We start from the raw sequence: 60948 nt of genomic DNA on the forward strand, positions 1-60948 counted from the left end.
TGGCCCAACATTACACACTTCAATCAACCATCATAATTATACCCCCTTTTTTAAAAATAAATGTTCGTCAGATGAAATTAATTTGGAAACTAAATCAGCGAATGAATTTTATATTTGATTAATAAAATAAATATTCTGTATATAATTTCTCTCATTCAAAAATTAATCTAAATAATCTTGTATTAAGTAATACGGTAATTGGTGTTTAAAGGTGTTGATATCATATTTTCACGCACGGGGTAAATTATAATAATTTTTTGTAGAGCTGTGATCTTTGCTGGGAATTTCAAAATTAGCTGACCTACAATAATTTTGTTTTTTGGGTTTTGTGGGAATTAGGACCAAAATCGATTCAGGAACTTTTTGTCTTTAATAAAATTGGTAAGTTTTTCAAGAATTTCTGGGAATTTCGGAATGGAGGATGATATTGATAGCATCCACATCCACATCCAATGTTTTGAACTTAAAAACAAAGCTAAATTATTGTTTCGATCTTCTAATTTATTTTTAATGTTTAATTTCATTTTTTAATTATTCAATGGTCCAAATAGATTCTTTAATTTTAAAAATAATTCAATTAAATCCTTCAGTAATTTGGAGATTCGTATCAATTTTACATTTTATATGGCAGTTAAAAACCATCAACATCTAGTTTTCAGAGATGGACAGTTTTAGAACAGCTACAGGTTATTTAAAAAAGCAAAAGCACAAATTTGTTCTTTGGAATAATGGGTAGATCATATAAAATCCTAACCAAATCCCAAATCAAATCTCAAATCCAATCAAAATCCTTATCTGAATCTGAGATCAAATCAAAATCCTCGTGTGTCGCCAGAGAAGTTAGAGGAGGCACAAAACATAATCTAGCTCGCCGAGGTGGTGAAATTGCAACAAACGTGCAAGACTTCAAAGCTATGAAGAGCATAGTGGACTATGTGGGGCCCCATCGAAGTGCTGTTTCCGAATTACGTGTTCGTGTTGCTTCTTCTTGATGTCAATCTCATGGGAAACACTGATTCTTATGAAGGTTGTATGGAATTTTTGGGTTCTGGGTTAGGATTCTTAGTTATTGTGTGTTCTTGTTTAAAGAACATCAAGAAAGAAAGAGAGTAGGAATTTGAGTTTTTTGTTTTATAATAATTCACAACTGCTTTTTTTTTTTATTTAAAAAGTTATAATAGTAACAATTTTTAACTGTTGCTGTATTTAACGGAGCTTATTAGATTACCAAAAAGTGTGTAAAACTTCAATTTCAACGGAAGGATCTAATTGAATCATTTTTAAAAATTAAAAACTTAATTAAATCATTTAATAATTAGATGACTAAATTGAAACATTAAAAATAAATTAGATGATCAAAATAATAATTTAACCTAAAAACAATAACGTAATACTTGCATGCTTGTAGAACAATCTCTTAGGAATGTTTAGTACAAGATAAAAAATCCATGCCCCAAACTCATGATTCGTGGAGATGAATAAATCTATTTAATTAATCATAATTATTCTTAGAAATATAAGTTTTGAGAACAAAAAAATAAGGTGATAATTTTACTAGTTAGATTCTAGTATATTATTCATCCCCATGCTTGTAGCACAATCTTATATTCATCCTCGTACATTTAAAAATCCATATTATTTGGTGAACAAATTATGCTCCCATTAAAACAATTAAGCATAGGTTAGCACAAACGGAGAGCACTACAACATTTTGTTAACTGGCGGACACACGTCTATCATAGTTGACACACACATTGAGTCAACTCCCATAAATTTCTAAGAAAAGCGACGAAATGGTTAATAATCCAACCAAACATAGACATGACTTTGATCCCAGTTAACAGGTAACATGCACAATCATATCTAATGCTCATGAAACCACGCAAAAAGAAATCTCTTATTTTACAGCCAAATTTATTGAATTGATCAAAGTAAACATTTCAACTAACAGCACACCCACAGCAACAGACACTTCAAATTCTGTTCTTCCTGTTCTTGGAGCTCATGCCTGCCAAGAAATCAACACATTTGCTACTCATCAATCATCATTACATAAATTCTTCTCTGAACAATTTTTTCCCCAGTTCATTTTTGTGGAAGTTTCTGGCTTTAGACATTTTTCTGAATCTCAATCCCAGTTCTCAAAATGTTGTGTCAAAGACTAAGTTGTATATATACTAAATCGATACAAGTTAACAACCACTTGTAAATGTAAAAATGGAGAGAGCAGAGATAAAACTTAAGGGTGTGTTTCACGAAAAAATTCCTGTTTGCATTCTCTAATTTCATTTTCTGGAAATCATTACTATGTTCAATTTTCCATATTTTTAGAAACATAGCCTGCATTTATCATTATTTCCATTTCCTATGTGTTTTCTTTCTTACGCAAATTCAAATAAGTTCCTTTCTTCTGACTTACTATGTTCTTTCTCCACCCTTCTTTCAACCATCATTTTCAAATTAAGAACCCAAATTCAAAACACGCCATCACCTTGGCATACTATCAATTCAAACAAACTATAGAGATTCTGCGTCCAACAGCAGAAACTGAGAGTCACCCAAACAGCTTTGAAGCTTATCATGTAAAAACAGGCATTTCTTTACAACTTTCAAGTCTTATGGGCAAGTGGCTTATGTGCAAATAAGCATGTACTAAATAGCCATTATTTAGCTACCATTTGGGAAAAAGAAATCATGATTACATTGTTGTTTTGACACCATGATTTTAAACTTAACCACCTGTGCATTGCAGTAAGAATGGAGGCTCAAAGAAGAAGTGATGTGAAATAAGGAAAAGAAAATCATTCTTTATAATTACAAATATGGTAGCATATTACAAACAGAAACATTGGAACGGGAAAAAACATTCTGTTTTCAAAATTTTAAAATTTTCAGGAATGCAAACTCCATTTCTAGGAAACAAAAGTGAAAATAACACGAATCAGCAAAAAAAAAAAAACGTGAAAATAACATTCCAAACATTTTTTTATCATTTTATATTCTCAGCAAAAGTGAAAATGGAAAATCATAAAATCAAACAGCCGCTAAATGTCCTTGCTTTGTCAAAAAGGTACACCACATGAAAATGAAAGAAAATAAGGGATTTTTTTTTTCCGTATCAGATTAGAAAAAAAACAGTTTTTTTTAAAGACTTCGGTTTAAAAAAAATGGTCACATCAAGAGGCTTATTATGATATATTGATGATAAATACAAAAAATGCCAACACAACTTTTTGGGAACAAAATAGCTACCTATTAGATAAGCAATTATGTAATGTATGCCAAAAACAAAGTGTGAATGAATCCTAATTTCCCAAGTAGTGACTAGGCTCAGCCAGCATTCATACTTCTGCCAAGGGTATAATTTAAATCAAATACAAGGTTGGGGGTCATCTTGGGGAACTCTACCCCATACAATAATAGCCCAATTTGAAATGACATCTTGTGGTTTCTGAGATGCATCAGTTGTAAAATGCAGACATTGCGATATTGAAAGTAAGAAAGAAAGCAGGGAGATTTTTATAAAACAATGCATAAATAAGAAACAAGGAGAAATGAGGTAGTTGGAAATTTAATTTGCAGGGAGTAGAGATAGAAAATGGTAATGTGAAATACCTAAGGAATGCTTAATGGCCCTTGCCATGATCATCGTGATGACCCTCCCAAGGATGCCTCCAGCCCTAGAAAATATCGAAAATGGAAAAAAAAAAACGCTATCGTTAACAGAACAGAACAGGGGTGGGTGAAACAAATTGAATCAGACAGAGTGTGTGTTACCAATACAACAGGACCGTCTTGCTTTGCCCTGTAGAATACCCAAAACCTGGAACAACAAACAAATCAATATATCATAGAATCCATGAAATTAGGGCAAAAGAGATTAAGAGTGGAGTGGAAACTGACCACATGACCGCGCACAAACCCTTGCCGGTGATAGTGTGCCAGCGCTTTGGGTGATGAACGGTAACTCCTTTGTAGGTGGTGCCGTGACCGTGTCCTCCTCCCATCACGATTCTCTTCTCCACTCGCAGATCAAATGAACCAACCCTCGCCTCCACCCTCACCAGATCCCTATTTCATATCCCCTCTTTACCCCTTCTTCAATTTTTCATTTTGAATTTCACAAAATTTATTAACAATTTAAGAAATTAAAATGGTTTTAAAAAAAAAATCAATGACATAATTTAAGAAATTAAAATGACTTTTAAACTTTTCATCTCAAACATAAAAATTAATAATTTATTTTACTATCTTCGAAATTAAAAACTAATGTTGAGTCAAACGCTCAAAACTCAAAAGTATGTCTATTATTACTCTAACATGCTTATTATTACTCTGTTTAAACTTAAAATATTGTTAATAAACATATATTGTCTAAGTTTTACATCAGTTAGCCTGAAAATTATTAATATTATAAAATTTAAGATTATTATAATAAAATAATAATTTTTTCATATACAATAATTTGTAATCAAATAATAGAACATGTAAGAAAAAATTACAGTTTAAATGTATATATTGTTTAATCTTTAAATAAATTTATATATATCTAAAAATATCATTTACTCTTTTTAATTAAATTAATAATAAGGGTATGATTTTTAAGAAAATATATATGAAACAATTAGCAATTGACTTATAATAATTTTTTTATTCGTATGAATCAAAACAATATGAAAGAATATATAACATTTATATAACATTTATGCATCTTAACTAAATTACACATACTTAATAATTGACATTAATTACATATTTTTAACATAAATTAAAGTTTATAAAGTAAATACCAAATAATGATTTAATTTATTAAATAAATATTATAATATCAATAAATTTCAATCAATAAAAAAATATGTTAAAGATTATATTATTAACATTTTTCAACAAGTGAAAAATACATCAATTTGGTTTAGTTAAAAAAATTCTAAAATCAAAAAATTAAATTGGGTATTTTTTTTTCTTTGGCAAGTTCAAACTAAATTACCCTGTTCATGATTACAAAGATTTGGTTTACACGGTGAATTTTACACATTTTTATTTTTAAAAATTAGAAATAGATTCCAAATTGGTTGATTGAATAATCATTAATTTTAATAATAAAAAATGTGGCATTATATATAAGCAGTAGAGAAAAAACGTGATTCAGGTCAATTAATTTGGATAACCATTTATTTTAATATTAATACAATGTCGACTTTTACATAAAGTTAGACTGCATTAGTGATTTTAAATAAATATATATTTGATTATATATTATGAAATTGATATTTGAAAAAAAAATCTAATTCCATTAATTTAATTTAGAATCAAATACATGATCCTACTCAACTCGAGTGGTTGGAATAACATTCAATTAAAAAAATTTATCATCTATACCAAAATAATAAACGAATCTTCTTTTTTCTAAATATAATAAACAAACTTATTAACAAATATTTAGATTTTTTTCCTGTTATATTGATATACATACAATTTTTTTTTTAACTTAATAGCCCTTCAGGACCTTTTTTTTTTCTTTCAAAAAATGGACCTAATTTACCTCGATGCGATAATTACTTGTAATTTGTTTATGATTTATCTTAGTGAATCATTTGTATATTGATAGATAATCTGGGTGTAAAGACTCTTTTACAATTTGGTGAGTATTCAATCTTTAATTTATCTAAAAAATTTATGTATATAAAAAAGACTGATTTGTAACAAAGTTATACCATTTACATTTGCTTAAGTAGTGGATTGGTAGATGAAATGAGATTCTTATTTAAATTGTTGGATTAGTAACAAAGTTTTTATATTTACGACTAGATCTAAATTCACATCTTTAAAAGAGTTCAATCCTTATTAATTGAGTCAATATTTATTATATTTATTATGTTATACTCTTTAATAGTTTTCATTTATATTATAACAAAAATAAAATTAAAATCAACCTATATATACTCCTCTATTTTGTATTTAAGAAAAATTCCTATTAAAATATTTTTACATAACTATTTAAATAAATATTTTATTTATCAACATACCTGATACAATAACTTTGTATACATATGATTCCAGGCAAGTTCTAGTGTACAGTGTGCTATGGCTGGTATCCTGCATAAATTATTTTAAATCCTTGGATATAATAATAAAATAATTAAGGGTGTAGATCTTGAGGTTGTACCATGTAACACAAAGCATGTCATAATATTTTTTTCCAATTGATAATTTTCTTTTTTATCGCAAAGCTTTCTCCCTCTCTTTCAATTTCTCTGTCTTCTTTTTCAGATTCGCTCCACCACAGTCCCTTCTTCCGCACTCTCCTCCGCCTCGGAACTGTCGCTGAGAACGTTCACCACCACCACGTTCATGACCTCTCCTACATGACATCCAACCACACGCCCTCCATGGTGCTTTCCGTTTTAGGGAAGGGTGAGAGTAGACGCGAAGGACACCATTTTCGAATCGTCTTCTCCTCGTAGTGGTCACAAATCTGGTCAGGACAATTGCACTAGCAGCGCTGTGAGTGAGTGATAGGAAACGAAGAAGAAAGGAGAGAGAGAGAGTGAAAGACAAAGAATAGGTCGATGCCGCACGGAGCGACCAGAAAGGGCTGCGATGGTGGCTCATGAAGTTTTCCGGCGACAAATGTTTTCCCCTTTTCTTATGTTTTTTTCCTCTGTTTGTTGTCTCTTTGGTTGCATACTGTTATGGTGATTTTCTTTTTAGCAAATGGTGACAGTGAGGATGAATTGATTTTATTTTTTTTACATATGCAAAGCTATAAAAAATTTGACGAAAAACAAAAACATTAAACACTAAAAAATCAATGTTTTTTGTAGTTGCTATGATTTCAAACTTTGTCAAAGTCTACACACTACACTGTTTGAAATTACTTTCACGTTTTGGTTTTTTTTTTTCTTGAATAAAAATTAGATTTTGATTGTCAAATAAAGTGAGAGGATTTTAATTTTTAGAATGAGTAAATGTGAGAATGACTATAATCAGAAAGAGAAAATAATAAAAATGCAGATATTTTATACTTTATTTTCATGTTAGACTTTGACACCGTGCCATACTTACCTCACTTTGGCACGCTACAATCCGCCAATGATTCCATTCAAACTTCAGCAAGAGTTTTACGAAACTAGATCAATTCCATAGAAAAAAGCAAGAGAGGGATCAAGTGCCGTAAAAGTATAAAAATAAAAACAGCCATTGCAGTCGATAGTAAAAAAAAAAAGAAAAAGAAAAAAAAAGAAAGTGACCTATATTTCACAAAATAACAACATGTGTAAGTGTGATTGGTGGCCGGATAGTTTTTAGAATAATATAGATAATAAGAAAATAGAACAAGTGGGCTTTTTGAAACCCAGAAACAAGAAATATCCATTCTTATTGTGAAACAAACTTCAAAATGATAAATTAAAAGAAAAGTGATTAAATTGGTTGAGATGGTAATTTCTTATTTGCTAGGAAGTGTCGAACCAACTGCAGAGCTTGCTTGGGTGTGAAAGTAGGAACTTGATGACCAGCACCTCTTATGGTAACAAAAGTAAGTCCATCGTAAGCAATGGTCCATCCTCCCACCTGTCGAAAAATGTTTCTTCATTCATAAGTTTAAACTAAATTTGGAATACATATATATTTTAATAAGACACAAATTCAGCCTATATTATATTTGGATTAATGAAGAAATCTCAAATGTGATTTTTACCTGCTTGCTGGTATACCAGGGAGTCCAATCTTCGACGATCCCAAGCCCCAACTTTCTAAGAGTGTATCTTGTTGAAGTCACGGGAATTCTTCCATCGGTATCTCCACTTTACAAAGAAAGGAATAAAGTAAATTAGTATATGAAGAATTAAATAGATAATTATAAAACAGAAACAAAGAATAGTACTCTTTTACGATACTGAGCATATAACTAACCATCACTGCTTAAATTTGAACTTTCGAGTTCCGCGAGTTGAATTAGCTAGTTAAAATCAATTAGTTTTCTCTACTTTTCAAAAGGGACTAACAAATATGTTGCAGTAATGTATGTAGTAGTGTATGTGTACCTGTAAACCCAAATGCGAATACCACCAGCAATAAGCTTCTTGATGACAGGAAGCATGGACTGTGGTGCGTCATTCCAAAATGTGATAGTATCGCTATGGACAAGCACAAGATCAGAAAGACATCATCAATAATAAATATAGCACAAATTATGGTTGATTTAATGATATTTTCCCATATATAATGTTTACCTAAAATTGAAGTTAATTGAATACATATATAAATGTCATAATTAGAATTTTTTATAAAAGAAAAACAGAAAAATAGAGAGCATAATAGAAAACGGGATAAAGTTGGAGCAAAACCTGCAGTGAGTCCAGGAATAGGGAATTTTGGTGACATTGGCATGTAATGCCTTTTGGACTTCTGGCCTATTTAGGTACACTTCAGTATAATCGGATGCACAAGGATCATATCCAGCTGGTTTTCTGTGCCACCCATTCTGTTCAAATCAAAATGGTCAACATCATGATCTAGTCTAGGACTAAACAAATAATTTAACCTTTCTTCTTAATATTATATTCATTACTTGACTAGTTAATGTGGAATTTGACTGAGACAGTAGAAATTAAGCTCACAATTTTGGAAAAAGTTTGAGGGGCTCTGCCTCTGAGGACATGGGCTAATTTCTTTATGGTGTTGCCGTTGTTGCTGAAACACTTGGGAGTGTACAAGCTATACATATCAATAATGCTATATACATCGAAGTACTTATTGAGTTGATCAATGCAGTCATCTGTTGAATCTGGAAGGCTGAAATTGCATTTGGTTGTAATGTTATGGTATACTCCATCAGATATCACAGCATGATTCCACGCGTAATCTATCATACCCTTTTGATCTGTTTCGTCGTCCAACAATGCATTTCCAATCTGCACAACCAATGTCATTGTTTGTGTCAAATTATTAATTTTGGTTTCATGTTGTTTCTTTAGGACTTGTGTTGTTGGTTTATTTGTACCTGGACCATGTTTGTTTACCTATGTTACATGAACACAGGTATGATATCGATATCCAATGTAGATATGGGTAAGAAATGTGTCAATTTTAATAAACTAAAACTATAAATATGCTAATATATTTCTTAAATAATAAATATAAAATATAAAGTATTTATAGATTACTACAAAAATATTTATGATAAAAAAATTTAATTAACTTCAATTTTTTTCTTGATTTTCTTGTTCGTGAGGAAGAAAAGAATCTTGACTAATTCGAAGTTGGACTAAGAGATAAGTAAAATTTGATCAAAAATTATTTTCGTCAAGAATCGAACTCGAATAATACTCAAATAATTAAATCTTAACTTTAACACATTAACTAGTTGTGTTCAATCAATTTGTTATTCCAATATGATATTTTACAACTAAGGAAAATAACAAAGAAAAATTATAAAAGAGACAAAAAAATTCTATAAATTTATCCGGAAATTATCAATGTTATGTAAAAAAAAAAAAAAAAAGGCATACTTAACAACACTCCAAATTGCTAATAATCTTATTAAAGTTATATAATCAGTGGTGTACAACTTAAAAAAAAAAAAAGAATTATTGTTATGCAACTGTACTCAATGTGTACCTGTATTTGATTATACATATCAGGTACAAGTATAATTGATAAACTGAGTGCTTCAGAGTCGACGAGAGAATTTTACCATGAATCCTTTGAAGTTAATGTAGTCTTTCTTGGCATGATTGCGATTATTATCGAAAATGAGCTCTGAAAGTTGCGGAACATAGTGCCCTGAAATGTCAAAACAAATCATATTTATTATAAAATTGAGAAACTAAGGCCCAAATCATATCATATTATCATATACCTTTCGCAAAGAAATGTATGGTGTTTTAGAACATAGCTAGATACATACCTGCATAGCTTTCACCGGAAATGTAGAATTTGTTTGATCTGAATTGTGGAAATCTTCTAAACCACTTGACGATAAAGGTGTGTGAATCTTTAGCTGATGTTGACAAATAAGTGTCATCAATAAATCACATTTACTAAAAGCAACATAAAAAAAAAAAAAGAGTACAAATATTTAGATAACAACAACATTTAACGTTACCAGTAATGGTGTCACCAAGTTCACTTATATCACTGCTGGTGTTGGTGTAGGAGAACCCAACTCCAACAGGGGATTCCAAAAACAAAAGATTGGCAGCTGTAGAAATAGAAATCATATTGGTTAAGGATCATTGCTTTTTCTAGCATAGTATTTGTAAAACACATATATTGATGTTTATCATACAAAAATATTGAGTTAAAAAAACTACAAGCATGCTGATAAAGGTTTTAGTTTTTCTGTCTTGAATGAGCACATTTACCAAATTCACAAATCAACTTTTGGTATGTGGTGAAAAATTACGGGCTATCAATCTAAATTCACCAACCTTTATTCCAAGAATAAGGGTTCAACTTTAGCTTTGGTTGGCTGCTGTCCTGAGGAAAGAAGGGTCCTAGCTCCTCTGCTTCTCCATAACCAATTGAGGAACAACCAGGGCCTGAAAAAATTCATGCATTTTCTTCATATTAATTACAGTAATGAACATTTGTGTCACAATCAATTATCAATTCGTATTGCTAATTGATTTCTATTATTTGTTTAATGCTTAAATTTAGTGCTTAATTTATAATATTAGAAAACGTGCATTGGACATACTAGGTTACTTAAATCCTCTCCTATTAGTTATTTGAATATCAGAAAAAAAAAATATTTAAAACAAAAGACATGATTAACTAATCGTAACCATTAATTTAAAAAAAAAAATGAATGATAATATATATACAGACGCGAACACATGTAGAATTTAAATATTAAGTTAAAAATTATATTTACTCTTATATTATAAATTAGAATATAAACTAAATGTTTAATCATAGTTTTAGTCTCTCAAGTATTACAATTTTATAATTTTAGTCACTCGTATTTTAATTATGTCAGTTTTGTCATTAGGTATCCAAATGTACGACTCTCGTCCTTCAAATTCCAATTGCGCTAATTGGATTCCTCATATATTACAATTGTACTATTTTAGTTCATTATATATATATATATATAACATTGGTATATTAAACAACAATATTAAAATCTCACAATTATGATATCTAATAGAGTCAATTGGATCAAATGAAACCCGAGACACTATAATCTCACAATTAAAACTCGGGGATTAAAAGTTACACAATTACATGCAGCTTGTGCTACAACAATTTTTCCAGTCCAATTAGGTTCTTCATAGTTTTGTTGTTTTCACTCTTAGTATTAATCAATGAAGCTAGCTAGGAGAAAAAGGCAACAGTTGAAAGAGATAAACACAAGAGTGAATACTAAATAATTAAAAACGATTGCATATATGAGGAGCTAAGTACCTCCATTGAGCCATAGGAGAACAGGTTTGTGTTTTGGTCTGTGAGTGGCCTCGATGAACCAATAGAAGAGTGCTCTTCCATGGGTTTCATTGACAGTGATATAACCAGAATATTGTTTGAACTTCACCGGAGGCTGTCCGGGTAATCCATGCACTCTGTCAGCTTCTTGCTCTGAAACACCTAAAGCTTCTTTGGTTAAACAGATAAGAAGCAGAACATGTAGACCAAGAACATTGCAAATAAATGAAGCCATAACTGATATGATATCTATCCCTTAATTTCTCTCTCTCGACTCAGGTGTGGGGTGCTTTGGTTTAAATAAATAATGAATCGACTTGAAAAACAGGGAAGAGTCTGGTGCAGTGCAGGTTGCCAGGTTCTGTTTCTACAACTATTCTCCAAAGCCACGGAGGAACAATGACATCCATGAACAATTTCACTCATCTAAAATGAGTAAGAGCAACAGAACCTGGCAAATTAATCTATGCATGATTTCCCTCATCTAAGAATTTGTTATATATTCCATCAAATCATTCATGTATTAATGTTCAAATTAATATATTCATGATTTTATTACCTTTTTTTCCAGAAGATTTTATCACTTTCTGTGTAATAGTCATTATTAAGTTTGTATTAATATTTTTTCTTGCCTTTTGTTCTTTGAAAAAAAAATTATTGTGTATTATGTTGGCTCTATTAAGTAGTTTTTGAAAACAATCGATTCTTTTTTAGAGTTGTTGGATTTTTTATATCACAACTACTAATATGTTAAGTTAATAAAATCCATGTAACGATGGAGACAAAATTCAAAATAAAAAACAAGAAGTCAAGAAAAAAAAATTGTTAGAGAACATGTCTATTTAATATTAATATATGATGATTGTTATATTATTTAATACACCGATATATTTTCTTATTGTATAGATTTATTTATTTATTTCATATATGTATTGTCTTGGTATCTCTTTTACCAAAAATTAAAACCTTGATTCACCATGTTTAAAGAAATTAGCCCCTTTCATTATACTCAACTCTCCTCGGTTATTTTATAGATTTTATCATTAGTTACATAGACATTTAATTTAAAATAATATAGTTTCTTATAATTTTAAAACTAATTGAGATTTATCTAGATTTTTTTTATGTCAATATATCATTGGTTTAAAGAAATTATACATAAATCTCTTAAGTAAAATATTGAGTTTGAGTATTATAAATGAAAAAAATATGATTAAGAGTAGAAATTCTACTACGTGGTCAATCAATATTTTGTATCAATATTATGATAAAAAAAAGTCTCAACTTTAAATTAAATAAAATTTAATAATTTATTTTATATATTTTATACTTAATAGGGAATTTCTGTTTAGTTAGGAAAAATACATAGATTTTTTATTTTATCTTTTCAGGTTCTTTTTTTTAGGGGTAGGTTTTTCTTTCTTAGACTTTAGGTGTTATAATAGATATTTTTGCATAATTATTAATTAACAATTTTTATTTAAAATATATGAAATTTAATTTCTAAAAAATTGATTATATTTGATAATTCATTTTTAAATTTTTTTTTATTGATGAATTTGTTTTTAATTGGAAATTTATATAGAAATTTTTACTATTGTGTTATAAGTAATTTAGGTATGTTATATAATAGAAGTTTTACATATTTAATAATTAATATTTTATTTTTTAAAAAAATATCGAATTTAATTTATAAAATAAAATTTAGAATTAATTATTTATTTAAAAGGATTCATATTTAATAAGAATTTTATGTTTAATTAGGAACAAATACTTTTAAGTTTGTTATATGATAGAGATGATTGCATAATTAGTAATTATTATTTTCTTTACTTAAATATCTGAAATTTAATTTCTAAAACAAAATATTTAAGTCAATATTTTTTTCATAAAAGTAATAAAAAAATTTATTTATTTATTTAAAATGTATAAATTTAGTTTTAAAAAATAATTATATTTAATAATTTATTTAATATATTTTATATTTAATAAGTGATTTATGTTTAATTGGGAAATTATATAGAACTTTTTATTGCGTAGTTATAAATAATTTTAGTGTGTTTTACAATAGATATTTTTGCATACACTTATTTATCAAAATATGTTTAATTAACTATTAAAAATGATTTTGAATATTCTTATATGATTATAAATAATTAAAACATGTTTTTGTTTGACATTTTTTTCTTAGAAATATGTATAATGGTTACTGAAATATCCTTATTATTAAAGTTGTTAAAAAAATATACAAATGTGTCTAAAATACTGTAGGTATAAATATAACAACTCACACGAAAGTCAAAAAAATAGTGTCCAAAAAATATTACTATAATCCATCACATTCCCATGATTATTTTACCCATGATTATTTCTTGTCCCAAAAACATAAATCAAAGGAACATTGAGAGGATTATTGGGCAGTGGATAATAAGATATATATGCTTTTTTACTTACCAGGAGTGGTTATGGTCCCATGTGAATACATAATATCCGCCTCTTTGGTCGAATTAAATATTTATTGAATGTGAGATTATGAGTTGATAAGAAAAAAAAATATACTCATAATTTCTCCTCTTGTACATTAAAATTTTATACATCATATCGTTTTAGTCATTACATTTGAGGTATGATTTATTTTAGTTCTTCATTATATTTTGTCCTTATTTAAAAGCATCTCAACTTTCAAAGGAAAAAATGTTTATAAATTACTCTCAGTCTCAATTCTTGAGTAGTGCATGATATTTTAACGTACGGAAAGATAACCATATAACATCCGGGATAAAATAATTTGTGATATATATATATATATATAAGAGAAAAAAATTAAGTTGTTATAAAAAGTTTTACATATTCATTTAATCATCATTTATCATATATGATTAATTTATTTATTTTTAAAATAATTACATTTAAATATTTAAAGGATAATTTCTGATTAGAGATAATAAAATTATTTTATACTGCTAATAGGTAGACATTAAATTTTATATATGGATATGATGCAATTCATACTTCAGAAGAGTCTTATGAAATAATTGAAAATTAAAAATAGAACACAAGTGGGCTTTTTGAAACCCAGAAACAAGAAATATCCATTCTTAATCAGAAACAAACTTCAAAATGATAAATTAAAAGAAAAGTGATTAAATTGGTTGAGATGGTAATTTCTTATTTGCTAGGAAGTGTCGAACCAACTGCAGAGCTTGCTTGGGTGTGAAAGTAGGAACTTGATGACCAGCACCTCTTATGGTAACAAAAGTAAGTCCATCGTAAGCAATGGTCCATCCTCCCACCTGTCAAAAAAATGTTTCTTCATAAATTTGGAATACATATATATTTTAATAAGACACAAATTCAGCCTATATTATGTTTGGATTAATGAAGAAATCTCAAATGTGATTTTTACCTGCTTGCTGGTATACCAGGGAGTCCAATCTTCGACGATCCCAAGCCCCAACTTTCTAAGAGTGTATCTTGTTGAAGTCACGGGAATTCTTCCATCGGTATCTCCACTTTACAAAGAAAGGAATAAAGTAAATTAGTATATGAAGAATTAAATTCATAATTATAAAACAGAAACAAAGAATAGTACTTCTTTTACGATACTGAGCATATAACTAACCATCACTGCTTAAATTTGAACTTTCGAGTTCCGCGAGTTGAATTAGCTAGTTAAAATCAATTAGTTTTCTCTACTTTTCAAAAGGGACTAACAAATATTTTGCAGTAATGTATGTAGTAGTGTATGTGTACCTGTAAACCCAAATGCGAATACCACCAGCAATAAGCTTCTTGATGACAGGAAGCATGGACTGTGGTGAGTCATTCCAAAATGTGATATTATCGCTAAGGACAAGCACAAGATCAGATAGACAACATCAACACATATTTTATTTCTGATTATCTACCTATCACCTATGTGATAATAATAAATATAGCACGAGTTAAGATTGGTTTAATGATATTTTTCAATATGTAATGTTAACCTTAAGCTGAAGTTTGTTTTTATCGGGAAGAATCAAAGACACTGTCAAATGTTTACAATAACTCGTGTATTTTGTTCAACCAACTAAGATCATTTTAACGCCTAAAACTCAAGTTAATCAATAGCATAAATAAATGTTGTAATTAGAAAAGAAAAGAAAAACAGAAAAAAAAAAAAAGGAATGTTGGAGCAAAACCTGCAATGAGTCCATGGATATGGAATTTTGGTGACATTGGCATGTAATGCCTTTTGGACTTCTGGCCTATTTAGGTACGCTTCAGTATAATCGGATGCACAAGGATCATATCCAGCTGATTTTCTGTGCCACCCATCCTGTTCAAATCAAAAAGGCCAACATGCTCTATAAGATGTAGCAAATCGATCTCTTCTAGGACTAATAGTTAATTAGGTAGTATAAGGACTAAAACTTAGTTATCGTTTCTCTATACAATGACTAATTTATAAAGTAGTATGTCTTGGCACCAAATGATTAACTTTGTTACATGATTATCACGTATTACCCATGTTAGCCCCATCAACCATGTCATGTCACATGTCAGCCACACTTTGTAGGTTTAAGGGTCCGTTTGATTCCTTCTCACTTTTTGGTTTTAGTAATTAGTTTCTAAAATAATTTCACACTGGTCAAGAATTATTTCTAAAAAAAGTATTTTAGAGAGAGAGAAAAAAAAGAAACAACCAACAGATGTTTTCTCATTTTCTTCTTATGTTTTTATTTTGTTAAACCTCTCACAATTTCACAATGTGCTCTATATCGCCCACCATCCTCCACCAACCTTTATTTAATTGCATTTTGAAAACTAAAAACAATTTTTTAAAAGAAAAATCAAATACATCCTAAAACTTATAGTTTATTTTATTTTGTCCAAGATTAATACTTTAAGTAACATATTAATATTTTCTAAAAAAAGTAACATATTAATAGAATTTTAGAATTCGTTACTTAATTAGTTAATGGGGAATTTTTACTAAAAGACAGAACACAGTTGGCAGAAGCTCACAATTTTTGAAAAACTTTGAAGGGCTTCCTTTCTGGTGCTGCTGGTGTTGCTGAAACATCTGGGAGTGTACAAGCTATACATATCAATAATCTTATACACAGCGAAGTACTTATTGAGTTCCACATTGCACTCATTTGTTTGATTTAGAATTGGAAGGCTGAAATCGCATATGGTTGTAATGTTATGGTATACTCCATCAGATATCACAGCATGATCCCATGCATAATCTATCATACCCTTTTGATCTGTTTCGTCGTCCAGTAATGCATTTCCAATCTGCACAAGCAATGTCATTGTGTCAAATTAATTTTGATTTCATTTTTTTCTTTTGGACTTTTCCTGTTGATTGGTTATACCTTGACCTTGCTTTGACCTATGTTACATGAACACAGGTATGATATCACTATGTAATGAGGATATGGGAATGAAATATGTCAATTTTTTAAAATTAAAATCACAATATGCTAATAAAGGTTTATTGATTGTCATGAAAATATTTATGACACAAGAAATCAACAAACTCCAATCTCATATCTTAGAAAAAAGGATTAGTAAGTTTGATTAAATAAAAAAATGAAGATAGAAAAATTATAAAAAGACAAAAAGAAAAACTTTATGTTGTCAATGTTTTGAAAAAAAATATTTAACTAATATTTAAGTTACACTTCTTTTTTACGTTGCATTTAACGTATACTTAAGTATACTCAAAATTGCACTTATCTTGTTAAGGTTATAGTCAAGTGGCGTACAATTTTTTTTTTAACAAAAATATTTTTGTTGAGTATTCAACTGCACTCAATGTGCACCTGTATTTGATACATATCAGGCACAAGTATAATTGAAAAAATGATATTCGTGGTTCAGGGTTGATGAGAGAATTTTACCAGGAATCCTTTGAAGTTAATGTAGTCTTTCTCGACAGGATTGCGATTATTATCGAAAATGAGCTCTGAAAGTTGCGGAACATAGTGCCCTGAAATGTCAAAACAAATCATATTTATTTTTAAATGAAGAAATTAAGGCCCAAAATCATATCATATTACATATACTTTTCGCAAAGAAATGTATGGTGTTCTAGAGGTTGTTACTTCCTGCAAGTCCAAGTTGCTTCCTGCACCCTTTCTGGAATGATTTTTTACTTTTTGAATTGGTCATTCTAGAAGTAAAAAAAAAATAAAGTGTCTTCCGGAATGTAATTTTACATTCTGCATTGTTTATTCCGGAAGTTATAAAGGAGGTGTAGGAAGCAACTTGGGAGTTGCAGCAAGCAATAGCCTGTTTTAGAACATTGCTAGATACCTGCATAGCTTTCACCGGAAATGTAGAATTCGTGTGATCTGAATTGTGGAAATCTTCTAAACCACTTGATGATAAAGGTGTGTGAATCTTTAGCTGATGTTGAAAAATAACGTACCATCAATAAATCACATTTAGTAAAAGCAGGATAAAAAAAAAATTACAAATATTTAGATGACAGCAACATTTAACATTACCGGTAATGGTGTCACCAAGCTCACTTATATCACTGCTGGTGTTGGTGTAGGAGAACCCCACCCCAACAGGGGATTCCAAAAACAAAAGATTGGCAGCTATAGAAAATAGAAACTATATTGGTTAAGGATCGTTGCTTTTTCTAGCATATAGTTTATCTTGAATAAACACATTTACCAAATTTACAAATCAACTTATGAGAATTAATGACCATGTATAGTATATATGTTTTGGTATGTGGTGAAAAATTATTGGCTACGAATCTAAATTCACCAACCGTTATTCCATGAATAAGGATTTAACTTTAGCTTTGGTTGGCTGCTGTCCTGAGGAAAGAAGGGTCCTAGCTCCTCTGCTTCTCCATAACCAATTGAGGAACAACCAGGGCCTGAAAACATTCATGCATTTTCTTCATGTTAATAGCTAATGAATCAGTGTAAATAAATAAATAAATAAGTAAATATACTACAGATGTAACGTATAACTAACTTTGAAAGTGACAACTATAAACTATAAAGGATGATATGTACTATTATATAGGATATGATATAAGCTTCATACATATCGTAATCGTAATGAATTGAAAAAGCAAATTTAAACTAATTCGGAAAGTTCGTAATGTTATTATCATTGTAAACAAAAAGTAAGTCATATTTATTTAAAAGCAAAAGGCAAAGAAGCCTCAGTAATGATTTGCGGTTCCAAAATTGAATGAATCCATTGATTCCAACATGGAGTTGTTCAAGAGTTTAACTTTCATAAAATTAAATCATTGCGGAGTTTAACAACCTTCAAGAAGATGGGGAAATCGCAACTACATTATAAAATGATTATCAATATAAAATTTATAGACCAAATTAATTTACTTTTATATTGTAAAATATAATTCTCAACTTGGGAGGTGTGGTTCACATATTATCTCTACAATTAGCAAAAAAAATAAAATCTCTAAAACTAGCCAAGAAAATAAAATCTCTTATTTTTATTTGTATATTCCATTTACAAGCGATGCTTGGATAATCTAAATTGACCAATAAGAATATGGAACATCAAAATTATACCATTGTGATACCTAAATGAGCAAAAGTGTAATTAAGGTAATAAATTACGATGAAACAGATAACGAATAAGCAGAACATAGTCAAACTTCAAAAGTTAGAACCTTTTTTTATTTATGCACATGCTTCGTTAATTTTGTTTTATCATACCTGGCCCCCTTTTTTTGCTGGTGTCACTAATATAAAGTTTTCTTGCCTTTATGTTCCTATCAGCACAAGAAAAAAAAAGTTGGGTTTTCACTTCGGTTCAAAGCAATATTCATTGCTTCAATGGAATTTTATTATGGCAGTTTCTGCTGCAAGTTGAAGCCACTGACTGAAGACTTTGATCAAATTTTGAATAACCGCATGCTTGCTCCATATTCAATTATTGGTTTTTTTTTTTTTTTGCAAAGTTGTTTTCTTTTTGTTTTTGTCGACCTCTTGGTCCACAAGCTAACAAACTGGGAGCCAATAACATGTTAGAAGTCACAAAGAAATTAAATGAACTCGCATATCGTGTACACAACCTTCGTCTTGAATTTTGGCCGTTTTTTCTGTTTGTATTTTTTGTTTTGTTTTTATTTTTATTTTTATCTCCATTGGTAAGTTAAACAAATGAATTTGGAAAAGGATTACGTAACCTATAAATTAAGTACATAATTAAACATGTCATCCTGGCAGATTGTGCAAGAAACAACTCATTAATTAATTATAACAAATACGAGTAGAATTTTAATATTTTTTTTTTATGATAGTAAAAATTTAATATGGATGTGGCAAATTAGTTGGTTTGCTCTCGTCAAAAAGAGAAAAAAAAAATCCTTACATCTATATTAATTGTTTATGTCCCGTAACATTCATACACACCGTTTGGATATATGGAACCATGTTCGTGAATCGGCTCGCTAATTCCGTGGATCGGGTGGATAACGGATTTTTTATCTTAAAAGTTTTGTATAATTATATTGAATTTTCGAGTCTAGTCTATTATATTAAGCCTAAGGACTTAACAAATTTTATATGTGAACTTGTGGACTATCTATTTAATCCTTCTAAATTTAATAGGTAAGTATTATTGATTTGTTAGGGTAAGATTTTGACTTTTAACTTAAGTTGTAATTGTTATTTTGATGTGTTTAAAATATTAGTATATTTTAGTGTAATAGATTTTAGTATAAAAAATAAAGTCAATTTTTTTTTCTTTTAGTTATATACATTTGTCACTTTCTAAAACACATTTTCTTTATAAAAAATATTTTTTTTTCAAATTAATATTTAGGTCTGACGATCAGTCCATTTATTTGTGGATTTTTGTGAATTAAATATAAATCTTAAAAAAATTTATTTATTTCATAAATCAGACTTATTTGATCAGTCTAAAACTTAAGTTTCGTGGACTGGATTATAAATGGATAAGACTAGTATCTATATCTACCAATGAAGTTTTTTAAAAGGCACAATGAAAATTCAATTCAATATTTTCAAATAAACCAAGGTTTCGAACTTTAATTTATAGTCGATCTGTGGGTTTTGGCTTGTATAATTTAAAAGTAATCTTCTTGGTGAAGTTATATGCGAGAATTTTTATAAATTAATTTATGGAAAAAATTATTTTTTTCTATAAGTATTTTTTTAAATTTTATCCAAATAGACCTTTTTTTTTCAGATATCCAAATATAACCATATCAAACTTGGTTGGGTAAAGATAACGCATTTAATATTGATTTAAGGTATGATATTGTATTTTTCAAAAAAATAAAAATATTATTCCAAAAAATACTTAAAAATGTGTTAGGCTGGATTTTAATATTTATATAAATATTTTTCAAATTTTAAAAAATTAAAATAAAAAATAAGAGATGAAAGGGAAGCTATGAGTGAGTTAAAAAAACAACTTTTCACATTTTTATGGGATCGAATACAGCTCTCCCACTCCCTCACCTTGAGAATAAAAGTGAAATAAGTTAGGTTCTAATTACTTTCCTAAGAATTAACAAAAATTAAGAATATTTTTTAAGGCTTAAATATATTTTTAATACTGTAATGTATTTATTTTTTAGATTATTATCTATTTTCTAAAAAATACTTTGATATTTTTAAATTTTTGTTTTTAATATTTATCATTAGTCTTGATCCGTTAAATAATAATATAACAAACTAATAAAATGTTATATCATTACTTAAATGATAATGTGATAAACTAACATACTTAGACTCACGATAAATACCAAAAATAAAAGTTTGAAAACATTAGTTAGTAAAATAAAATAAAAGATAATAAACTAAAAAAGGAATAAATCACAAGTATAAAAAACATATTTGATCATTTTTTAAAACTCTAAACAAGCATAGAATATTAGAATACCACATTCCAATCATGTAAAAAAAAAAGAATACTACACTCGAAAATTCATATTCATATTCTTAGAAATAATAACTTTCAAGAAACACACTCTAGTAAATATCTCTTGTGCAGGAGGGCAAGCTTACGATATTATTTGGCATAACTTGTTTCACAAGGGGCACGGTGTTGACTGCATAATTATAATGCTATATATGTGCGCAGCGGCAGGTGCATAACCTCTTAGTTTTTTGTTTTTTTCCTAATTAAACTAATTGAAGCTATGATGGTTTGCATTTATCTTGATGTACTTTCATGATATTATTTAGGAAGGAATCATCATGACAATGAGTGCTGCATGACTTGCGCGAAGGAATGACCTGGAGATCACTCGGAGTTATATGAAAATTATATATGATAATTCAATTCGCTAATTATGTGCCTGATTTTATTCTAATCAACGCATTTACTTTTACATCTTGTGAATCTGATGAGGCTAGCTATAAACGAGTTTTGCTGAAACTACTTGAATTTAGGTAAAGGCCCCATGATTGCTTCAGAATTGTTTTTAGCAGTTTTCCTTTCTTGTCTTTAACAAACTTTATATATTCCATCACCAATATCGCAGTCGTTGGGAAATTAATATACGACAATATACGATTACCAACATTGCTTGTCGCAATCATTCACAAGATCATCAATCGATAAGACTCGGGATTCACTAGGTTAAATATATCAATTAAGCATGATATATACCATTAATTATTTACCCAAATACATGTGTGCGAGAGTGTGAGTGTGTGATGCTACGATAATTAAAAACATCACAGTTTCGTTGAGTTAATTATGTATTAGTCATGAAAGTGAAAACTAAATAAAAACGATTGCATAAATAATAAATATATGCATGAGGAACTGAGTTAGTAAATAAGCGCGTACCTCCATTGAGCCATAAGAGAAGAGGTTTTTCTTCTGGTTTATGAGTGGCCTCAAAGAACCAATAGAAGAGTGCTCTTCCATGGGTTTCATTGACAGTGATATAACCAGAATATTGTTTGAACTTCACCGGAGGCTGTCCGGGTAGTCCATGCACTCTGTCAGCTTCTTGCTCTGAAACACCTAAAGCTTCTTTGGTGAAAGAAAGAAGAAGCAGAAGAAGAAAATTGAAAAAAACTGAACACAGAGCCATAACTGATCCCTGTCTCTGGACTCACTTCCTCAGCACCAGCCGTGGGGTGCTTTGGGTTTAAATAGTGAAGAGACTTATGAAAACAGACATTTTGTTATTCCCCAAAGCCACGTGGGAATTACATAACCAATTTCCTTATTATATGTTTACAATATATCGATCAATCTCTATATCATGTATAATTATTTTTTAATTAATTTATCAAAAACAATACTTAATTACATTTTAGAGACGTGATCGGCATACAACATGTGTTCTCGAGTTTAAATAATATTAAGCATGTAATTATATAAAATATTTGGAAAAGGTTTTATTTATTTCTAATAAATAATACATGTAATCTATAACAAATGCACCATATAATAATTTATCTATAGAAATATGATACTTGTGAGGTGATACACTTTAAAGGATAAAATACAATAATAACTGTTAATTAAAAAAATTAATATAATGAGATTTGTGATGATCATCAATTTTAACCCGTAATAATTTTTTACTGTTTTATATCGTCAATTCTAGTTTTGTATTGATTTTGAAGGATTCAGATGTAATAATGTTAGTGACTTAATAAAGACTAAAATGGTTAAAAAATTGTAACTATAGGCACTGAAGTATGATATTTTAAATAAGATTTAATTGTATTTTTTTATCTTAATTTTTTAATTGGAAAATTTTACTTTAAATTTTTTTAAAAAAATTATGAATTTTATCTTCAGTTATTTTTTTAATAAACAGAAAAATTAAGGGTAAAAATTGCAAAAAGAAAATTAAGAATAAAAAATATAATTATGTTAGAAGTAAAATGACAAAAGTGAAATTTATAAGTTTTTTAAAAGTTAAGATAAATGCAGTAAATTAATTTATTAGGGTAAAATTCATCAAAAATTAAAAAACTGAAAGTAAAAATGCAATTAAGCCTGTAAACTATAAGTAGTAAAAGGAAGAAATAATTAAATCTTTAATTCATAATTGCCGAAAAACATTTGGCGGTGTAATTCAATTTTGTATTTTTGTAGCAGTTTTAAAGTTTATAAATGTAACTATGTTAGACAACTTTAACGGTAAAAATCAAAAGAGTTAAAAAACTGTAACCATAAAAATCAAAATAAAATTTTAAACTATAAAGATTAAAAGAGAAAATTGTTGTAATTATAGAATTAAATGCATAATTATTTTTTTATGTTGAACAACTAAGTTAAATATACGCATGTATTATTTTTTTTCTTTGACAGAATATGCATGTATTTTTTTTAAGATATAATATGCATGTTTACTTTTTTCATCAGGGGAAAAAAAATAATATGCATGTGTATTATATAATTGTATTGTATGTTGAATAAATGAGTTGACATATGCATGTATTATAAATTAAAAGTTGAATACTATAGCCTTTAAAAAAAATGTTAAACAATATAGTTAGTTGGTACGCATGCATTCTTTTAACTAGGTGATATAGCCCTTTCTCTTGTAGTGATTAATATCACAACATTAAGGAAATATTTTAGTAGAAGCTATAAAAAAATGTATAAAATAAAGAGAATGAAAATTTATCTACTGTTAAGGTTAAATAAAAATATTAAGAATAACAAAACATATTTGTAATTTTAAAATTTATGAAAAATAATTTTACAAAAAATATTATTTAATTATTATTTTCAAAGTTATCTTAATTAATGTGTTAGATAATGTTATAATAAATTATTTATAAATTATATTATCCATATTTTTTACATATTATTAATTAATTTTTTAGACTGAACTAATAATGCTAAATATTATACACATTTTACTTATTTAAAATATATGAAATTTAATTTCTAAAATAATATTTGGATTTAATAATTTGTTAAAGATATTTAATATTTGATTAAGGATTTTATGTTTAATTAGGAGCGAATACTTTCAGGTATGTCATACGACAGAGATTTTTGCACAATTAGTAATTAGTATTTTTTATTTAAAACATATGAAATTTAATTTCTAAAATACTTTTTTTTTAAGTTAACAATTATAATATGTTGTGATTTTCAACTGAGATTTATCTAGATTTTATATTTAATTAGGATTTAACAAATTATATAAGAGATTGTATATTTAATAAGGATTTTATGTTTAACTATAACATTATTTGGATTCTTTATTTTTCTTAGCTATGTTATATAATAGATATTTTTGCATGATAACTGACAATTTTTTAATTTTTAAAAAAATATCTGAAATTTAAATTGAAAAAACACTCCGCCTAAGAGGAACATTTTAAATTTATCATGGTATTACCATACTAAGAGTTAAGAGAAGTATTATTGGATTGAGAGATATTTATTATAAAATCTCTCAATATTAAATTTTAGATAAATCAATATTAATTTCAATAATATATATATATATATATATATATATAACAACACCCTTAAAATTAAATTATATATGTATTATTCACGTTAAAAACAAGTTTAGTTTAAATTGATTTCACTACAAAGAGAGGATATACATTGGACTTTTTCAAAGCTTCCTATATATATATATATATATATTTGAGGTTGAGTGAAACTTTAGTATGATATAATTACTTTTGTTTGATCCAAAAGGATTGAAGGGACATGGTTTGCGGACTGGTCAATTGCTTTGGGTTGAAATCTTTGAAAATTATGGCAAGTTATAATCCACATAGTACTTTCTATGCATAAGGTACATATATATACACGAAGGACTTTCCCCGCCATCGCATTCATAAGTAAGACAACAAAAATGTCCAAAGCTAGTTTGGCCACGAACAAAAGATAAAATTGTCTGCCTTGCTGGAACCGAAAAACCTCATCAGTAGGGTTAAAGAAATAATAGAATATCAATAATCTCTATTCCAATTTTCTGCCGGCAAAATTATATTACCTGCAAATCCGGCCCAAAACGGCAGGCTGAAATAAGTGAAGGATCAAATGCTGATCTTTTTTATCCATATAAATGATATAATCAGATAGCTTCTATGACAATTCATGCACATATTTATTTAAACAGCTGAATCAAATTTTTATTCAAAAAATAAATCTAACTAAAAGTGCTCAACTAATTCTTTTTTTTTTTTAAACTATTTTTGACAAAATAAGTATACACTCCTTCTGGTCTCCAATGTAATTAAAAAAATAATAATTCTCCTTAACTAAAAGCATCTTCCATATTTATAATGTAAACAATTCATTTTAAGTCATTTACCTTATGTTAATTAGTCACATCATAATTAAACAATTTATATATATTTTGTTCTAATGATATAATTTTAAGCAATTATTAAATTGTCTTCCTCGAATGATCTTTAAATTGTAAGAAAATATTTTTTCACACATAAGCAACCCTGACTTATATAATCAATCAAAACTTAATTTTAAGCCACCAATATCACACTAGATAAACTCCAATGGTAACAAATGTTAAATAATGGTGTCTAAAAATAAATAACTCATCAAGCAACAAACTTTGGAAATACCATGAGAAAGTCAATTATATAACCAAAAAAGAAAGAAAAACAATTAACATCATTTAATTACATAATATTAATTTAAAAAATCAAGGTTAATCATTTTTAGTACTTAGCATGTCTCTCTCCCTAATCATATATTTTTTAATATCTTGCTAATCAGTATCCTTAATTAAGACATCGATTAATTTTTTTTTTAAATATTTATTATGAAAATTACAGTAGAACAACAAACAAAAAGAGTCTTCGACAACTCAATTTTACACTTTTCAATAAAAATATATTTCTTTTTAGTTTTTTAACTAATGTTTTAAGTATACTTGTTAATATTTTTTTTTTATTCTTATGACTTAAATTTAAGATGTTACTTAAAATGCTTAATTTCACTCAAACTAACATGTTTGTAATAAGCTTAGCTAAGAGTTTATTTTAGTATTATTTTTTAATTTATTTTCATAAATCACTTCAATTAACTTATAACTTATTATCTCCTAGCCTTCTTTTTTTTCCATGTCTACTCGGACTAATTTACTTGAATCTATTTTCATCTTTTTTTAAAAAAATATTCTAAACACCATAAATAGTTGATTAAATTATTATTTTCTTGGTGAAAAAGATAAAACATATAACAAAAAATATGGTGTTCAGTTAAATGTATATTATTTTTATTTTATTTTAAAATTAATTAAAATATTTTAAGATATAGAGTAAGATTAGTAATCGAATACACAATATGAAAAAAATGAATGTATTACTAAATAATGAAAAAATCGTTCAAAACAAATTAAATTTAAAAGCACTAAAATCAATAAAATTTTCTTAAAAAATCTAAAACAAAAATTTGTCATATTTGTTGGTATTAATGACATATTTGAACTTAAATATAATAAAATATCATTCCTTTTCTTTCCACGCTGAATCACCAATTTAAACATATATTAGAAGAGTTTTTTTATCAGTTAAAGAATATTACTAATTAAAAAAAAGATCATTATATAAAATTTGAGACTCACATATTTTTTCTAAAAAAAAAAATACTCAAATATATTTGTTAAAAATTCCATGAATTTTATGAAATAAAAAGAACAATACTACTTTAAATGAATAAAAAAAAGAGCGATTAAGTTTTGACGGGGGCATAAAATGGCTAGTTTGACCAAACAGGAATATTTGGATATGGACCCATTGCAAAATGCTCTAAACACTGCGTTTCCCGCCATTTCCCGCGAAAACCCCAACTTAATTTCCACAGTAACATAGATGGTGCAATGCGAGAGTGATTGCAGAGAAAAAATGGAGGGAACAGGAGCAGGAACCGCAACAGGGTGTTACAAGTGCGGCAAACCTGGTCACTGGTCACGAGATTGCCCTTTCTCCGCTCCCAATCCAAACCCTAACTCTAACACCGCCACCACTCCCAATCCCAATACTCCAAATCCTTCTTCGTCTTCTTTCAAGTCCAGATCCGCCACCGAAAAGCCCAAGAAGCTCCCCCGAACAAAACCCAAACTCACACCGGAGCTTCTTCTCTCCGACGACGGCCTCGGTTACGTCCTCCGCTATTTCCCTCGCGAGTTCAAATACCGTGGTCGCGGCCACGAGGTAATTATTCACTTTCTTATTCTTTTAATTTAACATACGGCGTGTAACATTCGTCACTGTTTTTTTTTTTTTTAGTTTCATTAACAATAATAACTATTTATTCGTAACTTTTTCCTCTCTACGTTAAGCATCCTTTGATTTGTTTTATGATGCGTGTGCTTGCTTTGTGTTAGGTTCGCGATTTGGGTAATCTGCTTCGGTTGTACACCGAATGGCACTCTCGCTTGCTCCCTTATTACTCTTTCAATCAGTTTGTTCACAAAGTAGAGAAAGTTGCTGCTACTAGGCGTGTAAAGGTACGTACTCTTTCTCCTCAACTGTCTATTTCTTTAGTGTTACATATTGGCATGCAACTATGAATAAATAAATATAAATTAAGTATGATAGTGTATAGGGTCACACTGTTAGGTTAGGTGTCTGTGTACTGCCCACGCTGTCTAATTATCCCTCCTTTTGGAAAATTAATTAACTTTAATCAACCTGGTTGTTAAATTGTACATAATTATCATGTGAATTTCAGATAATTATGCAGCTATTAATTTGATATCACACGTGGGTATTTTTGGGACAATACTTAGATGTAGTTCCTTGGGTGCTTTTGATGTCGTTCTTCAATTAAAATTTGAGTTTCACCTTGGTAACCTGCAAAACAAAGGTATACCAAACTGAAACCTTAATTTTGTTATAGTGATTGAAGAGAACAGCTGCCAAAGCCCATTGTGACCAAAACCTATCCAAAGGAACAAGTCAACATGTACTTGCTTCGAAGTAGTTTGTTGATGCTAAATATGTACATATTAGCTATAGTCGTACATAGAGGATGAAAATTCTTCAATCTACGAACCCAACATCTATGTTTCTAGAACAGTCTGTCATAAAAGATTTTCAGTCAATTGTTTTTGAATTCAGTTGATACTTAGATGATATAAGAATATGAAGTTCTCCATTTTTTCTGCTGTTTCTTTTAATATGATGTCTTCATTCTTAGTGACTATTTGCTAACTGTTTTTTTCCTGCACTCTGACCAGACTTGCCTTAGAGAATTGAGAGAAAGAGTTGCAAGTGGTGGAGATCCAACAAAACTGCGTGAACCACCTGTTGTGCATGACATTCCATCTGATGAGCACGGTATCTACTTTATACATTGCTTTTGCTTGCTACCAAGTTCTCTAGATACATTAGTCTCGTTGGTTTTAAGTTTTTACCTATTATTCTAATGGATCTGTGATTACAAATTAATTACATAGAACGTCCAATAGGACATACATTGTATTGCATGCTATTTTCAGTTAGGATCAATAATCAACTCAAATAGTTGATGGTGTTCAAAGTATGGTTAATGAGGACTGCATATTGACTTAGCCACCTCTTTATTTAGTTCAGAAATATTTTTAACTACAAATTCCTTTCTTCAAGTATATGTATATATCTCTTAATTGTTAAATTGCTCAACAGGTAGGATCTTATGATTGATAATTTGATCCTTTAGCAAATTGACCAATTCTAGGTTCGATCTTAATTTAGACAAACTTCCCCAGGACTAATTTCAAGCAGGGTAACCATCTGATTCAATATAATTCACTAGAACATTGCTATGATGATTGACAATAATTAATTAGGTTTTATTTGTTTACTTCCTTATGAATCTTTTCTATATCCTTACTTCAGGATTTTCTGTATCTGCTGAAGATGGGGGAGCAACTCATCAAGAGGCAGATTTGTTTGCAGAATTCGAAAATGTTAATGACATTCAGGAAGATATGCTTAATGATATATATGATAAAGCTACTGAAGTAAGTAAATTTACTTTAAACAAAATTCATTCATTATCATGTAATGTGTTTTATGTATTTGTGAAAACACATTTGAATGTTTTGCTTGGTGAAAGAAGCATTATCAATATTTATCTACATCAATCAGGAGGAAATATGTATAATTATCTTTTAAGGATACTGATTCTCACAAATTTGTGAGAAAATTGTGAGTAATCTGAATTATCAGGAAAAGAAGTTTAAGCCGAGTTCAGTTTTCCTTATCCAGTGGATATTAGAAATCAGAGATTACTCAATCATCTATTGGTTTATCATCATTTTATCTTTTCTTCTCTTCATGTCTCTGGTCTATTCATATGCCTTTATTATGGAGGCAGATACCATTATCTGTGAAAACTGTAAATTTAGTAAAACGGTAGTTGCAAGTAGCCAGTTATAAGTAGCTTTTGAAATTGAACCAAATTGTCATAGAGAAATTGTAAACAAGGAGCTTATGTCAAAGTCTTAATGACAGTATTGCCTTCCTCTTTTATTACAGGAACCTTCTCAGTCCATGCACAATGTGATTGGCACTAGCATGGCTTCAGAAAGTAACGCAACTGAAAAGACATCAGAGGAAAATGGATCCAGCCAGTCTGGCAAAGCTGAGATAACAGAAGAACAGAGAGCCCGTATGGAAGCAAATAGGTTGAAGGCACTAGAAAGGCGAGCTGAGATAACAGAAGAGCAAAGAGCTCGTATGGAAGCAAATAGGTTGAAGGCACTAGAAAGGCGTGCTGCCTTATCACAGGCCTCCCAACTTTGATCTGAATTGTAAATGAAAGCATTACTTGTCGTTGTCTCACTACTGGTTTAGTTGATCCTTTATGGTTTGGTGACTGTTAAATGAGGTGTTTGTGATCATGATTTGTCGTAACAGTTATTAGCTCCATGTTTAAGTTTCAAGCGGCGGGCTTATTTATTTTGTTTGGGGGCACTTTATCCCTATTTATAGAGCATGACAATGATAGTGTCAATCATATCGAAAATAAGCTCAGAATTTACTTACATATAGAATGTAAACAATGGTTGCAACTTGCAAGGACTAGAACTATTTTAATTAGTTTTATAATATTTTTATTTCCATTAAGAATCTTTTATTTATGTTAAGATTTATAATCAATAATTATAAAAATCACTTCTTGTAAACTCCATAGTAAATAAGTTTACAAAGAACTTATTTTATTTTTCAACATCATATTTATAAAGGGAGGAATATGGACGTGGGCATGCGTGAGCTGAGTTTTTGTCCCATATTGAGTTGAGGTGAGGCATGAAGGCAACACCTTGTAATGCCGCACCAAGGTATCGATTTGAGATCAGGAATTGTTATGCTTTGTCAAAAGGGATTCACTGTGTCGATGAAAATATATTAGTTTTGGAAAATGAGGTTGGTGTTTAACTGTATACAAAATTGGACCTAAAGACAACCTTGTAGGATGAACAGTGACATCGCATAATGCTTTGCGTGACAACAATATTGAATATCTCATAAATTTCTAGAAAACACAAGCATGTATTTTGTTGCATCATGGACCCAAGTCCATCATCTCCTGCTTTAACGAGACTTCAGGCAGTTCATCATGTGGCTCCAGCGTCTCAATATATTGATTAGGAAATCACGTAAATGTTCTAATAGGCTTGAACAAAGTTGCCTCCAAATCTCCTCCCTCCTATAAATCTACAAAGAACTTGTTCGAACACCCTACAGCATGCCCATTATTTCTCTTGTTCCCTGCAATGCAAAGTTGTCCACACAAATTGAAGCACAACATATACAAAGACTTCCAATATCCATACCATGTTTTTAGTCATGGGCAATCTATACGCAAATCATCTCTTACCATCAAGATCCATCTCATCATCGTCACTATCAATCACTCCACTTGAATTTGTTTTTGTTTCTTGAACCTTGCAGTATATTATCCAAGTCCCATAGCTGCACAACAGGAAAATCTTGGAGGTTCAGACGGCTAGTTTGTTAGTATAATCTGTACAAAAATATAGTAAATATAGAGACATGCTTGTTTAGACAGACACATAAAACCAATGATTCACATCTTTAACAGTGATCCACCTTCCATTATTAATAAAGGCCTCGGATTGATAGGCCATATTTTAAGCCAAACCGTTGCATAACTATTAAACTTTTAGAATAAAAGTTATTTGTTTTTCTTTTTTAAGTTCTATGGACCATATGATGAATTAATTGATTTAACTTCTGTATTTACATACCATAAACTATAACTGGTGCAATTACATCCTACTAATACAAATAATATAACCCTCATAATAAGCACATAATTCTGAGCCTTAAAACTAGGCCAACTCTCGTACTTCATTGCATACCATCATCTGTCCCCTTTCCAGTTGTAAATGTCCATCCAAATTAAGCCACACTGGACAAATCAATTAATATTGCTAAATCTACCATTCGATATAAGCCCTCTGCTGGAAAATCCCGAACACTTTAAGAGTCTTCTTTATATTTAAGGTAATTGTTCTTGAACTTGAGAACAAAGTTATGACCAGATAGGGGTTTACAATTACAAGCATGATGAGTGCCTAGTATAAATGTTCCAAAAAGCAGAGGAACCAATTCCTGTGAATTTTAGACAATTAGGAAAGAGAAGTACCTTTAACATTTGATCATAAGCAATGCTTCCAAGGAACTTCCTATCATGAGAAAATGCTACAAGTCCAAAGAAACCATAAGTTAACTAGAAGCCAGAAATTAGAAAATGACATGAAAACATACGAAATTGCATTCTAGAGCTCAAGCACACAATAATGAGGCTGAAAACAGGGGAGGAGGGGGAGATCATAGATGAAGCCCCAAAATCATCTCACAATAAAAACTATAGAATTAATGCTAAGGACAGGAAAACTACAGAAGGAATTGAGGCTTAAAACAATAGAGTCCACATACAGACTGAACCAGTCAAATTAAATGCTAAGAGGAAGAGACTGTATGTTACCAAGACCCTCAACAGGATACTCTGAGTGTTCAGCTATTGGCTGGATAACTCTGTTAGGTAATATCCCAACCAGGCTGAACATAAATAAAAACATTAATATAAATGAAAGAGAGAACACCAGAAATAAAAGATTGAAGAACAATTCAAACAAGAGGTACAATGCTCTCAAACAGCGAAAGACTCACTTGATAATCCTATTCTCTGATCCAGTAATAATCCTATCTTCATTAAGCTAAGAATAAGATTAAAGAAGAAGTTTATTACAAGACCTAAAAGAATGGTAAAAAAATATAAAAGTCTACTGAAGCTGAAATAATCATGTTGATTCACCTTCAACATTGCATCAATAGAGTTCGAAGAAAGATCAGTAAATTGATCACTGGAATTGAAACCAATTAGTTAGAACATCAGTTGAAGACATATAATAAAAAATACAAGGGAGAACATTGAATTAATGTCTCTTAGCCTCTCCTCCAGAAACAAGAAACATTTCTATCCTGTAATTCTGACATCTTCCACATCATATACCTACAATCCTTGAAGCATCCCCATGAATACAATAGAATGATTCCAGTTTGTGATCCGCATACAACTTTCCTACCATTCTGGTCACCCAACCAAAAAATGTAAATATCAGTCGTTATCATTTTAGAGGATGAGTGTCAAACAGAGCACACCTTTAAGTACAAAGAAAGAAATTGACTAAGAGCCTGTTGGGTATATTGTAAAAATCATAAATAGATGCATTTTAATTAAAAAAAACAAATAAATTTTTTGAGGTATTTAGCCAAACTATAAAGTACTTTAAGTGATGATAGAAATTAAAAACACATACTGTTAAAAGCAAGACAAAATCAGTTGTTCTCCTAGGAAGCAAGAATAAAAGCATAAAATTAAAAAAATAATAATTCAATAAATACTTTTTTAATAGAACTTTTTTCATAGAAACATTTAATTTTTTTTATAAAAAAAAAGCAGTGCAAAGTCATGGGAATAGACTTTGATACCTTCATTAAAACAACAGACAGCAACTCATCTTCTGAAAATTCAGATCGAGCTTGCGCCTTTCAATAAATCATGAAAAGGTGGGTTAAAATTCAAATGCAATAAATAAAGACCATTTATATTTCTAAAAGGAACCAGAAAACACATATATACAACTTACTGTATTTCTTCAAAGATTGCAAACAGACAGAGTCCCATCTCCACTTAACAACAAAAGGGAGTTTAAGGAAAAAAAGAATTTAGACTATATCAATAGGTCAAGAAAGTAGAATTTTAAAAAACATATTGTTATAATATTCATCAAGCATACTGCAACAGTTTAATTTCTTAACAGGGTAAGCATAAGTTTAAAATAAAACAACAACCAAGCCTTTTATCCAGTAGTGGGGTTGGCTACATGGATCAAATGACCCCACAATGTTCTATAGTGAATCATGCCTATAGACAAATCATTGACCTCCAAATTCTTCTTTACTATTTCTCCTTAGTTTTCTTGGTCTCCTGTTAAGAATCACAAAATGAACTTACCGAATTATGAATAAAGATAGAACTAATAAGGCTTTTAGGCCAAATTTGAGTACAAACACAGGGTTTCCCCTTAACAAGGAGTTTCCTCCATAATAACACAGGGAACGACAATCTAACACCTTAAATTCTGATAGGATGCACAATCAGGAAAAGAACAAAAAGGAAAATACAAGTAGGCCTAAAATCTTCTCTACAATAGGTGTTACCCCAACTTTTCTTTAACGAATTCATTTCTAATCCTATCATGTCTAGTATGTCCACTTATCCAACACAGCATTATCATCTCTATACCTAGTTTGTTCTCTTGGTTTTTTACTGCCTAGCATACCACACAATACAGCAAGTCTTATAGCTATGGGATAAAATGTTCCCTTACGCTTGAGTGGTACCTTTTCTTTATCACAAATAGCCATAGTCATTCTTCCATATCGCCCATGCAGCTTGAATCCTATGGTTTACATCTCCCTCTATTTCTCCAACGTACTATATAATGGACCCTAGACACTATGTGACTTGTGGTAAGGTATGTTCTTCAAGTTTTACCCCTACACTGGGGTTGTTGCATTTTAGGATCCAAAGCAAGGTATGGGATTTGTGTTCCACATGTATGGCATTTTGGTGTGGGTTTATAAGGTCCTTGGGCTAACCAACTAAAATGGATAGCTTTTGTGATGTGGTTCTCCCAAGGTTATTATCATTGTCACTCTAGCTAAACATACATTTCATATACTCTGTCATACTTGAACTTAAGCAAAATCCATAATATCCCAAGGGAGTTCAAAATTAAAACATCAACAAAAAAGCACTAGTTAACATTCTTGCAAATTGCATGATCCCTCGATAGTAGCACAATTTGATAATCAGCTTAATAATCTGCATCAAGTGTCCCTTTTTGCTCTCTAGAAAATTATTTTTCATATACAAGGAAAAACAGCACTGTTAAAATGTGAAAACAGTATTAAGTAACTGTAACTCGTAAGCCCCAGCCTCTAAGGTGATTACTGCAGGATATAAGAGGAAAAATTAAGGAAAAAAAATTAAAGCATGGTTAGGTCATGCTTAAATGATTGAGCCCAACCATTGGACATGATAATACCAATTACAGAATGGTTCAAATAAGAAATAAACATCCATAAACCCAACAAGCATTTGTTAAGGAATGTACCTAACTTTGTTAGTAAAATTTGGGCTAGACGAGCTAGTCAATAGATAACCACCATAATTAGAAAACGTATTCTTATTTCTACAGACTACAGCAGTTATTATTAGCCACAAAAAGTTACTATTAGAAAACATAACTCAATACAAAAATAACATGAGGGGGGAAATTGCTATAAGAATTTCAAATCTAAAATATATGATTATCTTGCACTTATGGTTTAAATGCAACTATGAATTTGTAAGATAACACACATCAAGTTTTTTATAATTATAAATCGATTATAAATTGATAAGGCATCCCTCTCCACAAGAAAGTTCAGAAAAAGATCTATATAATCACTACATAGAAATAATAATAATAATAATAATAATAGAAGTAATTTTAAAGCAAGTGAACAATCTATTGTTACAATACAATATTGTAAAAATGATTGAATAAGTACGTAAAATATTATCAATGCAGACCCCAAAATACTCTGGAGTTCAGAACAGATACGAATTCTAAGAATTTGAAACAAAAACAAAAAGTTACCTTTATACAACCATCATTATCTCCTGAGACAACAGTTGACTCAGTCAAGTTTATCAATCTATTGACCGCAGATCTGCATCACAACGAAAACCACATAAAATACAAGTCCTAAAGCAATCAGGCTACTTGTGATTCTTTTGTAACCCAAATCACGGCAAATGTGCAATTGCAGCAGATCAACTCACTCATGAGCATTATCAACACGGGCAATTGTAGAACCAGTTTCCACATCTGTAGCCAGTATCGAGCAATCTGAAGAACCTGTCAAGAGTGCTAAACACAACCATAACAATAAGCATTTTAAAGTCAAACTCCCCACATAAAATCTTAAACAACAACAAAAAAATAATACTCCCTCGGTCCCAAAATGACTTCAGTTCTAGCCTTTTCTCACTTTTTAATGAGCTATTAAAATATCTATTCCAATTTTGTCCTGTAATAAATAATGTTATTTAGGAAGTCTTAATATACATTTATTAAAATTAAGAGAGAGCAAGGATATTTTGGTAAAAATGTTTCATAATAAATATTAAATCTTTTGAAATACTTGTTTTCTTGGTTTGTGTGAAAAAACCTTAAGCATCAGTCATTATGATTATGGGACGGAGAGAGTAAGAATAATAAAGTGCATTACCACGTCCACTGTTGATGAATCGAGCAGCCCTGCAAGACTCAGTGTGAGCATGGACTTCCAACAGCCTGAAACAATAAAAAAAAAAAAAAGAAAAGAAAATTGCAGCACAGGATTAAAAATTAGCAGCTAATAACAGCAAACCACCAAACCTCAGCAAACAAAATAAACTCAAAATCCAACAATTACTCAACCAAAAGATTCAGAATTTATACCTCACAGGGACAGTATCAGGGCTATAACGGTATCTGTAGTAAACATCATTATCATAAATGCAAAAAGGTATAAATAATAAATAATAATATGAGTTAGGTATGGAAGGTGCAGCAGCTCCAATCGAAAGCAACATACAGGTGAAGGTGACCGGTAATTAGACCGGCAGCAACAAGATTATCTGAGGGATGAAAATCAATGTCAAATGCAAGTTTCCCCAAATTTATTTCCATTCTTCACCTGTTTGTTTACCAATGCAAAGTAGATTAGGATTATACTATACATAGATGAACAATGAAAAGCAACAAAACAATGGAGTTGCAGAAGACATACCTTTAAGTGTGTGCTATTTAAGTGATTATTTACTCATTGAAGACTCTTTTTCTTAAATATATTTTTGGTTCTTTTGTTTCACATGAATTTATTTATTTTTAAATAAATCCTTGTAAAATTTCTCTTTTTTTTTGTTTTACTCACATTGGGGTCTTCATTTTTTTTTTCTTTTGTATGTGAATAATTTGTTTTTAATTCCTATATTTTTATTTTCAAATTCAAAATAAACAGAAGATTGTAGGGACTAAAACAATACACACACACACACACACACATATATATATATATATATATATATATATTACAAATTATATAAAATTAGAACATTTATTTAAGTTGCAGATATTATTCCCAATTCCAATGAATTGACACGCTTGATATCAAAATCCTGCCATGGTTTGAGGATTAGGATGTAAGGGTACCCTTCTATATGCAATTCGCACTTCCTATCCTAAAATAGTAAAATTATTGAGATATTAAATAATTTAGCATTCAACTAAAATTTTGTAGATATAATTTATATAAAAAAAAAAATTATAATCCAATGGTAAATTTTAAAATAAAATTACGCAATAAAATATTATTAAATGGTGTAAAGTTGTAAAGAAAATCAACCCCGTAAATCAAAAAGTTTCATTTCATCCATCACAAAAAGATACGACTCATTCTGACTGTTTAGAGATTATTATCAAAACAATGACGAGACAACTACCACAGTTTCATGCAAAAACAGGGAAATTAAGGAACAAATGCCACTACTAAGCCACCATGTGAGAAGGTGTTTCGTACAGAAAACTGTTGGTCATTGGCTACTTTCATCTTTTCCTGTCATTATGTCCTCTTCTTCATCCACTGGAGCATACCATTCTGGCCACTTCTTAGAGTTGCTCAGCCTGTAGTTCAGGAGCAGTTCTTCATCTTGAAGACTCCTAGTTGCTACCAGAACAACAGTTTTCAGGGTAAGAACATCTGATTGACTATTTCTTGAAACTCCAGATTTGAACCAAAAGCTGCCAAGTCTCTTGATGTTTACTTCTGCGTTTCCAAATAATATGTTGGGTATGTAAACTCTCATGTTGTTTTCAGTCAATGGAAAGTCATAAGGGCAAATCATGACATTTGGAAGCATCCCTTTTGCGGGGTGATTAGCAAAATGTGCCAAGGCCAACGGGTTTCTGCGCTCTACATCATCATTTTCATTGTCATTTTCTACCTGGGAACCTTCCAAAGGTTTACTCATTCTGTCTGAACCCTTCTCAGCTCCTTCATTGTCAAGCTTTCTTTCTAACATTTTTCTACCATTGAATCGTTCCGGCCCTTCACCTCCACAACCCCAAGGTTGGGCATCAATGACAGTCCCGTCATATCTTGTAATCAAATAGGGGTTCTGCTCATCAAGGTATCCGGGAATATATTGGTAATAAGCTGGAGAATAGACCACACCAGGATAAAAGGCAATTACGGCACCAACATCAGCTGCACCATCTAAAAATAGACCTTGGCCAGAATCCTTGTGAGATATTTGAGAAGGTTTAACATTAAGCTTGTAGCCAAGTTGATCTTTTAACTTCTGAGAAACTTCTGCTTGGGTATATGATCTTTGTTTAGAGACAACTGCACAACAAGCGGAACAATAACAAATGATAAAGAAACAGGCAACTGTTAGAAAATTTCATAATAATATGAAAAATATGAAGAAAAAAAACTCATTGTTTATAGAATAGGTTATTTCCTATGCCACCATGGATCAAAAAGAAAAGGAAGATAACTAAGCAACGGGTAAAATCTTGCAGAATGACAGGAAAAATACGGGGAAGATAAAACAAAACCAAAATCACCGGGAATGTTATTAGGTGGGTCACACCTACCTTTAGCAGAATTTAGCCCACTATGGTGAGGTGAACTGTTTTCCTGCTGAGATAATTCCATGGGATCATTCACCCTCTTTTCATTTGGAAGAAGCATTTCATCCATGTACGTGCAAAATGCTTTGATTTGAGAATGAACATTTTCTTTTACTTGCATTTGTTGATCAGCAAAAGAGGCTTTATTGGCAATTTCAATAATCTCTTCCGCATCTGCTTCATCAGCATTCTTTCCCAACAGATTGTAGCTGGATATTTAAGTCTTTGCATGAGTGAAATATGTAAAAATGTTAAAAAGAAAAAGCATCACAATGAAATCTTACAATTGAATATCTAACATCTCAATGTTAAAATTAACTCAATCATTCTGCATTTTCTTCCATGCTTCTTTGTGTTTCTTTTATTGTTTTTTTATAAGCCTTGGAATTCTGAGCTTGAGTTTATAAAAGTTATTTCTCATGCATGAAACAAAGTATAGACTTAAAAAAGTCCCATTAACATGATATAAAGAAAAGAGGGTGCCCAAAAAAGAAAAAGGACAAGTGAGAAATGGATAATAAAGCAAATGGATGAATCTTCACAATTAAAACTAATGCACCCTTACTACTAATTGTTAAACTCAGATATAGAAAAAGACCAACCTTGTATAAAGGAATAAGCGGTTAATGTCAGCTTCAAATTGTAGTTGACTAGGATCCCTAGCAAAAGCAGGATTTTTTGCAAGGGTTTTCACAGCCTGAAAACAAATTCAGACCAAGATTGTTATAATAGATTTCACAGGATGCACAATAGGTAGAAAAAGATATCATAGTTAAGCATAACATAAGACCATGGAGAGTTCAAAAACACTAATCTTAGTAAGAACTAACACTTGCAAAAAATAAGGCATTGCACTTCCATGATATAAAAAGGATTCTGCTCTACTTGCCAAACAAAACAGATTGTGCTCTGAATGAGCTTTGTTCATTCTTCATTCAAGGCCACATGCCATTCATAAGGGCAGTGAGATTAACACATTATAATTTTTAACTGTTTGTCATTCCTCCATATTTTTTTATAACAGCAACAGCAATAATAATAATTTACACAATTTGGCATATTCACAGCAATAAGTAATTATATAAAAGACGAGGAGATACCTCTTGAAATTTCTGAAATAAAAAAGCCATCGGTGATTTGGGGAGGAAGAAGCTACCATTCACAACCTAACAAGATTTTTATGCACATTAAATTTTAGATACTGGAAAAGAACTGCCAGAGAAAAAAAGGAGATCAAATCAGTTGTGTAAATCAAACACCGAAAATTAAACAGGGCAATATAAATCAAAGAAGACCTCAGGTAGAGAAAAATCAACTGAAATAACGACAAAAGAATAAGCAAATCGTTATACTTTCAATGCTGCAACGTGGGATTTCTATAAACATCTTCTATTCAACTTATTAGCATTACATTATCTCCTTCCTAACCCCTTTCTCTCTTGATGAAATTAAGATGCTTCTCACAGCAGCTTTACCCTCATGCATTACTAGAATTGGTTGATCTAACAATAGTAACCCACATTTTGATCACTGCTCTCCAAAATTCAACGGAACAAAGCCTACCAGAATCATGGCATTGTCCAAGTCAGTTTACTCTATATAGGAAGGAAGGGAGGCCTGGGAAATGGAACCATCTGCCACATGCTAAGAACAACACATGAACTCTAGTTGCAATCAATTCTCTCATCCCAATTGAGGGAATTCCCATTCCAAACTCATCCTTAGTCACTTCCCTGCTACTATTTCTCTCCTCTTCTCAATCTATTACCATGTACAGTGGCATTTGAAAACTTACACTCACACAATTGAAGACTTTAAAAGTCATCAAATGAATCCAGTATTTATTGCTCGGAAACCTTATTCTCCCAAAGCAGCACCAGAAAAATGAGAAGGCATAGAAGTGTGGTAGCAGGTAATGGGTGTAACAAATCGAAAAAGTAATGGTGGGTATTCATTATTCAAAGATGAAAACAGTAAAAGAATGAACCTTTGAAAGCTAAGAGATCACGGAACAATCACCACCGTCGCCGCCCTTCACGGCAAAGGTCGTGATCCTTGCAGGGAGTTTTATTTCTATTTTTTTTTTTAATTTTTGAGATAAAAGAGAGTAGGAATTTGGTGCTATTTTTGTTTTTGGTATTTGGGCCTTTTTTTTTTTGGCATGGGTTTGGTGCAAGTGCAATTCAAGGGCATTTTTAGGGGAACGGCCAGGGGCACCCTACATTTTTACAGGTACACTCAGCTTAACATACGAAATTCCGGTTTTATCCTTTGTAAGTTCAATATAGATTGACAATCCGTAGGCCTAATAGGGATTGTTAATTTGTAAGTCATTATTGTACAACACTCTAACCAACCGAACTAATAAACCAATTATATTATAAAACAATTAATGTTATTATATATAACACTAAAATTTTTAATGTATATTTAATACACATGTAAATTTACATAATAAATTTTGTGATAGTTAATTTTTATCTAATAATTAATTTATTTACATATATAAATTATAAACAAAAATCATAGGTTTAATAAAAATTTACATATGTAAAAAAATACCAAATTTATTTAATTATCAATTGTTGTAATAAAAATCTAAATACATCATTCAATTAAATACCATATTTGTTTAGTTTTCAATCACTGTAATAAATATTCAAATACATCATTCAATTAAATTTCAAATTTTTTTAACTATTAATTATTGTAATAAACATCTAAATACAACATTAAGTTAAATATCAAATTTTCTTAATTATCAAATTTTGTAAATAAATTAAATGTATAAAAAAATTCTAAAAAAATATAATTTTTAAAAAAAATTCAAAACATACAGATTGACAATACACCATACGGATTTTTCAATTTGTATGGCCAATTGGCCATATAGATTTATGGCTACACGAATTGTCAATCTGTATGTTTTGAATTTTTTTAATACGCACATCTTTTTCTTCGACAACGAAAAATCACCAGACTTCACCGTATATCCATAAACAACGCATATATACCACCGGCGACAACAAATACTCACAAAGGACGCTAATGAAAGTAAATTACACTAAGGAAGTGCGATTTTAGAAAGAAAAAAAAAGCACTACAAAAATGAAAAAATTAATCTACTATTTATAATTGAAAATACACATAAGGGCGCCCCAAGCAATTCTCCATTTTTATGCAACTTTTTTTTTTCTGAATACATCTCTTATATGGTTTTTAATTTTTTCAAAGCTTAAATAACTTTTTTCCCCTATAAAATAAGGTTTTTTATTTTATTCTTTCAATTTTTTTTTGTTTTAGTTCTTTACTAATTTAAAAATTTAGTTTTAATTTATATCATCAAATGTCAGGTAACAATAATGATATTGACAATTTATATATTAACTTTTCATATAATTAAAGAATTTAATAGGACAATTACATGTAAAATAAAGGACGAGATGAATGGATGGTAGTCCAAAGAGAATAAGAGAGTAAGATAATGATATAAATTAGATTTCAAATATTAGATTTACTAGATATACTTGGAAGTTTAAATCCAAAATATATAAATAAGTTTACAGAATTTTTATTTCGAAGTGTTTTTCTTAGAGAGAGGTGTGGTGTACGTGTGTAAATTTGGGAATTCATGTATTCATAGGAGAGAGTATTTTAAGGGTAAAAAAAATAAGGATTTTGAAAGTAGAAAAATTAGGATAGAGTTATGATGTAATGGTACATAAAATGACAAACGCCTATGGTTCAAGCATATTAATTAGTTCATGTTTATTTTATAATGTGTTTGGAATAGATCATTCAAATCAATTTTTTTTTTTACAGTGAAGATGAAATAACACATAATTTTATATGGTAAAATCAATTTTGTGTTATCCCGCATCCACATTTCAAGGCACATATGCAACACCCAAACTTTTTCTCATAATAGATGGTGGAACCATAATTAAAAGGTGTTTGAAACGCATATTTTCATTTTAAAAAATGTGGTATGAATAAAGTTAAATTATATATAGTTTGTTCATAAATTATTTGAATATTTTCAGATAGATTTCTATTTTTTTTTAAATTTTGCCTTTAATCGTATATTTTGTTTATTTTAGTCCCTAAAATGACATTAAATTATTATTTTCTTATGATTTCAAACCTTCGTAAACTAACCAGAACTTACTTCTTTTTTTTTTTAGTTAAGAGATTCAATTAGAACACGTAATTTAGAAACGTACTTAAAAATTCTTTAAATAATTTAGGAGCAATCGAATAATCTAACTTATAATAATAAATAATGTAAAAAGTGTTCCACACATACACTTTGAAGTTTGAACATGTCATATATATATATATATATATAGAAGCAGATTATTGGGTTACTAAGGGATAACAGTAATTAGAAGCACAACTTTGCCAAACTAAATATAAACTAATGGATTCATCTGTTATTTTTATTCAAGGTAAATTTGGATCCAAGGCAAAAGATCCAGCAAGAAATTTTAATTTATTCAAGATGGTCCTAGACCATCATCAGTACTACTTGTCCATAGTTGCGACCAATTTTTATTTTCTAGGAGCGTGAAGATGGGAGGGTTTGAGAAGAGATGAAATGTGTGAAGAGGGAAAGAGTTGTTCTGGTGCAAAGAGATGAACCTGGTGGCCAGCACCTCCTGCCACTTGACTCTTCACAAACCAAACTCTCCACTCTTTCTTTACTTTCAATCTCATCTTCTCTATGCTGTATCTTCTTCATGTCACTGGAACTTCACATGACATATTTTAAATAATAAAACATTTAAATAAATTAATAACATATAAAATAAAACCATAAAAAAACATACTATTAATATGTGAAATTAATATTATTTATTATATATTTAAATAATTTTTTAAAATTTTATTTAGAAAATAAGAAAAAAAATCCGTAAAATATTATAAATTTGAAAAAAAACTTAAACATTAAAAAAAAGTGATTTAGGACTTTAAAGTCGCAAAAAAAAATTTTACGATTTTAATCGTAAAAAAAAATCCTACAATTTCAAATTCATAAAAAAAATTTAACTAAAGTCATAAATAATTTTATTACTTCGGTTAAAAAAAATAGAAATTCTTAACACATGTTACCACTTTTAATTTAAAAGTCGTAAGTTTTTAGGTAATTTTTTAAAACTTATCTCCTATTGAAAAATAATGAAAAAATATACTCGTTATGGTAAAAAAGCCTCAATAGTGTACTATTTTCTTATTATCAATTTATTAAGCATAAAAATCCCAATTATTGAATAATTATTTTTTTAATATATATTTTAAAAAAATTATAAATTACGTTCCCAACAATTTGATAGTTGTATGTGTTATTGTGTGATTCTAATTACTTTTTGGCAAGCCTTTCGTTGGGTTCAGCGTGTGTATTAGGTGTGTGTTAGTTGAGCAACAGCCTCTGCGCCTCATCTACATTCTTTCTTTCCACCAATTTTATCATTCCTAGAACAAGAATTCAATCTCAACTGCAAATTCAAACTTGAGTCAAACATTTTTTTGACTAACCATCAACCACCTTGAGCAATGGTAATGAAAAAATGTTAGTATTTTTTTCCTTAATCGTTGCTTTACGTGTCAATACTTATATATATATATATATATATATATATGATGTACTGCATACTTAAATCTTAATCGCAAAGAGAATAATTGAAGTTCTTACCGTATTTGCTTGATTATGAAGCAACATTGTACCCACGATACAAATACAACCAAGTAAACTTCTCTGATTAAACATTGCAACCAAATTCAGAAACAGACCTCAAATTCCTTCACATAAATTTGAGCATAAAAATCAATACTCAACATATAGAAGTAAATTAAATAACACGTTAATAGTTATGACAGTAAAACTATGTTGCAATGTTACTTATGGCCGTTGAGACTTGAGAGGGATGATCCTATTTATTTATTTTTCCAAATTATACTCACAATAAAATATAAATAATTATACTTATGCCAAACCAATTTCCTTGCTCGTTTAGTTGCTTGAGTGCGTGTACAAATGTGGGCATTTGTCAAGTGTTGACACATAAAGCATGAAGAGGATGAAGATGCCGAGTGTCACAGAAAATGCAACCCACAAGTTTTGGCACAAATGACCCACAACAAAACGAGATTAATATACAATACAAATAAAAGCAAACAACTAGGTAGTTATTAATAAAGCTCGTAATCAGAAAGTAACGTGTGACACTAAAACTGTACAAAACAGTTCTCACTTAGGTAATCCGCCACATCCACTTCTCATCCTCCTAGTCATATACCACAAAAAGGTATTTTGACACTCAAACTTCTGTTTAGCGTTCCTACATTCTTATTCCCATAACAATTTCAACCAAGCAAAACATCCCCAAAAGTGAACACCCCCCACTTCAAATAAAACTTGTGCAATAGCAGTTTATCATTCATTACCCAATTGCAAAAATTTCAGCTCACCAAATCAAACTGATTATGCAAAACTAAGCACGTACGCCAAGAAACACAAGGCATGCACCACTTCATATAACACACATGACCAACACCACCACCTCCACAATATTACCCTTCAATCAAACCAATCCCATGCATTCCCACATTCCCTTTCATTCCAACACCATGACCAAACCAAGAAACCTCAATCTCACCTTCCTCCTGCAAGACATCCAAATTTTGGAGATTTTCCTTGCAGTTCTTGTCTTCATAATCATTCATTCCCTTAGACAAAAGAAGCATCATGGCCTAGCTGTTTGGCCTGTCCTTGGAATGGTTCCTTCTTTGGTGACAGGACTCAGAACCAACCTGTATGAATGGATCACAGAAGTGCTCAAAAGACAAAACGGGACATTCAGATTCAAAGGGCCTTGGTTTAGCAACCTCAACTGCATTGTCACTTCTGATCCTCGCAACCTCGAGCACCTTCTCAAAACCAAGTTCCCTCTCTACCCCAAAGGAGGGTACTTCAGGAACACAGTTAGAGAACTACTAGGAGATGGCATATTCAACGCAGACGACGACACGTGGCAGAAGCAAAGGAAGACAGCAAGCATTGAATTTCATTCAACCAAGTTCAGGCAATTAACAACAGAATCATTGTTTGAGCTTGTCCACTATAGGCTCTTGCCTGTGTTAGAAGCATCAGTTAAGAAATCTGTTGCAATAGACCTCCAAGACATTCTCTTAAGGCTAACTTTTGACAATGTTTGCATGATAGCATTTGGTGTCGATCCTGGTTGTTTGCAATTGGGTTTGCCTGAGATACCATTTGCTAAAGCCTTTGAGGATGCAACTGAAGCCACGGTGTTTCGCTTTGTGACCCCTACGTGTTTGTGGAAGGCCATGAAGTTTCTCAACTTGGGGATGGAAAGGAAGCTGAATAAGTCCATAAAAGGGGTTGATGAGTTTGCTGAGAGTGTCATTCGGACTAGAAAGAAGGAACTCTCTTTGCAATGCGAGGACTCGAAGCAGAGGTTGGATTTGTTAACCGTGTTTATGAGGCTGAAGGATGAAAATGGACAAGCCTATTCGGATAAGTTTTTGAGGGATATATGTGTGAACTTTATATTGGCAGGGAGAGACACTTCTTCTGTTGCTTTGAGTTGGTTTTTCTGGTTGCTTGAACAGAATCCTCAAGTGGAGGAGAATATATTAGCAGAGATATGCAAGGTGGTGAGTCAAAGGAAGGACATAGAAAGGGAAGAGTTTGATAATTCTTTGAGATTTAGGCCAGAGGAGATCAAGAAGATGGATTATTTGCATGCTGCTTTATCAGAAGCCCTGAGGTTATACCCTTCTGTGCCTGTGGATCACAAGGAGGTAATTATTCAATTTCTGTCATAATCATTCCTTCTCATTCCAATCGGTTTATGCTTTACTGATAATTCTATTTTTGCTATTGATCTGTAGTAGATATATCACACAGAATCGATTAAAGATATAACTTTTTTGGTTCCCCTTTTGAGAAAATTGTTTTCTCTTCACTGCATGTTCATTGTCCAGTAAAAAAATTTATTTTTAATGTTGTTCTCTAGTTAAATTAGAATTTATTCCCGGTAATACATATTTGCATTAAAAGTCAGCCTATATTAAGAGGTGAATTGTAATTCTGACTAGAAAACAGTACCAAAACACATAGACAATTGTATCCTAGTTTTCCACAATTACATATAATATGTTGATTCTCTTACATTCAATCAATTGACACGAGTTTTTATCAAATTCTCCGAACTGAATTCTATGTATGACAGAGTTACTAGGTACTATTATTAGGTCTACCAAACAAACACAACTTTTTCGCACCCACCCTCCTTTCATAAAACTTAGGCACAGGTGAGGTGACCAGCAAAGCAATGATAAAATATTTCTAATAGTTGAATATCTTATGACTCAAACTTGACTTAAAATATATCATTTTGTTTTGTTAATCAGTATCCTTAGAGTATTAATTAATGAGTTAAAAAGAATAAATATTTATAGTGAAGATCATGAGAAAGCGTAAAAAAAATTATGAACAGTATAATTTTGAGTATTCTAATAAAAAAATTCTTTTTATTTTCTTAACCAATATTTTAAAGGCACCGTTTAACATTTCCCTAACATATATATCAAATTTTATTGGAAAGCATGAATCTGGCAAGTCAATCAAACACCCACGTGGTTAATAAGTTAAAGAAATCACACAATTCAAAGTCATATTGAATGCAAGTAGGGATGAGGGTGATGCAAGAAATCACACAATTCAAAGTCATATTGAATGCAACTAGAACTAGCTAGTGGTGATGCAAGTGTTCGTTCAATTATGAATTTTCAGGTAGTTGAAGATGATACATTCCCAGATGGAACGGTGCTGAAGAAAGGGACGAAAGTGATCTATGCAATCTATGCAATGGGAAGAATGGAAGGCATATGGGGGAAGGACTGCAAGGAGTTCAAGCCAGAAAGATGGTTAAGAGATGGAAGGTTCATGAGTGAGTCTGCATACAAATTCACTGCCTTCAATGGTGGACCACGCTTGTGCTTAGGCAAAGATTTTGCATACTATCAGATGAAATATGCTGCGGCCAGCATCGTCTACCGCTACCATGTGAAGGTGGTGGAGAACCACCCTGTGGAGCCAAAGCTTGCCTTAACCATGTACATGAAGCATGGATTAAAAGTTAATCTCTACCAAAGGGATGCTGCACAAATTCAAAAACACTTGGAAGATGGATTAAAATGAACTAGTAATGATGGTCATGCCCTAGTAATCTTTTTCTTTTTTTTGTTTCTTATTTGGGACATGATGAAGGTCGTTATTTAAGATGATTGTAAGTACATAACGATAAAGAAATAGGGTTGGATTTAGTGCTGCTCGGGAAATACTAAATAATGGAGTTCATGTTGAATGTGTTGGTTGGTTATTCCGGAATTGGATTAGCGAATGAATATTAATTTTTCTCGTAGGTGTGAACTAGAAGATAGCCAGGATTTTTCCTAGAATGGTTGTGCTTATTATTATTCGCTCTTTAATGGATAAATAATTAGTTCCCAACTTCCTATAATTCTATCTAGTTTGAGTAACATTATTCGTTTTTGTAGACAAGAGTCATAAGAAAATCTGATGTTAAAAAAAGAAGAAAAAAAAAAGAAAAATTGTAAACACCCATTCAATATTATCTCATGTCTGATTACCTGGATCTATCCATATTAAGTATGTCAGTCTGTAACTAAGGTAGAGTATTCTGACTTTGTAACTTCGATTTATTTAAACAAGTATTTTAACGGTATTCTTTCTTAAGTTTCACGCATGTTTATAATTTCTTAACATGTAGCTTTAGAATAAGCAATCCACAAAATTAAACGGTCATGATCTTCCAAATAAAGTAGGTAACGGTATTATATAAATTCTTATAATGTTACGAAATTTTTTAATGTTAAGTCTTAGTAACTTAAAAACATTTTTTTTTATCTTAATCTGAAATAAAAATTATTTTCATGAAGGATCAAACTCTAATAATATCATACTATTGTCATCTTAATTCCTGTACATTAATCTTTATGTCAAATCCCTTGATTCTTTTGAAAAACAATTTAAACTAAGTTTTTATAATTCTAAAATTTTATAAACAAGTTCTTGAAAGCCAACACCTTTAAAAATCTAGTAAATGTTGCAAGAATCGACATTTCTAACCCAACTATTACTTATTGCCATGTTTAAGTCATTTTACACCTAAAGACTGCAAGACTTCCTAAATTTTGTCCCTGCCCAATTAGGAAAGACTTGCTGCATTGGTGGTGAAATAAGGTCAGTGAGTTTTTTGGATTACATCCAAAAAGGATTCGTAATTCTTACGTTTTATTTGTCTTTTGTGTCTATTCTTAATCCTTAGTTTCTACTTCATTGAATTATGAACTCCCCAGTAAACCTGTGCGTTTGTTTTTCCGTTGGGAAAGATCCAAACGTTTTAGTAGCATTTTCTGAAGTTTAATTCTCGTGCAACCAACAATTAGATACATCTCATCTAAGTTTGAAATTTCTTTAATTTCAAAGATTGAGTTGACAATGTTATATATTTTTAAGATTTAAATAGTAAAAATAGTGATTTTACTCCTCTTTTTTTTTTTTTGTTTTAGTCTTAGACAATGTTCGATCAAATTAATTAATTTTTTTAAAATAATTCATATAAAAAAAATTGTTAACTAACATCAACGACTAAAATTGCAAATTTTAATATTCACAGAATAATTTGAAGAAAACAATTTTATAAGAATTAAAAAAAATGTGTTTTATGGGGATCAAAATGTTAATTATCTCTAAAATAAATTCTAAAGCAAAAAAAAACCATTAGCATTATATATGTATATATATGTCCAGGTAAAATGAAAAAAGTTAAAAAAAAAACAAGAAAAATAAACAAATAATATAGTAGAGGAATAAGCTATCATAATGTATTTCATTCATCGAATCAATTATTTAAAATAATAATTCAAATAATTGAATGTTGAAAGCATGAACATCACTTATTGGAATCATTTTAATTAATTTAATTATGTATTTTAAAATAATTTAATTTTCAATCATTAAATTGTTAATTATAAATCATGTAAAATTGTCATCTTTATTGTTTTTAGTAGAAACCATAAGAATTCTCTGCTCAAGGCAATCATACTCAAACCAGCCGTATAAAATTATTATAGGTTTTTGAGTACACAAGTTCAAGACCACTTGCTTCAAAAAAAATAAATTCAAGACCATTAATTAAACTATAAAATCAGTATAAATCTTGTAAGATTTTTTGAATTTGAATTGAAATATATTTTAGTGTTATTTTTTTATCCAATATTTTTGTGTTATTAATTAACTTAAATTTAAATATATACCACTATATTTAACTATATATATATATATATACTTATATTATTAATTCAAATGTTCAAATTATAAAAATTGTACTTATTATATAATTCATTTTTTATACATAGGAATTAATAGAGTACTAAGAGACTTACAATACTCACTTATCATACTTAATTAATTGAGTTAGATTCTTTAAAATTTATCGTAATTACTTAATTATGATAATTATATATTTTTGTAAGGTAAAAAATAAAATAAAATAATTTAAATTATTCAAAATCAGCTTAATTAGGTTAACTAAAAGTGTAAGGATTGGACCACAAAGACTAACTCCAACTCTTCCCTACAAGCTAAATATAACATAGACTCTATGTTGCTGCCTTGAATAGTAAGGGACTCACCCAATCCACTTCCACCATTCAAACTCTCCATTTACTCTTCACATTCTCCTCTTTTCCATGGCCACGGTCGAAACCAAAATAAAAGGCATGGAAATAGAATATCCAAAACCCAAAACCTCCCTTTCTCTATGTTGCTTCGGATCATTTCACAGTAAAACTCCAACACGATCTAAACATAAGACAAAACAAGAGAGTGGAACCAGCAGCAGCTGGTTTCCATGGCAAAGGATTAGATTTCGAGTGAAGAACTCAATGGCCAAAACGGTGCCGCTTGAAGGCTCTGAATTTGATGAGACAGACAAGCTCAAACTCAAACTCAAAGCTAACAAAGTTCATTCATCATGGTGTAAGTGGAAGTCAAAGTCAAAGTCAGACTTACTCAACAAGACTTTAAGCAACTCCAAACCCAGTCAAACACCTTCAAAGTCACGGGTATGTATATATGTTCAAAATTAGAATCACTTGGGACACAAAAATTACTAAGAGACATGTTTTGATCACCGTTTGAACATTTCTAACTTACTTTTGTTTCATTAAGTTTAGTTTGTTATGCTACTGTACATGTTTAGTTGTCTCTAAAGTATTTTGCTCACTTAAGTTTGCTAACAAAATTTCAACTCAAAGCAATATTAAAGTTGTTTTAAAAAAGTTCAGCTTTCCATTAACATTTTTCATTTGTATTTTTGCACGTACAACATCAAATAAAAGTACTTTTAGTAAATATTATTCAAACAAAATTTAATTTATCACCATACTTAAAAAAATAAAAATAGCGTAGAGTTATTTCAAGTTAATTAATGTCTCAGATTTAATTATTGAATATGTAATTTCATTAAATATTTAAAGAAATTTTTTTATTGTTCATAATATATTATATAACTTAAACATGATTACTTTTTCTTAAAATACATGTAACATATACTTTAAAAAAACTAAAATTTTAACAAACTTGAATTACAAGAGTTTTGGTTATTATGTTTACAAATCTTAATATAAAAATGTAATAGAAGATTCTGTTTCAATTTAGTGAAAATTCTCCTTTTCTTTCATGATTTCAGCAAAACAGAGGAAACAACATAGAGGGTGACAGGCGTCAACAAAGTAAGTCATCATCATCTTCCAGAAAAGGTGTTCCACACGCGGTTTCTCTTCCAACTTCAAAAAAGCAGAATTCTCAAACGACATGGAAACACGGCAAGCACAAACAGCTTGAGAACGCAGAAAGGTATAACTATAACCCTGTGGCTGCTGCTGCTGCGTCTGTGGTTGTGATAACTTTGGTATCAATGATAGTGTGGGGTCGTTTCTGTTCCATCATTTGCACTTCCGCTTGGCTCTATCTCATCCTCCAAACGACATGGACAAGAAGAGAGACATCCCAAGATATCATGTAGCAATTTCACTTTAAATCACCACAAAAGATGGACAAGAAGAAAGTCATCCTTTGTCAATTTTGACAAAAATCAATTGCATGTATATTGCATGTATTTCTAAAATAAATCTCGTCAACTATCAATATTTTTTTGTTTAAGATAATGTAAGTCTTAATTTCCCTTAAAAAATGTAGTCTTAATTTCAAACTTATAAATAACAATTTAATTAATTAAAATATAAGAATAATAGAAATAAATGTATACGAAATTACAGATTAAATTGAAATTGCAAGTTTAGGAGACTAAGATTGTGAGAGAGAGAGAAAAAAAAAAAAAAACCAAAATTGTAAATTGAAAGTTACATTAAACTAAAATTACAATTTAGTCTATTAATGTTTATATTGTAAAAGATATAAATTAGTCATTTATATTAGTTTACAATCTTTTAAATTCTAATTTCTCGTGATTTTATATTATTTTATTACTTGTAATACCATATAATATAAAAAAATTACTATCAATTCAACTATGGTTACGCTATTAAACTTTGAACCGTTAGTTTTACTTATTCCATCATCACTCCAATTTTAAAAATATTCAATTGCGATAATCTCTTGCGTCTACATTTTCTTATTTATTTACGGATTGATTTAAAATTACACAAAATTGATTTTTTTAAAGGTATTTTTAGTAAAACAATATTTTAAAATTACACAAAATTGCTTTTTTTACATCATTTTTTTACCTAAATATTTTTTACTTTTATTTTCCATTCAATTATTTTACAAATTAAGCCAATTATGTTGTCCTTTACTCAAAGCATATCACCCAAAATGTAAACAAAAAAAAAAAACACCTCATTTTTCTATACAAATCACAATCTTACATCTTATAAAATTCTTCAATTTTTTTTTTTACTTTCTTACTTCTACAATTTAATATTTCACATCTTGAAACCATCATAAATTCTAAATAATTGGATAGAAAATAATATGAGGGTTTTAAATGGAAGAAAATAAGAAAACTAAATTTACTTAATTTTAAAAATATAAATATTTAACCTGCTTAATTAATAAAATTGGAAAACAAAATTGCACGTAACTCACTGGAGGCTGTAAAGGTACAATTAAGCTTTATGTATTTATTTTCCTTCTTGGAGGACTAGAGGATGGGCACATCTTGTGCTTTACTCTGCCACTTTGACATCAATAAAATTAATCTTTGTCTCTTCTTTTTTTCCCCTTCTTTCGCTTTTCCTAATTTTAATTGCGCCGAGTTCTCATATTTTTTTCAATTGTACAAATTAAGTTACTCACTCCAAAATTCCATTCAATAATTAATAAAAATAGAAATAGAATAGAGTTACAATGTATCATTAATTGATTCATATAAATTAGTAAAATGTAAAAATTTAAAATGAACAAAAAATAAATATATAAAATATAGCAAATTTGGACAAAGGAACTAAAACAAACTTAGTATAAATTACATAAACTAAATACATCAATTTAAATTTGGAGGAATAAAAACATACATATCCTAAATTTAAAAGATTAAAAACATTTTTATGCCTTTAGTTTAGAATGATAGAATTTTCTTATTGTTTCTTGTTACGTCAGCCGCTGGCTTCTGATTCCATTGTTCCGATGAATCGTGGGATGGGTTATGATCGATTGCCTTAAAATCTAGAAACATGAAAGTGTCAATATATTATAAGATGTGCATAGGTGGAGTAGTTGAAGTTTACACCAAGAATAAAAATAGGATTGTTGCATCATTAAAGGCTATCGTTAAGCAAGTATATATATACGTTGTTAATGTTGTGCTGGATATCTATCCATTATTATCAATCAGATAAGAACATGCATTTCTGTCTTATGGATTTGCTCTTCTGTTAAAAAGTCAAGAAAATAATTATTGCATGATGATTGATGTAACGGAGTGTATTTTATTGTTTGATTTGTATCCCCTTGCTTCTGTAAATAGTAGACGTGGCGTAGGCTACAGTTAAATAAAATATTAATTTGGACTTTGGAGAATTAAAACGGACAGTTGTATCAATAAAGATCAAAGTTAGTACGTACATTTGTTTCGGTGTGTTGGACCCCTTATCAAATGTGGATAACAACTACGGAAAAGGTTGAGTGTCTGGTTTCAAGCTTTGAGGATGTTTCTCTACTAGCAATTTTATAAGGCTAGAGTTTGAGTAGGGAATCGGATAAGAGAGAATGCAGATAAGAACCATGGAAAAGGTTAAATGTTTTTTTTTTTTGGTACAGAAAAGGTTAAAATGTTTGGTTGCAAGCTTTTGACGATGTTATCTTTTGACAATTTTTTTTAGTTATGGAGTGTGCGAAGGGACTGAGATATAATTAGTTTTTAAATATATTTGTAAGTCATTTTATATTTGAATTTATTTTATGAGTGTCTTAAGGAAATTTTTAACCTGTATAAAGGTTTTTATGTGGGAAAAAAAAGACAATTTTGTCTCTAGATCTAGTTTAAATTAACTATAGTCTTCATAACTTGTTTAAATTAAGTTTAAAATGATTTTTTTTTTCAAGTCCGACTCGAGTAGTGAGTTATTGTTTTAATTATGGAATTAATTTAATTTGGAAAAATTATACTTTACCCTTCTTTAATTATTTTTCACTATAATACTTATAATTGACTTAAAAAATTATTGAATCGTTAAACCGGACTATATATATATATATATATATATAAGGAAAAGGCTTATATCATTTTATTATGAATCATAGAACTCATACAATTGGGAGTGTTATGAAAGAAATGCAAACTAGCTTACAATGTAGATGTTCTCGAATAGTGATAAACAACTTGATTTGTTTCTGTTAATAAAAAACTCAAGCTGATGCGGACTAAATAAATTTTATTACAACCAACATAAATGATTTTAATTATAATATTAATTTCATTTGGTTGAAATTGCCACATTGTTAATTTCAATCATAATAATAACCGGTGGGTTTTACATGACATCGATCCAACACTACGGTAACAGACAAATATACTAACGTTTCAACAAAATTTGAGCTTCAAAATCTATTTGTAGAGAGCACAATTAAATTTAAGCATAAAAAAAACATAATTAAAATTGTAATTTGATAATACTTCACCGACAATTTTAGCAAGGTAACAAACATATAATATCGTTGTAAACAATCTTACCCTGGAGAGTTTGAGGGGTGAGGATAGCTTTACCTAGAGAAAAAGAAGGCGATTGATAGAACAATCTTACCCTGGATTGAAGGTTGGTTGTGAATGATGGAGGTGAGTGGTGGTCTAAGGAGCAAGGATGATGTTTGGGTTTCTCTTTGGCCGTGGAGAGGTGGAGGAAAATTGTAGGAAGCTATGAGAGAAAATCAAATTAAGAGAGATAATGGTCACACTTACACACACAAAAATGAAGAAATACTTTTTACTATCCCCACTGACTTAATTTTTTTTTTTTCATATGCATCATTCTTTGGAGGTAATATTATTCCAACTACAAATAAATATTAGATGCGAACACTCTTTTAAATAAAATTCAAATTTTAGTTTATCCTATTATCACTTGTGAAAGATTAATTCCTTTTATTAAACTTAACTCCTATATTTAGAGTCTTAATGAGAAGTTATTAATATTATAAGTTTTGTCTTACCAATTTTTCCAATTAGGAAAATTTTTGTTTATCTTGAACTACCATATTTTCATCTTCGTTTGCGTACTTATTTTTTTTCTTTTCAACTTATCCTCTTTATTTTTGTCTCTAAATTAAAATGCTAATAATTTTGTACTGAAATCCTGAATAATTAAAAATAATTTTATATAACAATTCAAATTGTTTATTTTTAAATTTTAAATATAATTTATATATTAAAAATATTTATTTATTATAAATTATAATTTTAATATAATTGTATACTCATATTTTTAATTATAATACCACATATATATATATATATATATATTTATCATAAATTTTTAGTATAAAAATAAATATTTATTCTCTAAATTTGACGTGAGAAATTTAAAATAGTAGTTAAATAAAAGAATAAATAATCAAATTCATCCTTAAAAATTTGAGACAATAATAAATTGATTCCTCAAAAATAAAAAATTTAAATTATCTTTGAATATGAAAAAAAATGCGACAAATTAATCTTATAAATAATTTAATAACAAATAAATTTTTAAATTTTAGAATTTGATGTCAAATTAATCCTAAAAAATTAATGCGTTAAATAAATTAAAGTTAAATAGTTAGAATATTAATTAAAAAAATTGAAAAGTTAAGATTAAAAAATTTATCCTAAAAATATAATTTATTATCAAATTAATCATTAAATATTATAATAATAATAATAAAATAATCTCATAAATTTAATCAAAAACCAAAGAAATTTAAAATTTTCATTTATGAGGGATGAATTTATGACGTGGATAGTATTTTTCAATTTTTGGGAATGAATTTATGAAGGATCAATTTGAATTTTTTAATATGGAAGCATAAGGAAAGCCATCAGAGAAGCCCTAATCAAACCAAAACAAAAGAAAACGAAAATCCCCAATCCTGCGTTGTGTTGCGACTTGCGAGCCATGAGAGGGGTCGTGAAAGCGTTTGCGGGGAATCTGTTGTTCCATGGAAGAAAGACTCAGACTCAGTGCATTCGCTCCTACAGTCTGATCCCAATGGTGATAGAGCACTCTTCCCGAGGTGAGAGGGCATACGACATCTTCTCGCGCCTTCTGAAGGAGCGCATTATCTGCATCAACGGACCCATCTCCGACGACACTGCCCACGTCGTCGTTGCGCAGCTCCTCTTCCTCGAATCCGAAAATCCTTCCAAACCCATCAACATGTACCTCAATTCCCCCGGTGGCGCCGTCACCGCAGGTACCTACCCATTTCATCTCTTTATCTAATTGCAAAATCACTTTTTTAGAGGAACCCATTTTTGCAAAACCCCCCTAATTGTCAAAAACCATAATGGAACACTTATGTGATGTGTGAAAGTTATGATTTTTATCCTTGCCTACCAATTGGGTTGGGTCTAGTAGTAGGGTCTAGTCCTCCGCAACGCGGTGAACCGAGGTTTGAATTCACGGTTAGAGATGTGCTCAAATTTAGTGCCCGATCATACCTTGAACATGATTGACTCTGAAGGAACATTATACGTGGGAAGCAAAAAAATTCCCACAAATAAAACTATGTCTTTGTTTTTTCTAATCTATAGTTGATGTTAATTCCTCAATGGTAAAAGGTATCATTTATTTAATAGTTTATAATTGGTATAAATTAGTCACATTGTCTTTAATCTTACAAAACAATAAAAAATGAGGACAGGTAGACATCTCGGACTGTCTTTCTGCTAGTATGTATAATTGCCGTGTTCTGTTCTGAGACTTGGCATTGGTGTCAATGTTATGTGTAGGGCTTGCTATTTATGATACGATGCAGTATATCCGGTCTCCAGTCAATACAATCTGTATGGGTCAAGCCGCATCCATGGGTTCTCTCCTTTTGGCTGCAGGTGCCAAGGGGGAGAGGCGGTCTCTTCCAAATGCAACAATCATGATTCACCAGCCTTCTGGCGGTTATAGTGGCCAGGCAAAGGATATTGCAATTCACACCAAGCACATAGTTCGGGTTTGGGATTCTTTGAATGAGTTGTATGCCAAGCATACGGGCCAGTCGGTTGAGGTTATTCAGACAAATATGGACAGGGATAACTTTATGACTCCAAAGGAGGCCAAAGAGTTTGGGCTCATTGATGAGGTCATTGATCAGAGACCTATGGCTTTGGTTTCTGACGCTGTTGGTAACGAAGGAAAAGATAAAGGTTCCAATTAGAACCAGATGGAGGGTAAGATTTCTTTGAGGAATCCTTGCTGTATTTAAATGCTTTGTCTGTCTCTGTCACCTTAGGTATAAGTTGCAGCTGATATTATTTTATCAACTGAACATAATTTTGTCAGTTTTGGTTGTTAGATTTGACCATTAAATTTCAGTCTTGTGCTCAATTCGGTTTCATTGGCATATTTTTTTGACATACAGATTTGGAATTTTAAGTACCTTTATCTTGAAATTGCTAATTATCCACAATAATATCAGATGATTGTTTCGGTGAGGGTATCTAATTCTATATTTGATTGCTAATTTGTGTGTGTGTAAAATTTTGATATCTCTTGAGTTTCATTATGTGAGGTTGCCTTAGTTCTTAATGAACTGATATATTTCTGTTATGCCACCATTTCTTTCTATTAAAATTTGGCATACTGATTAATCCTATGATCAGGAATCAGTGTAAGAGATTGATAGAAAAGGTTTGATAATCAAATATGTTCAACCTTAATTGCATTGCTCTTAAGTGGATTCTGTTTGTGTTTCCTGCATATATTTTGAAAGGCAAAAGCAGATCCTTAAATTTTTTGGTCATGTTAAATATTAAAATGCATTCACGATAAATTGGCAAGGTGGGCTTGTTTTTTGTAGTGATTTGTGTAAGTTACTACTGGTAATTTTTTATTATTTAATTAGATAATTCACAAACAGAATATGTGGAGAATTTAATAAACTTTTGCTGTTGGAAGATGCAACTTCTTTTTTTTGTGTGTGTGTGGAGTAAATGAATTAGAAATGATCGGGTGTTGAAACATAGTAGTCAATTTCAAATAGTGGTGTGGAGTGCCTGATCCCTAAAACACTATAACAAGATAGCTGATAGCAAGATGATCACTATTTTGAAACCTTAACATAGATTTGTACTACACTTATATATGTTGAAAAAATACATATAATTAGTGAAAAGTTAGAATTTAAGAACTAAACACATATCTCTATAACAAAATAAAGGAATCAAACAAGTTTAAGCTTCTAAGTTTTTAGAGTAAACTCAATATTTAAATTCTAATGCAAGTTTTTAACAAGTCTCATCATCTTCATCTTCAAGGTCTGCCATCTCTTCCTCTCAGTTTTTCTTTCACCACTACTCCTGTAGGCCTCTTCCTCTTCTTTAGTTTCTTCATCCCCACGTTATTCTTCTCGTACTTTGGGCCTGTTTGTTTAACCTTTTTTTAAAAATAAATTAAGCAGTTTTCTGTTTTTTTATGTAATTTTTTATTTTGCATTTACAATAATTTTTTTTTTTATATTTAGTCCTTGTAAAATGAGCAGAGTTTTGAATTTGGTCATTATATTTTTTTTATGATTTTCATCCTTATAAAAATTTGAAATAATTGTTTTTGTCCCTATTTTCATGTGATAAATGTGTTTTATTGAAGATCAAGTGGCTATGTCAAGTAAAACCTTTTATTTTTTAGTTATTAAGTAATAATTATTAGTGTCTATTGTATTGTTTTAACATATGAGACTTCAACTTTTTTTTAAAATTTTAAAATGATTTTTTTTTATCATCAATATGAATGTTAGAGACTAAAAATAATGATTTTAGAAATTGGAGATAAAAAATAAAGAAAAATGTTTGACAAGGATCTAGATTAAAATTTGCTCAGTTTGTAATGATTAAAAACAATTAGTATTTTAAATTTTAGAGGAATACAATAATTTTTTTTTTCAATTATTAAGGATTAAAAAAATTATTTTACAAATTTATCTTTATAAGGATTAAAAATACATTTAATTCTAATTTATAATAATGTCTTTTAGATAATCTTTTGTAAAATAATTTTTTTTATTCCCAATTCAATTAAATCCAACATATATAACGCTTAGGTGGACAAATGGATTTTAGTTATACCAAAAGAGTTTAATCACATACCGTGTTTCAGCATTTTAAACAATTTTAATTAATAACTACCAACAGAATGGGTGTAATGATACAATTCCTTTAATGTAAATTTTAAGAATACACATCAAACATTATGTTAAGATGCTAGATATTTATGCTTTTATTTGACAATCTTTATTTTTATTACATCCTTAACTACGTCTACATACCCTAACAATAATCAATTTAGAAGTATTTAACTCCAAACCACGTTTTTTTCATCAATAGGAGCAATTATTTTGAATTGGCTTTTTATTCCTACTATCAAGACTTGGATTGGATTCCGAAATAATCCATTGTTATACATATGTAATTTTCCTAAAAGCTTTTCCTTAAAATTGCTCATATAAGTAAACATTTTCCTAAAATAAGTGTACGTTTGCATACAAATTATTTTCTTACTACCTTTTCACGTAATGAATATTAACTAGTCAGGATTTCACATTAATGAAAGGGTGAGCTTTCTAGTAAATGAATCAGGATGAGCTTTCTAGTAAATGAATAAGAGAGATAAAAACAGATCACAAAAAACATTTTAATACAAAATTTGTTTTTATAATCTATCATTTCTTTTTTCCTTCCTGTAAAAAAATTATTTATTTATTTTTAATCTAAACTTTGGTGTATCAATTTACCAAAAAATTGTTAGTAGAAAGAGAAACACCATAACACTTAAACATGAACATATTCTTTTTTTTTAATAGACTTTCTCTTGCTCAAGAGAATGAAATGAAACTTATTGAAAATATAATTTTTTATAAGATTTATTTTTTATTTAATGAGTTTTTCTTCTATTTTTGTACTTTTAAATAAATTTAATTAACAATAAAATGTATGTTAAAAATGTGTTGGTAACTCTCTTCTTAATCGAAACTGCATCAAAAGAATAGCTTTTGACATAATAAATGTTTCATAAAAAAAATTACAGAGTCTTTAGCAAATAATACAGTTAATTTATTTGTATATAACTGTGATAAATATTCGGGAAAAGATTTTTTTGTTGTGGATGTTAATAGTATTCAGTAAATAATAATTGATGTCTTTACCCAAAAATTCAAAATAATTATACTTTGGATTACTATGATATTAATGACAAATAAGATTTTTTCTCTCAATCAAATTTTTCCATCCATAAATTTCTAAATCGAAATGTTATTTAAGGGTCACACTAATAACATATTGGAACCACAAATGATTAGAGTTTAAAAAAATTTAAATGTAAATCATACTAAAATATGAGTAAAAGAATACAAAACTCAATATGTTATTATGTTATTCAAAAGAAAATAAAACTTTGTCGTATGTTATTTTAAGTTTTTAACGGACTAAAGTAAAATTGTTTTTGTAACATGTGATAATTCT

The 60948-nt window shown here is 29.7% G+C and overlaps 8 protein-coding genes and 1 pseudogene across 10 annotated transcripts; 4 read left to right on the forward strand and 5 right to left on the reverse strand.

Moving 5' to 3' along the window:
- Positions 1-1682: 1682 nt before the first annotated feature.
- Positions 1683-4119, reverse strand: LOC100499828 (NADH dehydrogenase [ubiquinone] 1 beta subcomplex subunit 2). The gene is made up of 4 exons (XM_006590731.4): positions 3904-4119; positions 3778-3823; positions 3616-3680; positions 1683-2008 (listed from the first exon to the last, which is right to left on the reverse strand). The coding sequence occupies exons 1-3, from the start codon at positions 4005-4007 to the stop codon at positions 3627-3629; spliced, it is 204 nt and encodes a 67-aa protein (XP_006590794.1). The 5' UTR covers positions 4008-4119; the 3' UTR covers positions 1683-2008; positions 3616-3626.
- Positions 4120-5953: 1834 nt separating this feature from the next.
- LOC100807887 (serine carboxypeptidase-like 34) lies at positions 5954-11493 on the reverse strand. The gene is made up of 10 exons (XM_041006663.1): positions 11472-11493; positions 10434-10544; positions 10109-10204; positions 9911-10003; positions 9698-9786; positions 8604-8915; positions 8349-8485; positions 8046-8138; positions 7700-7805; positions 5954-7572 (listed from the first exon to the last, which is right to left on the reverse strand). The coding sequence occupies exons 1-10, from the start codon at positions 11491-11493 to the stop codon at positions 7423-7425; spliced, it is 1209 nt and encodes a 402-aa protein (XP_040862597.1). The 3' UTR covers positions 5954-7422.
- A 2908-nt stretch (positions 11494-14401) lies between these two features.
- LOC100781503 (serine carboxypeptidase-like 34) lies at positions 14402-22557 on the reverse strand. Its single transcript, XM_003537720.5, has 10 exons — positions 22249-22557; positions 18206-18316; positions 17931-18026; positions 17737-17829; positions 17322-17410; positions 16438-16713; positions 15612-15748; positions 15184-15276; positions 14837-14942; positions 14402-14723 (listed from the first exon to the last, which is right to left on the reverse strand). Exons 1-10 carry the CDS (start codon positions 22496-22498, stop codon positions 14574-14576), a joined length of 1401 nt encoding a protein of 466 aa, XP_003537768.1. The 5' UTR covers positions 22499-22557; the 3' UTR covers positions 14402-14573.
- A 4556-nt stretch (positions 22558-27113) lies between these two features.
- On the forward strand, positions 27114-30481 carry LOC100808422 (TIMELESS-interacting protein). The gene is made up of 5 exons (XM_006590733.4): positions 27114-27575; positions 27749-27871; positions 28604-28703; positions 29244-29368; positions 29886-30481. The coding sequence occupies exons 1-5, from the start codon at positions 27234-27236 to the stop codon at positions 30150-30152; spliced, it is 957 nt and encodes a 318-aa protein (XP_006590796.1). The 5' UTR covers positions 27114-27233; the 3' UTR covers positions 30153-30481.
- Positions 30482-30744: 263 nt separating this feature from the next.
- LOC121173024 (WD repeat-containing protein 55-like) lies at positions 30745-37690 on the reverse strand (annotated as a pseudogene).
- Positions 37387-40788, reverse strand: LOC100782051 (uncharacterized). Of its 3 annotated transcripts, none has more exons than XM_041006409.1 (5): positions 40659-40788; positions 39772-39883; positions 39274-39368; positions 38636-38880; positions 37387-38381 (listed from the first exon to the last, which is right to left on the reverse strand). In XM_041006409.1, the coding sequence occupies exons 2-5, from the start codon at positions 39799-39801 to the stop codon at positions 37570-37572; spliced, it is 1182 nt and encodes a 393-aa protein (XP_040862343.1). In that variant the 5' UTR covers positions 39802-39883; positions 40659-40788; the 3' UTR covers positions 37387-37569. The 3 variants fall into 3 exon arrangements, with proteins under 3 accessions (XP_040862343.1, XP_006590289.1, NP_001241484.1); XM_006590226.4 differs by lacking the exon at positions 40659-40788 and adding an exon at positions 40467-40627 and having other exon boundaries at positions 39772-39837; NM_001254555.2 differs by lacking the exons at positions 39274-39368; positions 39772-39883; positions 40659-40788 and having other exon boundaries at positions 38636-38877.
- A 4103-nt stretch (positions 40789-44891) lies between these two features.
- LOC100809503 (cytochrome P450 86B1) lies at positions 44892-48154 on the forward strand. The gene is made up of 2 exons (XM_003538912.5): positions 44892-46495; positions 47490-48154. The coding sequence occupies exons 1-2, from the start codon at positions 45215-45217 to the stop codon at positions 47895-47897; spliced, it is 1689 nt and encodes a 562-aa protein (XP_003538960.2). The 5' UTR covers positions 44892-45214; the 3' UTR covers positions 47898-48154.
- A 2222-nt stretch (positions 48155-50376) lies between these two features.
- On the forward strand, positions 50377-51932 carry LOC100783481 (uncharacterized). Its single transcript, XM_003537724.5, has 2 exons — positions 50377-50848; positions 51475-51932. Exons 1-2 carry the CDS (start codon positions 50474-50476, stop codon positions 51808-51810), a joined length of 711 nt encoding a protein of 236 aa, XP_003537772.1. The 5' UTR covers positions 50377-50473; the 3' UTR covers positions 51811-51932.
- Positions 51933-56302: 4370 nt separating this feature from the next.
- On the forward strand, positions 56303-57927 carry LOC100782585 (ATP-dependent Clp protease proteolytic subunit 2, mitochondrial). The gene is made up of 2 exons (XM_006590735.4): positions 56303-56693; positions 57232-57927. Exons 1-2 carry the CDS (start codon positions 56396-56398, stop codon positions 57648-57650), a joined length of 717 nt encoding a protein of 238 aa, XP_006590798.1. The 5' UTR covers positions 56303-56395; the 3' UTR covers positions 57651-57927.
- Positions 57928-60948: the final 3021 nt, after the last annotated feature.

Source organism: Glycine max, chromosome 11, assembly GCF_000004515.6.
Source record: "Glycine max cultivar Williams 82 chromosome 11, Glycine_max_v4.0, whole genome shotgun sequence".
NCBI lineage: Eukaryota > Viridiplantae > Streptophyta > Magnoliopsida > Fabales > Fabaceae > Glycine > Glycine max.

Bases quoted from the DNA above. Each gene is read 5' to 3' on its own strand.
- LOC100499828 (XM_006590731.4), bottom strand. From the start codon at position 4,007: ATGGGAGGAGGACACGGTCACGGCACCACCTACAAAGGAGTTACCGTT. The intron at 3,824-3,903 runs GTCAGTTTCCAC...TTGTTGTTCCAG, and splicing joins GGTTTGTGCGCGGTCATGTG to GTTTTGGGTATTCTACAGGG. The intron at 3,681-3,777 runs GTAACACACACT...GATATTTTCTAG, and splicing joins AAGACGGTCCTGTTGTATTG to GGCTGGAGGCATCCTTGGGA.
- LOC100807887 (XM_041006663.1), bottom strand. From the start codon at position 11,493: ATGGAAGAGCACTCTTCTATTG. The intron at 10,545-11,471 runs GTTCATCGAGGC...GAATTTTTTCAG, and splicing joins GGAAGAGCACTCTTCTATTG to GCCCTGGTTGTTCCTCAATT. The intron at 10,205-10,433 runs GTTGGTGAATTT...CTATTTCTACAG, and splicing joins CCCTTATTCTTGGAATAAAG to CTGCCAATCTTTTGTTTTTG.
- LOC100781503 (XM_003537720.5), bottom strand. From the start codon at position 22,498: ATGGCTCTGTGTTCAGTTTTTTTCAATTTTCTTCTTCTGCTTCTTCTT. The intron at 16,714-17,321 runs GTAAAATTCTCT...TTGCTTGTGCAG, and splicing joins TTAACTTCAAAGGATTCCTG to ATTGGAAATGCATTACTGGA. The intron at 15,749-16,437 runs GTGAGCTTCTGC...TGATTTGAACAG, and splicing joins TTCAAAGTTTTTCAAAAATT to GATGGGTGGCACAGAAAATC.
- LOC100808422 (XM_006590733.4), top strand. From the start codon at position 27,234: ATGGTGCAATGCGAGAGTGATTGCAGAGAAAAAATGGAGGGAACAGGA. The intron at 27,576-27,748 runs GTAATTATTCAC...GCTTTGTGTTAG, and splicing joins ACCGTGGTCGCGGCCACGAG to GTTCGCGATTTGGGTAATCT. The intron at 28,704-29,243 runs GTATCTACTTTA...TCCTTACTTCAG, and splicing joins CATTCCATCTGATGAGCACG to GATTTTCTGTATCTGCTGAA.
- LOC100782051 (XM_006590226.4), bottom strand. From the start codon at position 40,496: ATGACTTTTAAAGTCTTCAATTGTGTGAGT. The intron at 39,838-40,466 runs GTAAGTTTTCAA...AAATCTTGTTAG, and splicing joins AAGTCTTCAATTGTGTGAGT to GTTGTGAATGGTAGCTTCTT. The intron at 38,881-39,273 runs GTTGGTCTTTTT...TTAAATATCCAG, and splicing joins CGCTTATTCCTTTATACAAG to CTACAATCTGTTGGGAAAGA.
- LOC100809503 (XM_003538912.5), top strand. From the start codon at position 45,215: ATGACCAACACCACCACCTCCACAATATTACCCTTCAATCAAACCAAT. The intron at 46,496-47,489 runs GTAATTATTCAA...ATGAATTTTCAG, and splicing joins TGCCTGTGGATCACAAGGAG to GTAGTTGAAGATGATACATT.
- LOC100783481 (XM_003537724.5), top strand. From the start codon at position 50,474: ATGGCCACGGTCGAAACCAAAATAAAAGGCATGGAAATAGAATATCCA. The intron at 50,849-51,474 runs GTATGTATATAT...TCATGATTTCAG, and splicing joins AAACACCTTCAAAGTCACGG to CAAAACAGAGGAAACAACAT.
- LOC100782585 (XM_006590735.4), top strand. From the start codon at position 56,396: ATGAGAGGGGTCGTGAAAGCGTTTGCGGGGAATCTGTTGTTCCATGGA. The intron at 56,694-57,231 runs GTACCTACCCAT...TGTTATGTGTAG, and splicing joins CGGTGGCGCCGTCACCGCAG to GGCTTGCTATTTATGATACG.